Source organism: Arachis hypogaea, chromosome 1 (assembly GCF_003086295.3).
Source record: "Arachis hypogaea cultivar Tifrunner chromosome 1, arahy.Tifrunner.gnm2.J5K5, whole genome shotgun sequence".
NCBI lineage: Eukaryota > Viridiplantae > Streptophyta > Magnoliopsida > Fabales > Fabaceae > Arachis > Arachis hypogaea.
Genome location: NC_092036.1, coordinates 14103446 through 14175534, shown reverse-complemented (window position 1 = coordinate 14175534; position 72089 = coordinate 14103446). Strand labels below are relative to the sequence as shown.

General features: G+C 36.7%; 1 protein-coding gene across 10 annotated transcripts; it reads left to right on the top strand.

Moving 5' to 3' along the window:
• The first annotated feature begins 62009 nt into the window (after nucleotides 1-62009).
• On the top strand, nucleotides 62010-67800 carry LOC112798466 (common plant regulatory factor 1). 10 transcript variants are annotated; one of them, XM_072238047.1, is made up of 13 exons: nucleotides 62010-62563; nucleotides 63987-64116; nucleotides 64213-64257; nucleotides 64435-64530; nucleotides 64636-64704; nucleotides 65040-65081; nucleotides 65172-65317; nucleotides 65532-65580; nucleotides 65673-65721; nucleotides 66121-66326; nucleotides 66500-66577; nucleotides 66771-66896; nucleotides 67235-67800. In XM_072238047.1, exons 2-13 carry the CDS (start codon nucleotides 64063-64065, stop codon nucleotides 67475-67477), a joined length of 1203 nt encoding a protein of 400 aa, XP_072094148.1. In that variant the 5' UTR covers nucleotides 62010-62563; nucleotides 63987-64062; the 3' UTR covers nucleotides 67478-67800. The 10 variants fall into 10 exon arrangements, with proteins under 10 accessions (XP_072094148.1, XP_072094153.1, XP_025697404.1 ...); XM_072238052.1 differs by having other exon boundaries at nucleotides 62070-62371; nucleotides 64213-64253; XM_025841619.3 differs by having other exon boundaries at nucleotides 62070-62371.
• The last annotated feature ends 4289 nt before the right edge of the window (nucleotides 67801-72089 follow it).

Here is a 72089-nt window from a genome sequence, read left to right as displayed (position 1 = left end):
CTGCTACACACCTGCCAGACACGTCGGCTCCGACCAGCACAGAAGATCTCGTCCGAGATCGACCTACAGTTTCAGGTAAACCCACGGAACACTGACGCCGTTGCCGGGGAAATTGGAAGTCATCCCACCATCATGGCAGACAACCATGACAACGACCTCGATTCAGATCTAGAGGATAGAACGCCACACAAAAATGCAGACACTACACCAAAGAATACTCCTCAACTTAACAACGAAAAGGATTCTCCAAATGCGAGAGCCATGGAGGCGCTTCAAGACCGTTTAAAACAACTGGAAGAAGAAGCCCTACATTAACAAGAGGCTGAGAAAGACCTACAAAGGGAGATAAAGCGACGCCGGGAATTGGAGGACAAACTCCTAAAACTCGAAGCCGATCTCAAGGCCAAAGCTAATCGACCCTCTCATGAAGATAGCTCCTGCAAGGACCAAGATCCATTCACCAAAGAGATCATGAAAGCTAAAGGTCTCAAAGGACTTCAAAGCTCCAGACATGACCCCGTACGACGGCACATCAGATCCAAGCCATCATCTTAGCAATTTCAGAAGCATGATGTATTTCACGGAGGCCTCAGATGCAATCCGTTATTCTCCATCCAGAAGGACAAAGCCAATCACGCACCGAGCCTATTAGGGATCAAGCAAGGAGATCGAGAGAGCCTTCGCAACAACATGGAAAGATTCAACAAAACATGTATGGGCATTCAAAGTCTGCCAACAGAAGCAGCTATCAGGGGCCTCATCAATGGTCTACGAGAAGGACCTTTTAGCCACTCAATATCTAGGAAGCACCCAAACATCTCTAAACAAGGTACAAGAACGAGCAGAGAAGTACATCAACATGGAGAAAAACTCTCGACTAGGAGAGATCTCAAAAATCGAACATTCCTACTCCTCTCGGGATAAGGATAAAGAGTCCAAGAAAAAAGAAGATCAACATGGAGAGAAGCCTAGAAAATACCACAATTACACCCCCTTCGGGTGTCTGTTGTGGATGTCTACCGAGAAATATGCAACACTGAGAAGATCCCATCAACTCGCCCAATCAAAAACAAAAGAGGTCGGACGCGTTGAAGGTCCACCTCACACCAAAGAGGTCGGACGCGTTGAAAGTCCACCTCACACCAAAGAGGTCGGACGCGTTGAAGGTCCGCCTCACACCAAAGAGGTCGGACAAGTTGAAGGTCCACCTCACACCAAAGAGGTCGGACGAGTCGAACGTCTCACACCAAAGAGGTTGAACAAGTTGAATGTCCACCTCACACCCCTGAGAGACATGTTCATGGAGGATTCGCAGGAGGAAGGATCTCTAAATCATCTCGCAAAGGATACCTCAAAGAGGTATATTAAGGAAGGGAGAGAGGTTTGAATAGGACTACGGGGTGCAAACAAGCCTTCCAATATTTTGAAAATTCTTGGAGCAACCACCCATTCTTACCCAACCAAGGGAAAGTGAAAAGCTCATATTATACCTCGTAGTGGGAAGTCTGGCAATAGCCTCATCACTAGTTAAAGAAGACAAAAGTGGGCAATAACCCGTCTACTTCATCATCAAGGCTCTACAAGGGGCCGAACTAAACTATTAAGAAATAGAGCAGTTCGCCTACGCCCTCATACTCACCTCTCGATGACTCCACTCATACTTTCAAGCTCACACTATCAAAGTTCGGACCAACCAGCCCATAGAAGGCATCCTACAGTAGGGGTGCACATGGGGCCGGGTGAAGCCGGGTTCGCCGTGACCCGAACCCGACCCTAAATAATGATCCGGTCTGTTTATGAGACCCATACCCGACCCTAGACCCGATGAAATCGTGTTACTTTCGGGCCACACTTAAGCCGGGTCTAGACCGGGTGAAGCCCGGGTCTTTATCAACTTTATCACGACATCACCAAAAATTAGATTCTACATCTTTTGAACCTCTAAATTTTGGAAAATAATTATTCCATAACATTGTAACATTCACATAATAATAATTTAAAATTTAATAAAAATAATTTAAAGTTTTATAATAATAATTATTTCAATTACACACTAAACATTTAAAGTTCAAAAGACAATTAAAATAAAGTTAGCAACCAACACAAGATTAACATAATAATAATAATTTATAGTGTCATACCAACCAATAACAACAAACTATTAAGTAGCAAACAACTACAGAATAAAATTCATTTGATTCGTAGCTTGCTCTCAAGGTTGTGAACTTGATTCTTGTTGTGTGAATGTGTTAGTAACATCTGCAAAACATAAAAATTAGTCTCTCAAGATTATCATATGAATTAAGTTAAATAATAAAAGAAGTAAAGACATCATATAGTAAATATACCATTAACAATCTTGTCATTACTGTCAAATTAATCAAACTCAAGTTCTTCAAATATCTGCTTAGAAGGATACAACCAACTTTGAGTGCAGATTAAAGCTTCTGCCATTTTTGGTGACAAAGAGCTATGATAAAGATCAACCACATGCCCACCGGTACTAAAGCATGATTCAGATGCAACAGTTGAAACTGGAATACCAAAAACATCACGGGCTATGGGAGAAAGAATTCTATATTTTGATCCATTTAATTTTCACCAAGCCAATATATCAAAATTCTCATCTTCGACGTCCACAGGATCTTCGGCCAAATATTTCTCAACATCAGATTTGCTATCTGGATTAGCTTTTTTCTTCTTTTGTTTTTTTCACAAATTCACTCTATTTGCAGCAACAGACCTAGCACTAGACTGACTACTGTCTTTATCATCCAAAACAGCTCTAGAGGAACTGACACCATCATAAAAAACTTTATCATCTATAATTTCTTTTGAATAAAATTTGTATAATGTCTCCAATATAAATTTCACAAAACTAGTCATACTAGTAGCCACTTCCTTATCATATACATCCTCCAAACACCAAAAAAGATAATCAAGTTTGTATCGAGGATCTAAAACAATGGCAACAAGTATCAAAGGATTAAACTTGTCAACTGGTCCCCAATATTTATCGTATTTAGCCTTCATAGAGCATGCCATAGTTCCCAATAATTTAGAATTGTTGTGGCTCCAAGATGTTAGTTGAGAATTTATAGATACAATTTCATGAAAGTATTTGTTTGAAGTAACATGTAAAGAAGATGAGAAACACAAAGTAATCTCATAGAAGTTTCTCAAAAAATCAATGAATAGCCTAGTATATTGCCAATCAAGTGCTGTGGGTGGACCAACTTTCTTTTTACCCCCACTATCCTCTCCAAACCATCTAAAAAAATCAGTTTCTTGATCATAAAGTCTATCAATTTTTTTTTCAAATTTTTCAGCATGTTCCAACATTAGATAGGTGGAATTCCATCTAGTTGAAACATCTAAACAAACAAGACTTTTAGACTCTATCAACTCAGCCTCAATGTATTCTTTAAATTTTTTAATTATTTGGGGAGAAGATCTAACATACCTAACAGCATTCTGAATGCTTTCAATGGAGGCATGTTGCTCTTTAATTCCTTCATTCACTATCAAGTTGAGAATATGAGCACAACACCTCATTTGCAAATATTTTCCTCCGCACACCAATCCACCCCTTGCAGCTAATTTTCTTTGAAGGTAAGTGATAGCCCCATCATTTGAAGATGCATTGTCTAATGTGATTGTGAAGACCTTTTCAATTTCCCACTCTCTCAAACATGTCTCAATTTCTCTCCCTATTATTTTTCCCTTGTGGTTCTCAATCAAGCAAAAGTTGAGAATTCTCTTTTGTAGCTTCCATTCGTCATCAACAAAATGTGTAGTTAGGCTCATGTAGCTAAAATTTTGATTTGATGTCCAACAATCTGATGTCAAACAAACTCGAGCACATGACTTTGCCAACCAAGCTTTAAGTTTTTTCTTCTCATCTAAATAAAGTTGAAAGCAATCTCTTGACATTGTCATCCTGGATGGTACAGTGAATCTTGACTCAAATCGATTAATCATTTTGCGAAAATCAATTCCTTCGACCACTTTAAAAGGGTGTTCATCAAGGATAATAAACTCAGGTATTGCCTTCCTACAATCTTCCAAGCTATAGCCATTGATTTTGAAAGTTTTGCCGACTTCACCTTCTTCACCATCCGTAGGCATATAACCATGTAGTGTCCCATTTTTTGCCTGCTTTTGTAAATATCCACTTGTGAAAAATTTTCAAGTGTTTATTCAAAGAATTTGTGCCATGTCTAGTTGGATGACATAGATATACTTTTCGACAGTGATTACATTTGGCCTTGTGCTCTCCATTAGTCTCGCTAAATGAAAGCTGTTTAAAATGCGTCCAAACATAAGACTTTTTTTCCTTGCGAGTAGCCTGCTGTCCCTCGACAGCAGCAACCTCATGCTCTATGTTCATAGCTTTGTTGTCCTCATTACTTTGGACTACAATAAAACTAGGATCTCCTCTTCCCATTTGTGTTTATCTAAACATAAAAAAGATTCATATAACAATATATCTAAAAAAAACTAAACATACTTAAACAACTTATCATAAATTCAATATATCTAAATAAAACTGAGCATACTTAAACAAGTGTTCACTGTTCAGTCTCATCATTTAACAATAACAAATGCAAAAAGAATTAAATGTTTAATTTACTAATCCACAAAAGAAAAAAAACAAATAAGAAAGATTCATAAGTATGTCGGTCTCATTCTTATTATTGTAAAACTTAAGTGAAATAAGGCATAGAGCCATAGATAATCATTGTAGGTAGGTTGAAATGCACGTAAGGATAGAGGCAGAACAACTAGCATTACTCAAAACTCACCAAAGCATTATTAGCGGGAGATCAAACCAAAGCATTACTCAATACTCACCAAAGCATTATTACACAATAACATAAAGTGTAGTAGTGCACAAACCAGGAAATTCAATTTTTAAATAACAATCAAATTTTAAGTGGAAGAGATCAATTACAATTATTAGCAGTGCAAATTATAAAACTAAAATTATTGTTCCTACTTCCTACTTCCAAAAATTTGCTAAGGCAGCCAATAGTTATAATTGCAAATTATTGTTCCTGCTCCCAATTCCTCTCAATTGTTAATTCCTATCTCTAATTAATAACTTCTTCCTACTTTCATCTAACTCGTAACTCTCATCATTGAAGTATTCAAAATACAAACCAGAAAATTAAATACAAAAAAATTAATTTTGTTAGTTTTTCTCAAAATTAAACCAATCATAGCAAGAAAAATATAATGATTTCATTAGTTCTTTCCAAAAATTAACAAAACAAACAAAATAGGTGAAATAATTAGTACTTAATAGGCCAGTAGTTGCAAGAAAAAATGAAAATCAATGGTTTTTAGCAAAAACAAATTACATGCTCTGCGTCTTGCGATGAACACTGCGTTGGTGAGAACACTAAGTCTCTGAGAGATGATTAAAAGTGAGTTACTGGTGCGCGCAGTGTTTGACGGTCAGCAGTTGTGGTGGTTGATCAAACTTGGTGGAGAAAGAGGAAGCTCTCCGTTGGCCGTTGGGGGATTGGGGCTATGGCGCTGCGCCTCAGGGGAAGTGGGAAACGAGTTTGAGTGAGAGAGACTGAGAGAGTGTGGTGTATGCTGTGCAGTGTGTCCTAACCCCTGAATATTGTGGGCTATTGGGCTGTGAAATGTGAAGCCTGAGTCCTGAAGAATGAAATTGTGGACATTAAACACAAAGCCAAGAAACAATAAAACATAGTGCATATTTTTTTATTTTTTCTTACTGCACACACGGGTCCAACGGGCCGGGGCCAGGTGACCCGAAGCTTGGCCCGAACCCGATTTAATAAATAACCGGGGCCATCTATTGAAACCTCGGGTCTGACCGGGCCATAACAAAGCCGGGCCAAATTAGCCTCGAAGTCACTGGGCCCGGTCCGGGTCTTCGGGCCGGACCGGGTCTTGTGCACCCCTATCCTACAGAAAACAGACTTAGCAGGAAGAATTCTACAGTGGGCAGTCAAGTTATCCGAATTCGATCTTCGACATAAAGCTTAGACAGCCATCAAATCACAGTATCTGGCCGACTTTATTACAGAGTACACTGACACCCCGGGAAATCCTACAAAATGGAAACTCTACATGGACGTCTCTTCAAACAAAACCGGGAATGGTGCAGGCGTAATTATATAAAGCGATCAGGGAAGCCAAATCAAGCTAAATGACAAAGCTGAATACGAGGCACTACTCGCTGGTTTAAGGCTAGCTAAGAAGGTAGGAGCTTACCATGTCTAGTGATTCATAAGTAGTCACCTCACAAATAGAAGGAAGCAACCAAGCTGAGGATCCCACCATGAAAAAATACCTCGGGTAATTCGGGGGACCCTGGACAATACTAGAGAACAGCTCGGACAATTCGGGGGACCCTGGACAAAAACAGAAAACAGCTCGGACATTTCGGGGAATATGAAGTCCGACACATACCTCGGGAGCAGAATGCCCGAGCTGATGTACTTTCAAAATTAGCCAGTACCAACAGCTCGGACAATTCGGGGAATATGAAGTCCGACACATACCTCAGGAGCAGAATGCCCGAGCTGATGTACTTTCAAAATCAGCCAACACCAAACCAGGGGGCAATAATAGAAGCCTCATCCAGGGTACATTACAAGACCACAACAAGGAAGGAAAACAAACCCTCTCCTCAGAGTCTGGTGACACCAGCTCATAATTCTTCTCCTCATCCCTATTCCTACAAATTCTACGGAACCTCCTAAGTCGCACACAGTACTCAGGGTCAGCCACAGTAACACGCATTAAAACTATGGAATCCAGTCAATCAGACATGCCGTCCGGGATCTTAGTAGACATCTCAGCAATATTTTTTCAAGAAGACATAGGTCAACCATGGGGTTATTACCAAACAACTCAGACAAATAAGAAAACAACTCGGACAATAACAGCAAAACATCAGATGTCAGATACAACAGTAAAAGAGAAACTCCAGGACTCACACGAAAGTCCAGGGGCACCCTTTGGAGGCAACAACAGGGCAAGAACACAGAGAAGAGAAGCCGACAATCTATACCCAAATAGTCCAAACACCTCTCAGACAAAAGGTCAAAACAAAAGCTAGAAATTTTATACAAAAGGAGTCAAGCAACGATGAAAAGAAACAGGAACAGCAACAAAACCCTAAAAGCCCACATTCTTCTCAAAGGCGAATGACAAAAGAAAAGTCATAACAAACGATCAAAGACGCAAGCTTTTTGCAGAATGAACCAAAGTTCTTTAGAGCAAAAACTCAACTACAAAGTCAAAGCTTTACATAAAAAACATAGCCCCACCAGAAGAGCTCCAACAAGTCCTATGGGCATATCGGACAACTCCACACTCCACCACAAAGGAATCACCTTTCCGATTAGCTTACAGAATGGAGGCAATGATCCCAGTGGAGGTCAAAGAAGGATCGCCCAGATTGATCCACAACAGTGAAGAGGCCAACTCCCAACTTCAAAAGGAAGAACTCGACCTACTTCCAGAAATCTGAGAAAGAGCTCGGACCAAGGAAGAGGTGTTAAAACGTCAAATGGCCTCAAGATACAATCGGAAGGTAACCTAGCAACGACGATCTCATCCTAATCTGAAATGACATCAGAATAGGTTGGTCAGGAGAAGAGAAGCTAGCAGCCAACTGGAAAGGATCATACCAAGTTGTTCAGAAGAACTGGGGAAAGGTTACTACAAAGTGTCCAACCTCAAAGGGCAAGAGCTACCAAGGTCATGGCATGCCTGCAAAGGGCGCCAGGCCGAGATCCAAAAAGATTGCCCGACCTAGAAAGGTAAGTACTAACATGTACACACTCTTATCTTCATTTTATTAAAAAATTGCAGATTCCCTAAAAATTTTCCTACCAAGACGCCCGACTACGGCAGGTTGGCAAGGTGAACACCAGATTCACCGTCCGATCACGACAAAGTCGGCAAGATGAAAACCAAATTCATCATCCGATTACAAAGTGACAAGTCGGCAAGGTGAAAACCAACTTCACCGCCCGACCACGATGAAAACCAAATTCATCGTTTGATTTTGACAAAGGTCGACAAAGTGAAAACCAAAATTCACTGCTCTACAAACTCCCAATACACATTAATCTGAAGCATTTATCGTCCGATTATAAAGCAACAGATTGACAGAAAGTGAAGAATAGATTCACTGTACGATCTCGATAGGAATGATCGTTCGACAAAGGTGAAAACGCGATTCACCTAAAGGACGATCAAACCAGGACAGAAACCACCATCTACGAATCGGCAAAGATGAACACAGAATAATGCAAGAAGTTATCGAAAGTGATCCCAAAAAGAACTTGACGAGGTCTTATGGATTGCTATATAATAACTTAAAAAGACTGGCCGACACTAAAAAGTCGGACCAAGTCAACCCACGTTATCAGCAAATCCCTGGAAAGAGGTCTGGCCAACCCTATTAAAGAGAAATTGCTATAACTTAGAAGAGATCGACCTAACAAAGTCGGTCTCCTACAAGACAAGTTATAAAAGTAATCCTTGAAAGAGACCTAACAAAGGTCCAAGAAAGAGGATTACAAAAATAACTTAGAAGAAATCGACCTAACGAAGTCGGTCTCCTACAAAACAAGTTATAAAAGTAATTCCTGAAAGAGACCTGAATAAGGTCCAAGAAAGAGGATTACAGATATAACTTAGAAGAGCCCGACATGACAAAGTCGGCCCAAATGACAAAAGTTATAAAAGTAATCCCTGAAAGAGACTTGAGCAAGGTCCAAGAAAGAGGATTACAGAAATAACTTAGGAGGACCCGACATGACAAAGTCGGCCCAAGCGCCAAAAGTTATAAAAGTAATCCCTGAAAGAGACTTGAACAAGGTCCAAAAAAAGAGGATTACAGACATAACTCAGAAGAGACCGAGAAGAAGAAGTTGGACCAAACGAAAGCTACAGCTGGACCGACAAGAAGAAGTCGGACCAACGAAAGCAACAGCTTGTTCAGAATGACTAAAAAGTGTTCTACGAAAACACTAAAAGGTCGTCGGACAAATTAGCCCCAAGGACCACCTCGACCAAGTAGAAAGTGGACAAAATCAGAAGTGATCAAAAGAGGTCGGACAACAAAGTACCGACACTCTACAAAGATCCACAAAAATGGACAAAGACATCTCGCAAGCGGCCAGAGGAAGGCCAGGAATGTTTTGCTAAAAGGTACGAAGTCTTGAAAAAAGACACTACTTAAAAAGCGAAAAGCACAGCCTCAAAGACAGAGCTAAAAAGTCATCCAAACAAACTATAAAAAGGTTCCCCATCGGAACACTACCTAAAAAGTTGTTGGATTATGACTAAAAAGCCCGAACAGCGAAGACAAACAAGTCGGAAGAAGGCTGAAAAGTCCTCTCAACAAAGTAAAAGGGGCAATACCAGACTCGTACAAGGAGAAACTACTCAAAGATCGACCAAAGTCAGGATGCTTGAGCACGACTTCTGATGAGCGGATAATTTATACATTTTTTGGCATTGTTTTTAGTATGTTTTTGGTATGATCTAGTTAGTTTTTAGTATATTTTTATTATTTTTTAGTTAAAATTCACTTTTCTGGACTTTACTATGAGTTTGTGTGTTTTTCTGTGATTTCAGGTATTTTCTGGCTGAAATTGAGGGTCCTGAGCAAAAATCTGATTCAGAGACTGAAAAGGACTGCAGATGCTGTTGGATTCTGACCTCCCTGCACTCGAAGTAGATTTTCTAGAGCTACAGAAGCCCAATTGGCGCGCTCTCAACGGCGTTGGAAAGTAGACATCCTGGGCTTTCCAGCAATGTATAATAGTTCATACTTTGCCCAAGATTTGATGGCTCAAACCGGCGTGGCAAATCAGCCTCAGAATTTCCAGCGTTTAACGCTGGAACTGGCATAAAACTTGGAGTTAAACGCCCAAACTGGCATAAAAGCTGGCGTTTAACTCCAGAAAAGGTCTCTACACGAAATTGCTTTATTGCTCAGCCCAAGCACACACTAAGTGGACCCAGAAGTGGATTTTTACGTCATTTACTCATTTCTGTATACCCTAGGCTACTAGTTCACTATTAATAGGATCTTTTGACATTGTATCTGTACCTCATGACACTTTACACGTTTCTTTGTGTACTTTCCATGGCATGAGTCTCTAAACCCCATGGTTGGGGGTGAGGAGCTCTGCTGTGTCTTGATGGATTAATGCAATTACTACTGTTTCTTATTCAATCATGCTTGCTTCCATTCTAAGATATTACTTGTTCTTAAACCGGATGAATGTGATGATCCATGACAATCATCATCATTCTCAACTATGAACGTGTGCCTGACAACCACCTCCGTTCTACCTTAGATTAAGTAGATATCTCTTGGATTCTTTAATCAGAATCTTCGTGGTATAAGCTAGAACTGATGGCGGCATTCAAGAGAATCCGGAAGGTCTAAACCTTGTCTGTGGTATTCTGAGTAGGATTCAATGATTGAATGACTGTGACGAGCTTCAAACTCCTGAAGGCGGGGCGTTAGTGACAGACGCAAAAGAATCACTGGATTCTATTCCGGCCTGATCGAGAACCGACAGATGGATAGCCGTGCCGTGACAGGGTGCGTTGAACATTTCCACTGAGAGGATGGGAGGTAGCCACTGACAACGGTGAAACCCTTGCATACAGCTTGCCATGGAAGGAGCCTTGCGTGTTTGAAGAAGAAGACAGTAGGAAAGCAGAGGTTCAGAAGACAGAGCATCTCCAAAACCTCAACCTATTCTCCATCACTGCAATTCAAGTACCTGTTTTATGTTCTTTTGCTTTTTACAATCAATCCTGATAATCTTTGATATCCTGACTAAGAGTTACAAGATAACCATAGCTTGCTTCAAGCCGACAATCTCCGTGGGATCGACCCTTACTCACGTAAGGTATTACTTGGACGACCCAGTGCACTTGCTGGTTAGTTGTGCGGGATTGCAAAGTGTGATTGCAATTTCGTGCACCAAGTTTTTGGCGCCGTTGCCGGGGATTGTTCGAGTTTGGACAACTGACGGCTTATCTTGTTGTTTAGATTAGGACTGTTTATTTTTGTTGGTTTAGAGTCTTTTAGTTGAGTCTAGTTTCATATTTTAAGTTTGGTGTCAATTGCAAGCTTTTGTTTTTCTTTTAATTTTCAAATTTGCATGTCCTTAGTCTCTTTTTGATCTTTAAAAATTCTAAGTTTAGTGTCCTCTTTGTGTTTTTCCCTTAAAAATTTTCGAAAAATTAGTGTTTGATTTTCTAAAAATTTTAAGTTTGGTGTCATGTTGTTGTTTTTCTCTTTCCTCTTTTCAAAAATCAAATCTTTTTCATAAAAATTTTTCAATCATATCTTTCTAATTGCTAATCTCAAAATCTTTTTAATTAACTAATTGATTCAGTTCTCAATTTGCTTTGATCTTATTTTCTTTTTGATTTTCGAATTTTTTATTTTAAATTCCTTTTGTTTTATTTTATTTTTTCGGTTAATTCAAAAAAAAAAAACAAAATTTATCTATTTGCAATCCATATCATTTCCCTTTATCCATTATGGACTTAAGTGGGATTGATCAGTCCAAAAGGACTCTGGGGTCATATGCTAACCCCATTACAGCTGCATATGGGAGTAGCATCTGTACACCTCCCATCAAAGCAAGCAGCTTTGAGCTAAATCCTCAACTCATTATCATAGTGCAGCAAAATTGCCAGTATTTCGGTCTTCCACAAGAAGAGCCTACTGAGTTTCTGGCACAGTTCTTACAAATTGCTGACACAGTACATGATAAAGAGGTGGATCAGGATGTCTACAGACTATTACTGTTTCCATTTGCTGTAAAAGATCAAGCTAAAAGGTGGTTGAATAACCAACCTACAGCAAGCATAAAGACATGGAAACAGTTATCAGACAAATTCCTGAATCACTTTTACCCTCCAAAGAGGATGACACAGCTAAGGCTGGACATTCAAGGCTTTAAACAAGAGGGTAATGAATCCCTTTATAATGCCTGGGAGAGGTATAGAGGTATGCTAAGAAAATGCCCCTCTGAAATGTTTTCAGAGTGGGTACAGTTAGACATCTTCTACTATGGGCTTACAGAAAAAGTTCAGATGTCTTTAGACCACTCAGCTGGTGGATCTATACACATGAGGAAGACAATTGAAGAAGCTCAAGAGCTTATAGACACTATTGCTAGAAACCAATATTTGTACTCTAGCAATGAGTTCTCTCCAAAAGAGGAAGTCATGACAGTAGTCACTGATCCTAATCCTCAAGAACAGATGATTGAGCTTAATCAACAATTGCTCCTGATGACAGAACAGTTAGCAGAATTTAAAGAAATGCTCCATGAAACTAAAGTTGCTAACAAGAACATAGAACTGCAGTTGAATCAAGAAAAATAGCAAATATCTAAACAGATAACAGAGGAATGTCAAGCAGTTCAACTGAGGAGTGGGAAGACACTGAATAACACTGCTCAAAGTAGCAAAAAGCCAAACAAGGAACAATTGACAGGGGATAACCAAACTACTGTTCAAAATCCCTCTGAGGACAGTAAGAGCCCAGAGAGGAATGTTATTGGCGTTCAAACGCCAGAAAGGGAGGGAAAGCTGGCGGTTAACGCCCATTCCCTGCCCAGTTCTGGCGTTCAAACGCCAGAAAAGGGGAAAAAGTTGGCGTTAAACGCCCATTTTCCACCCAATCCTGGCGTTCAGATGCCAAGGGAGGATCAGACACCTGAGAGTGCTGACAGTAATCCCTCTAACAAGGCTTCTTCAACCACTTCTGTAAGGAATAAACCTGCAGCATCTAAGGTTGAAGAATATAAAGCCAAGATGCCTTATCCTCAAAAACTCCGCCAAGCGGAACAGGATAAGCAATTTGCCCGCTTTGCAGATTATCTAAGGACTCTTGAAATAAAGATTCCGTTTGTAGAGGCACTTGAGCAAATACCTTCTTATGCTAAATTCATGAAAGAAATCTTAAGTCATAAGAAGGATTGGAGAGAAACTGAAAAAGTGTTTCTCACTGAAGAATGCAGTGCATTCATTCTAAAAAACTTACCAGAAAAGCTTCAAGATCCAGGAAGCTTTATGATACCATGCACATTAGAAGGTGCTTGCACCAAGACAGCCCTATGTGATCTTGGAGCAAGCATCAATCTAATACCCGCATCCACTATCAGAAAGCTTGGGTTGACTGGAGAAGTTAAACCAACCCGGATATGCCTCCAACCTGCTGATGGCTCCATTAAATATCCATCAGGCATAATAGAGGACATGATTGTCAAGGTTGGGCCATTTGCCTTTCCAACTGACTTTGTGGTGCTGGAAATGGAGGAGCACAAGAGTGCAACTCTCATTCTAGGAAGACCTTTCCTAGCAACTGGACGAACTCTCATTGATGTACAAAAAGGGGAAGTAACCCTGAGAGTCAATGAGGATGAGTTCAAGTTGAATGCTGTAAAAGCTATGCAGCATCCAGACACACCAAATGACTGCATGGGCGCTAACATTATTGACTTTCTGGTAGAAGAGGTCAATATGACTGAAAGCCTAGAATCAGAGCTTGAGGACATCTTCAAGGATGCTCAACCTGATCAAGAAGAATCAGTGGAAACAAAAGAATTTTCGAAAATTCCTCAGGAGGAGGATAAGCCTCCCAAACCTGAACTCAAACCACTACCACCATCCCTGAAGTATGCATTTCTGGGAGAAAGTGACACTTTTCCAGTGATTATAAGCTCTGCTTTAAATCCACAGGAAGAGGAAGCACTGATTCAAGTGCTAAGGACACACAAGACAGCTCTTGGATGGTCCATAAGTGATCTTAAGGGCATTAGCCCAGCTAGATGCATGCACAAAATCCTGTTGGAGGATAATGCCAAACCAGTGGTCCAACCACAGAGGAGGCTAAATCCTACCATGAAGGAGGTGGTGCAGAAAGAGGTCACTAAATTACTAGAGGCTGGGATTATTTATCCTATTTCTGATAGCCCCTGGGTGAGCCCTGTCCAAGTTGTCCCCAAAAAGGGAGGCATGACAGTAGTTCATAATGAAAAAAATGAACTGGTTCCTACAAGAACAGTCACAGGGTGGCGTATGTGTATTGACTACAGAAGGCTCAATATAGCCACCAGAAAGGATCATTTTCCTTTACCATTCATAGACCAAATGCTAGAAAGACTAGCTGGTCATGATTATTACTGCTTTTTGGATGGCTATTCAGGTTACAACCAAATTGCAGTAGATCATCAGGACCAAGAAAAAACAACATTTACTTGCCCTTCTGGCGTGTTTGCCTATAGAAGGATGCCTTTTGGTCTGTGTAATGCTCCTGCAACCTTTCAGAGATGCATGCTATCCATCTTCTCTGATATGGTGGAGAAATTTCTTGAAGTCTTCATGGATGACTTCTCAGTATATGGAGACTCATTCAGCTCCTGTCTTAACCACCTATCACTTGTCCTGAAAAGGTGCCAAGAGACTAACCTGGTTTTAAACTGGGAAAAATGTCACTTTATGGTGACTGAAGGAATTGTCCTTGGGCACAAAATTTCAAGCAGGGGAATAGAGGTGGATAAGGCAAAGGTAGAGGTAATTGAAAAATTACCACCACCTGCCAATGTTAAGGCAATCAGAAGCTTTCTGGGGCATACAGGATTCTACAGAAGGTTTATAAAGGATTTTTTGAAAATTGCAAAACCTTTGAGTAACCTGCTAGCTGCTGACACACCATTTGTGTTTGACACACAGTGTCTGCAGGCATTTGAGACCCTGAAAGCTAAGCTGGTCACAGCACCAGTCATCTCTGCACCAGATTGGACATTACCATTTGAACTAATGTGTGATGCCAGTGACCATGCCATTGGTGCAGTGTTGGGACAGAGGCATAACAAGCTTCTGCACGTCATTTATTATGCCAGCCGTGTTCTAAATGACGCACAGAAGAATTACACAACCACAGAAAAAGAGTTACTTGCAGTGGTATATGCCATTGACAAAGTTTAGATCCTATCTAGTGGGGTCCAAAGTGGTTGTGTACACTGACCATGCTGCTCTTAAATACTTACTCACAAAGCAGGATTCAAAACCCAGGCTTATCAGATGGGTGTTGCTTCTGCAAGAGTTTGATATAGAAATAAGAGACAGAAAAGGGACAGAGAACTAAGTAGCTGATCATCTGTCCCGAATAGAACCAGTAGCTGGGGCGTCCCTCCCTTCTACTGAGATCTCTGAGACCTTCCCAGATGAGCAACTCTTTGCCATTCAGGAAGCTCCATGGTTTGCAGATATTGCAAATTATAAAGCTGTGAGGTTCATACCCCAGGAGTACAGCAGAATGCAAAGAAAGAAATTAATTTCAGATGCCAAGTACTACCTATGGGATGAACCATATCTCTTTAAGAGATGTGCAGACGGAATGATCCGCAGATGTGTACCCAGAGAAGAAGCACAAAGGATCCTATGGCATTGCCATGGATCACAGTATGGAGGACATTTTGGAAGTGAGCGAACAGCCACTAAAGTCCTCCAATGTGGCTTCTACTGGCCTACTCTCTATAAAGATTCCCGAGAGTTTGTGCGTAACTGTGACAGTTGCCAAAGAGCTGGTAACTTGCCTCACGGATATGCCATGCTTCAACAAGGGATATTAGAGATAGAATTGTTTGATGTATGGGGCATTGACTTCATGGGGCCATTCCCACCATCATACTCAAACACTTACATTCTGGTGGCAGTGGACTATGTATCTAAGTGGGTAGAAGCAATTGCTACACCCACTAATGATACCAAGACCGTGCTGAAATTCCTCCAGAAACACATCTTCAGCAGGTTTGGTGTTCCCAGAGTACTAATCAGTGACGGGGGCACTCATTTCTGCAATAGACAGCTATACTCTGCTATGGTTAGATATGGAATTAGCCACAAAGTGGCAACTCCATATCATCCACAGACAAATGGGCAAGCTGAAGTCTCTAACAGAGAGCTAAAAAGAATCCTGGAACGGACTGTGATAGCCCGAAGAAAGGATTGGGCAAAGAGCTTGGATGATGCTGTGTGGGCATACAGAACAGCATTCAAGACTCCTATAGGAACCTCTCCATACCAACTGGTGTATGGGAAGGCCTGTCATCTGCCCGTGGAACTGGAACATAAAGCCTACTGAGCAACCAGATTCCTAAACATGGATGCTCAGTTAGCCGGTGAAAAAAGATTGCTCCAGCTAAATGAACTAGAGGAGTTCAGACTCAATGCCTTTGAAAATGCAAAAATTTATAAGGAAAAGGCAAAGAAGTGGCATGACAAGAAGTTGTCAACCAGAGTCTTTGAGCCAGGACAAAAAGTTCTGCTCTTCAACTCTAGGCTCCGATTGTTTCCAGGAAAACTTAAATCCCGGTGGAGGGGTCCGTATGTGATTACAGGAGTGTCACCATATGGAAATGTTGAGCTTCAGGATACTGATTCTGACAAAAAGTTCGTTGTTAATGGACAGAGAATCAAGCATTATCTTGAAGGCAATTTTGAGCAGGAATGCTCAAAACTGAGACTTGAGTGATTCTCAGTAAAAGTCCAGCTAAAGACAGTAAAGAAGCGCTTGCTGGGAGGCAACCCAGTCATTAGCAGGTTATATGTTTTGTTTTTACAAAGGCAAGTATCAAAAATGAAGGAATTCACAGAGTTACAGAAGGATTCAGCTCAAAAAGCAGAGAAAAAGAGCTTACTGGCGAAAAAACGCCAGTAAGGGGCATTTTGGGTGTTAAACGCCAGAATGGGCACCATTCTGGGCGTTTACCGCCAGTAAAGGTGCCATTTTAGGCGTTAAACGCCAGAATGGGCACCATTCTGGGCGTTTAATGCCAGGTGTGCAGCATCCTGGGCGTTTTAGAAAAATACCCAGTGATAAAGGAATTCTGGCGTTTAACGCCAGCCAGGGCACCTGGCTGGGCGTTAAACGCCCACAAGGGGCAACAAATGGGCGTTAAACGCCAGAATGGGTGCCATTCTAGGCGTTTAACGCCAGAAAGGTGGGGGGACCAAGATTTTGTTTTCAAATCAAATTTTTTCAAACTTTCCTTTTCTTACCCATACTTTTCTACATAAATGCATCTCAACCTTTCATCATTCACTTTCAAATTTTCAAAAATCTAAAATCATTCTTCAAATCTCTCAAATCAATCCAAAATCTTGTTCAAAAACTCACCCTTCTCTCAAATGCTTTCCATATCTTCTCAAATCTTCTTTCAAATTTTTCTTTTTTTCGAAATCTCTCCTCCCCACTTTATAAATACATGTTTGGCCCCCTAATTCCCCCACACCATTCGAATTTGCTCTTCTCTTCTCTCTCTTCTTTCCTTTCTTTTGCTTGAGGACAAGCAAACCTCTAAGTTTGGTGTGCCTTTCCGTGATCACTAAGCCAAGATTCATCAAGATCATGGCTCCTAAGGGAAAACAAACCAATTTAAGAGGAAAGAAAGAGAATAATCCAAAGAATCTTTGGAATCAAGAGAAGTTCTTAACCAAAGAACATGAAGACCATTATCACAAAATAATGGGTCTTAGGTCAGTGATCCCGGAAGTTAAATTTGATCTGAAAGAAGATGAATATCCGGGGATCCAAGAGCAAATTCGAAACAGAGGATGGGAAGTTCTAACCAATCTTGAGATAAAGGTTGGAAGGAATATGGTTCAGGAATTCTACTCAAATCTGTGGCTAACAGATAAGCAGAGAATGACTGGAACTGCTTATCATACCTACAAAACCATGGTCAGAGGGAAAATTATGTACTTCCATCTGGACAAAATAAGAGAAATCTTCAAATTGCCTCAACTGCAAGATGATCCTGAATCCTTTAATAGGAGAATGGTGAGAGCAGATAAAGGGTTGGATCAAGTTCTAGAGGACATATGCCTCCCTGGAACTAAGTGGATAACCAATTCTAAGGGTGTCCCAAACCAACTCAAGAGGGGAGACCTCAAACCAATTGCAAGAGGTTGGCTAGACTTTATTGGGCGTTCGATATTGCCCACTAGCAACCGTTCTGAGGTCACTATCAAGAGAGCAGTGATGATTCATTGCATTATGCTTGGAAAAGAAGTGGAGGTTCATCATGTGATTGCTTGTGAGATCTACACAATTACAAATAAAAATTCCACTGAAGCCAAATTGGCTTACCCAAGCTTGATCTCCTTGCTCTGTAAAGAGGCTGGGGTAAAGATGGGAGTAGATGAATTCATACCCATTGAACATCCAATCACCAAGAAGTCAATGGAAGGACAAATGCAAGACAACTCTATCAAACGGAGGGCGCAGGAGTTCCTCCCTGAATTTCCTAAAATTGACTATTGGACCAGCCTAGAAGCATCTATCATCAAGTTACAAGAAACTATGGAGCAACTGAAGGAAGAACAGCAGAATCAGAACTGCATGCTCTGCAAATTGCTGAAGGAACAAGAGAAGCAGGGGCGTGAACTCCAAGAGTTGAAACGCCAAAAGCTCTCATCTCAAGTTGAGGGAGCATCCACTTCTCAAAATCAAGGTTGTTGAGTCCTAACTCTGTGAAAACCTCTATCATTAGGAGCCTATTTAAAAATTTTTGTTTTCTATTTTTATTTTCTAGTCTAATCTTATATCTATTTTTGAGTCTTGTTCTTATTTCATAATTAATAAAATTTAAAATTTATGTCCTAAAGCTATGAATGTCCTATGAATCCATCACCTCTCTTAAATGAAAAATGCTTTAATCACAAAAGAACAAGAAGTACAGGATTTCGAAATTTATCCTTGAAACTAGTTGAATTAGTTTGATGTGGTGACAATACTTTTTGTTTTCTGAATGAATGCCTGAACAGTGCATATGTCTCTTGAATTTGTTGTTTTGAGAATGTTAAAAATTGTTGGCTCTTGAAAGGATGAGGAAAAAGAAAACTGTTATTGAGGATCTAAAAAATCATTTAATTGATTCTTGAAGCAAGAAAAAGCAGTGGATACAAAAAAAAATTCGAAAAAAAAAGAGAGAAGAAAGAAAGAGAAAGAAAAAGAAAGAAATAAAGTTGTGATCCAAGGCAAAAAGAGTGTGCTTAAGAACCCTGGACACCTCTAATTGGGGACTCTAGCAAAGCTGGGTCACAATCTGAAAAGGTTCACCCAATTATGTGTCTGTGGCATGTATGTATCCGGTGGTAATACTGGAAAACAGAGTGCTTTAGGTCACAGCCAAGACTCATACACTAGCCATGTTCAAGAATCATTATACTTAACTAGGAGAATCAATAACACTATCTGAGTTCTGAGTTCCTATAGATGTTAATCATTCTGAACTTCAAAGGATAGAGTGAGATGCCAAAACTGTTCGGAGGCAAAAAGCTACTAGTCCCGCTCATCTAATTGGAGCTAAGTTTCCTTGATATTTTGGAGTCTATAGTATATTCTCTTCTTTTTATCCTATTTTGATTTTCAGTTGCTTGGGGACAAGCAACAATTTAAGTTTGGTGTTGTGATGAGCGGATAATTTATACGCTTTTTGGCATTGTTTTTAGTATGTTTTTGGTATGATCTAGTTAGTTTTTAGTATATTTTTATTAGTTTTTAGTTAAAATTAACTTTTCTGGACTTTACTATGAGTTTGTGTGTTTTTCTGTGATTTCAGGTATTTTCTGGCTGAAATTGAGGGTCCTGAGCAAAAATCTGATTCAGAGACTGAAAAGGACTGCGGATACTGTTGGATTATGACCTCCCTGCACTCGAAGTGGATTTTCTGGAGCTACAGAAGCCCAATTGGCGCGCTCTCAATGGCGTTGGAAAGTAGACATCCTGGGCTTTCCAGCAATGTATAATAGTTCATACTTTGCCCAAGATTTGATGGCCCAAACTGGCGTGGCAAATCAGCCTCAGAATTTCCAGCGTTTAACGCTGGAACTGGCATAAAACTTGGAGTTAAACGCCCAAACTGGCATAAAAGCTGGCGTTTAACTCCAGAAAAGGTCTCTACACGAAATTGCTTCATTGCTCAGCCCAAGCACACACTAAGTGGACCCAGAAGTGGATTTTTACGTCATTTACTCATTTCTGTATACCCTAGGCTACTAGTTCACTATTAATAGGATCTTTTGACATTGTATCTGTACCTCATGACACTTTACACGTTTCTTTGTGTACTTTCCACGGCATGAGTCTCTAAACCCCATGGTTGGGGGTGAGGAGCTCTGCTGTGTCTTGATGGATTAATGCAATTACTACTGTTTCTTATTCAATCATGCTTGCTTCCATTCTAAGATATTACTTGTTCTTAAACTGGATGAATGTGATGATCCGTGACAATCATCATCATTCTCAACTATGAGCGTGTGCCTGACAACCACCTCCGTTCTACCTTAGATTAAGTAGATATCTCTTGGATTCTTTAATCAGAATCTTCGTGGTATAAGCTAGAACTGATGGCGGCATTCAAGAGAATCCGGAAGGTCTAAACCTTGTCTGTGGTATTCTGAGTAGGATTCAATGATTGAATGACTGTGACGAGCTTCAAACTCCTGAAGGCGGGGCGTTAGTGACAGACGCAAAAGAATCACTGGATTCTATTCCAGCCTGATCGAGAATCGACAGATGGATAGCCGTGCCGTGACAGGGTGCGTTGAACATTTCCACTGAGAGGATGGGAGGTAGCCACTGACAACGGTGAAACCCTTGCATACAGCTTGCCATGGAAGGAGCCTTGCGTGTTTGAAGAAGAAGACAGTAGGAAAGCAGAGGTTCAAAAGACAGAGCATCTCCAAAACCTCAACCTATTCTCCATCACTGCAATTCAAGTACCTGTTTTATGTTCTTTTGCTTTTTACAATCAATCCTGATAATCTTTGATATCCTGACTAAGAGTTACAAGATAACCATAGCTTGCTTCAAGCCGACAATCTCCGTGGGATCGACCCTTACTCACGTAAGGTATTACTTGGACGACCCAGTGCACTTGCTGGTTAGTTGTGCGGGATTGCAAAGTGTGATTGCAATTTCGTGCACCAACTTCCCCGAAGAGATCGAAACTCTGAAAGCACGGTCTCACAGAAAAGTCCGAACTCAAGCAGGGGCAAAGTCATACAGGTTGACGTCAACTAAAGAAGAGGCGCAAGTGCGACTTCAAAAAAGAACAAGCCAAAAGGTTGGGAAACAACTTAAGGCTCAAATGCGCTTAGCCAAAAAGGATACAACTCCACTCAAAGAAGGCACAATCTCAAACAGGGCTACGAACATCTCCAAGACTAAAAAAAGGTTCTATATAAAGAACACTAAAAAGTCATTGGACAAATCACTAAAAGTCCGGATATCAAGCCGCAAGGACAACTTCGCTAAAGCAGAGGGTTGTCAACACAAACTTAAAGCAAGGCGTGATCCAGAAGGCAAGGGTAGAAAACCCACGCTACCACTCAAAAGAGGTTGGACTGTGAAGTACCAAACCTCTAGAAAATCTGCAAGATTGCAAAGCAATGAAGAAACAAGCAAGACAGATGCTTGAGCACTACTTCCAAAGAGATCGAAGCTCTGAAAAGCACGATCTCATGGAAAGATCGACCCTGGGTCAAGCTGTCTGACCCGGGATGTTTAGCGACAAGCCGACCGACCTCTTCAGGTCAGACTATCCGACCTCTTCTCAAAGAGCTCGGCCAAATCGCCAAAGGAGCCCAAAGCAGGCCCAAAATGAAGGAACACAGCCCAATCTAAAGGCAGCCAAAGCCCAGAAAGATAAAGGCGGTTCCCCTAAAGATAAGATGACTTCACTCAAAGATAAGATAAGATAAGATAAGATAACTATCTTATCTCCAGAGAGGTCACTCCTGACCATTATAAATACACTAGAGCACCCAGGTATAACTCATACTCTGATTCTACTGAATACCTGTTTAATACCCTTGCTAACTTAAGCATCGGAGTCCCTTGTAGGTACCTCCCACCCTTCGGTGACAAGGGATCAGCAGCATTCTCAGTTCCACAAGTCGGACACACCAGCTCCGGCTGCTACACACCTGCCGGACACGTCGGCTCCGACCAGCACAGAAGATCTCGTCCGAGATCGACCTACAGTTTCAGGTAAACCCACGGAACATCTTGTATGCGCACTTTCTGATAACCGTTTCCCTCTTTTGCTACTAAAACGTTATACATCAATTCCTCACGTGGTGAAAGTCTTCAATTTCTCCGCCTATGTAACCGTTCGATCCACTATCCGAACAATTATTCGATTCCTCATTCGAATACCTGTTCGACTAGACCCGCTCGATTTAATAAGTTGTCCAAAATCAAATCTGGGCCGAATAACCCTCAACTAATACTTACACGTGCACCTTTTTAACATATGCTTCCATTCTAATCATCTTTATCAACATTTTGAATTAGCTTGTTTTAGTTGAAAATACTTTTCGACTAACACTATCATAGATGTTAGACCAATTTTTCTAACCCTTAAAGAAGAAAGCTCAGTAAAAGACAAGATTTCTTGCAGTTGCCCTCATGTTGTCATAGGCAATAATTGTGTTATTGTTGTAAGTTTGCAACCTGATTTATTCAATCAAATAGTTCAACCTCTTCACGATTCTTTGTCATTATAAATAAGGTTCTTTATTACTATATGAGTAAATCTCTTTAATTGTAATTTATTATATGGTGATCACGAATTGAAAATACAAATAATATGACATATAAGAAGTGATCATTGTATAGCATTGGCTATTCGTTAGATTAAATTTTGTTGTTTGATTTTAGAAGAAAATTTTTGGTCTATTAATGTCAGATTTCCATTCTGCTTTATCTCATTATCTTTGCAAGGGAAAAAAAATTAAATTAAAAAAATCTCGATAAAATATGGAAATAGAATGTAAGTGGGTAAAAAATTAGGAGAATAAGAATATCTTTGCCAATGTGATTTATCTTTTAACAAGGTTAAACTGAAAAATATAGTACTAAAAAATTTATATACTAACAAAAATAACTCCTAAAAATATAAATATTAAATAAATTTTTAAATAATTTAAAAATAACCAATAAATATTATATTTATATAAGTGGCAAAAGACGATCTTGCCAAACTTGGACACTCCCAGAAAAAAATTTTAGTTATTTGAGTTCCTCTCTAGTGTTATTTTTGCTTAAATTTATGTCGATTTTAGTGGAATAATCTTTTCCATAACTATTTTTGTTTTTTTTTTCTTTGGACATAAGCCCAGTTGAGTATAAGAAAACAAGCGACAAAAGAATTTTGTATTTATCATTCATTTGATTCGAATTTTTATAGTAATATTTAAATAACTCTTTTGAATGTACGTAAAAAAATTGGAGCAACATTTGATATTTAAAGTTTTTTATTTTTTAGAAAAAAATTCACAATAATTTTTTTTAAAAAAAATTTATTTTACATAAAATTACTAAATTTTAAAGACTAAAAAATTTTATTTTTCTAATAATAATCATAAAAAATACATTATAATCTAATATCTAAATTTTTTTAATATATAATTATCTTTATCGTATTTTTAAATCTTTCAAAAATTTATTTGTTATTTGTATCTTTTATATTTATTTTTGTGAGTAGTACAAATTTTTGAATATCATTTTAATAATTTATTTTATTTTTTAATAGTTTACCCCTTAACAATGTGATTTGCTGTAGGAAATTCTAATATTTTAAAATGACATAATTAGCCCACAATAATAATATGTCCTTAACAGAACCATGATTATTTTGGGCTGAAGGGGGGAAAGGCACAATCTTGATCCATACTAGCATATCCTAACCGGTGGGTAATGGTTTTGGTCATAATCCAAATCGGTCGTTATTGTTGCATTGTTGCTATTTAATATTAGTGCACCCAACAAAATAAAAGAAGCTTTTACTCTGTTAATGGCAATCAGTACATGGCCCAAAAACCAAGTTGGGAACCTAAGAGAAAGTGGCTCTCTTGACCAAAAAAAAAAAAAAAATAGAAAGAAAGTTTCTCTTTGAGCAAAAACAAATGGCTGAGTTTGAACCCCAAAAGAAACCCCCCAAAAACAAATAGAGAAAACAGTTGAGGCTTGTGTAGGTATTTCCCTCTTAAAATAAATAAAATAAATTTTTTGTCCTTAAAATTTTAATACATTTCGATTTGTTTTTAACTGCTTAAACATATTTTAATTATACAATTGAGCATTAAGATTGTTAATAGAGATATTAATGTGATAATGTATATTAACGTGTCATATTGTACATTATCTAATTTAAAAATATAAGTAAAACATATTGAAGTGACAGAAATATAATTAGACTACACTTTAAAAATAAAATTGATATAAAGTATAAATATTAAGTACAAAAACATTATTTAATCAATAAATATTTTTATAAATAAAAATTATAATGATAATTCCTTTAAAAACTTTTATTATGTAATAACTTAGATGTCTTTTAAAATATTTTTATACAATTTACTAATAAGAATATATAATATTTAATTACTTATCATAATTACATATTTGTTATTAAATTATATAAAATAATTCTTAAAAATATTTAAGTTCTTTTTATATAATAAAAATAATATGCTTCAAAAGATATTTTTATATAATTTATTAACAAGTACATATAAATCTATATTCTAAATCTTAAACACTAAACTTTAAATTTTTTTGAATTTTAAATTTTAAATTCTAAAATTTAAATATTAAATTTTAAATTCTAAGCTATAAATATGAGTTATTGATATAAAATATAATAAATAAATAAATAAATAAAATTTGTTTAATTGGCAAGTAATTCAGAATTTTTTATTTAGTAAAAACGTTTATAGATGAATCATATATATAAAGAAATTGAAAATTTGGAAAATCATGACGTAAGTTGATTCTAATTTCGTCACTAATCACATGAAAATTGGAAGATTAATTTAATTTTTATTTCTAAAATAATATATAATATACATATATAAATATTTAATAATTGATTTAATAGTTAAGTATTTATATTTGTAGAGTATTTGTGCTTTAATTAAAACCAAGGTTTTTAAAATCGGTTTGAATCGATCGAACCGTAAATCGCTGCCAAATACGGTTTGAACAAAAGTCAAAATTAGATGATTGAAAAATCGGTATTGGACCATCGAACTAGTCAATTGAACCGAGCCATGATCCGGCCGGTTTTTGAATTTTTCCAAAAACGGCAACGTTTTCCAACCCTAAGTTCCCTAAGCATTACCCCTATACTCTTCACAACGGGCAAAATGCGAAGCACAGCACTCCCCTATACAGCTGGACCTCGAGCTTCTCCAGTTCTTCTTCGTCTCAACACCATCGAAGCCACTGGCGCAACTTCTTCGTCCCCTAAGTTCCCTAACCATTACCCCTATACTCTCCCCAACGGGCAAAATGCGAACCAGCACTCCCATAGACAGCTGGACCTTGAGCTTCTCCAGTTCTTCTTCGTCTCAACACCATCGAAGTCACCGGCGCAACTTCCATCCAGCCAACGTCCAACCCCCACAAGTTGAGTTTCGAAGATCGAAACCATCATCGCCGGTCTCGCCTCCTGCCTCTGTCATGCAAGCACTTCCCATCGGTGCCAGCTTTGTTCCATACTTTCACCACGTCAGCCACTGTCGCCATTGTCCCTTCCAGCTCTGCTCTGTTCTAGCTTCTAGTCCTAGGTATTAATTTTTTTTTGCAATAATAATTATTGAATAATTGATTAATTGTTGTTAGTTAACCTTGTTGTTGAAGCATTGAATAATAATTGAATAATTGTTGATAATTTTGAATAATTTTGACTGTTGAGATTACTGGGTTGGAGTGGATTGCTGATATTATTTTTTTGGACTTATGTTCTATGTGGTTTATGAATTTGTTGGCCTAAATCTTCAAAGTGGTCCCTGAGATTGACCCGTGCATCAAAATTGTCCCTGAGATTCCAATTGCACCAATTACGTCCATGAGATTGAAAAAATTGCACCATACTAGTTCTTGGCCCGTTTTCCGTTAATGACACGCTGACATGGACCTTTGGTGACACATGTCACCTCATGGTTTGGCCACATAAAACAGTATGATGACATATCAGTCAACGACACGGGATATGATGACGTAGATAGTTATGCCACATGTCATAATGCTATTTTAAAAAGATTTGGTCCTTGTTCTTATATATTATAAATACTGATGAAAAGATTTGGTCATTCTTAATAAATTTGGTATTAAATATTTTTGTTTAATAATGAAATTTTGCTAACGGTCCTTTAGAGTAATCTTTCATATTTTTGCGGTTCTAAGGTCTTATGAAAAAAAAATGAAAATCGTAATTGCATTGATCAAGTGAATAATAGATCCATTTAGTAACTATCACTAATTCAAAAATTACATGATTTTTTGATGTATTCTATTTTGCATGAATTGAGATTATAACAACGTCCTTCTTATTTGGATAGGTCTACTGTTAACTGAAAAAATTTGGGACAAGTAGATGAGAATTATATTTCAGAACATTTATACTATCTTCAGATTGAAAGAAATTACGTGGAGCGAAAAATGATAGAAAAAATGAACAGAAAAAATTATTTGATTTTGTTTGGATATAACAAAATTAAGAAGGAAGGAAATTTTTTTTGATCCCACCAAAATATTTTTCTCTATATCACAAACAAAAAACTAAAGAAAAAAATATTTTTTTAATATATTTTTAACATTATTCTTAATTATATTTTATTAATAATAATTGTTAATATAACTTAAGTTTTCATAGTTTTATTATAATATAATAAAAGAAAGCCCCATGTCAACATTACATATATAAGATGAATAACATAAATCAAATATTTAAGAGTATAATATTTGATAATATTTATGAAAGACACTAAAAAATAAATGATATTTATACTTCATTTTTTTTCATCCACTTTTTTAATTCGATTAAGACATAAAAAAATCAAATTTTTTTTCTATTTACTTTTTTTTCATTTTCTCCTCTCTTATTTTATTTTCTTCTATTTTTTCTTCATCTTTTATTTGAACGAAGTTTTCATTCAACATGTCAACATTTGTTATACTTAAAAATTATTTTGGTGTTCTTTAAATATTATAACTATTACACAAAAGATTATTAAAGTTGTTATTAATATTTTTGTTCATGATGGTTATTATTAGGACAATTATTTACTAGTAATGTTGTTGTTATTATTATTATTATTATTATTATTATTATTATTATTATTATTATTATTATTATCGTTGGAATGAGTTATAAAGTCGGTTATAAAATGCATTTGTTATGTGTTCTACGAGTTAGTGTTGCATGAGAGAGACGATTTTAGTGGTGTTAGTGTTGCTTCATGTCCCATTACTCTTCGAATACACATGTTCTCTTGAATGCGTTAGTGGTGATGAATACCGATGGTGATCGTTTTCTATTCTACGCTATGCGAAGGGGTCGTGTTCCCGGCGTTTATCAGTCATGGCAGGAGTGTGACCAACAGATGAATGGTTACCAAAACAGTAAACATCGTGGCTTCCGTGATTTGGCTGAGGCTTTGACTTGGCTGCATAGCGCCACAGCTCCTCCCACCCATCAGCCAACACCACCTGTTCAACCGGTGAGAAAAAGATCGTCAAGGTTGTTAGGAGGGGCCTTCTATTCAATCCTTTCATCCCAGCAAGTATCTTCAGGAGTAGTTCCATCCAACAACCAGCAATGTGGAGGTCGCAGCAACCCTGTTGTACAGGGAGGTGAGATATAAATTTTTTTCAAAGCTTTTATCAAATTTTTCATTTAGCAATCTTTTAATGTCGGAGGGAATGTTATGTTATTGATGTGCAGTGGTGAAGCCAGTAAGTGAGAGTGCGTTTATGCATGTGAAAAACATAAAGCTGATGTTGCTGAGAGCATGTTCATTCTTTTAGATTGGTCCCCCAATTTTTGTTCCTCAAGAAATTAACCCAAAGGATGATGATGGGCTTTTTGGGTTCATGGTGGTTCTTTCCCACAATGGCAGAGGACTAGATCTTATGGCTCATGGTCTGTTGTGCTAAGAAGAACGTTTTACTCGTCAAGAAGTTTCATTCACAATACTTGATAAGATTTTTTCTGCTACAGGTTATACTATTTGTGATTACAACCATCACATTCTTGTACGTGTCAAAGAGTAGTTGAATCATGGAAAGAAGGAGGAAGTTGACCAATTGAATGAGTAAATTTGTTTACTAGAGCTTGAAAACGAATAACTTAGGGGACAGGTTGAAATGTTTGGAGAAATGTTAGATAAATAGGGTGCTTGTAATAATGTTCGTGTATCTGGTTCTATTTTTAATATTTTCTTTTGTTTTGATCAGATGAAGGACTTGCAGGTATCGGATTGTAAGTGATGATGTTGTTGGTGTTTTGGTTGGGGTTTTAGTAAGAAAGAAAGTTAAAATGGATCCTACTAGAATACAGTTTTTCTTTGGATTTCCTCCAGGTTTAATCAAGTAATTGTTAACTTTTTCTTATCTGGGATCAAGTGGTTGACGTTGATATTTTGTGTTAGTTAGGAGTATGTTAGTGTGTTTTTCCTTTTGAGTGCATATCTGGCTTAAGTATTTCCAACTGAACTTTAATTCCATGAATGTTGATTAGTGTATTGAAGACCATTCTCAAATTGAAAGTTTTTGAAAATTTATATCTTTAAAAATTGGTATTTCATAATACAAAAGATACAAGAAATACAATTAATAAGCTAATATTGTGCAAATAAATTCATAGAATTTAAAATAGTACATTTTCATTTGTAATTAACACGATTAAAAATGGTCACAAATATTATTCATCTGAAAAATATATTATTACATGCATACATTTTTTATTTTTTTTTATTGTTTTAATTTTTAACCGGTTATGTTTGTAATGAGTACGCTGACATCTCTTTCTTCAAATTCTTTTTGCAAAAAATTTAGATAAACTACTATTTATATGATTAATAATTAAAATCAAGATTCAATTGCTTCAACAAGAATGATTTTGAGCAAATTTTTTAATTATCATTTGAACAAATAATTGTTATGAAAATAAGTTTTTTACATTGGCAATCAATTATGAAATTTTTTATAATGGAATTCAAAATGGAAAATATTGAGAAGAAAGTTGGTTGTTTGTTTGAAAATGTTTGAACATTTATTATTCATTTATTCATTAATTTATTAGAAAATTGTTTGTTAAAAAAATACCTCAAGCAATCAATTTTGATATTAACGACTTGATTCATTTGGTGTAAAAGTAATGTTAAATGTGATTTTTTCTTTCAATTAATTTTTTTCATTGCTATATAGTATATTTTAATAAATATTATATTAAAAATATTTTAGAAAACATATTATAAATAGATTTTGAATTTATTTATTTTTAAAAAAGACATAGGTTATTTATATTAGAGTTATACAAAACTACATTTTTTTTTCATTTTTCGGTTTGCATTAATGGCTATACTTTGTCTTTTCTTGCGGTTTTTTGTTTGTAATTAATGAAAAAAATAAATGAATGAGAATGAAAAACATATAAAAATGTTATATTAAATTTAAGAAATTTTTAACAATTAGTACAAGAGATTAAGAAATGAAGAGTAGTAAGAGTCTTAATATGTATAAGTTGTAGAATTTGAATATATGTAACTAAAATTTTTTATAATTATTATTATTATGACACTTTTAATGTATGTTTATTGTATTTAATTAATACTTGATGTTTGAATTGAATAATAATAGATAAGAGTTTTTTATTTTAATTTTTTAAAACATTTTACTAAATAGTGATTGATTGATTTTCATCTAGAAATTTTGGGTATTAACTCTTCCGGTCTCTCATTACCACTGCAAATCCTTCTACAACAAAAAGAATAAGACATGGTCAAAGAATGATAATCCATTCTAAGTAAATTGTGGAAGCAATACTGCACATGTGGAATAACAATTTGAAAAAGAGGAATACATAAATGTAAATTGTGGAAGAAGTACTCCACATGTAAAATAACAATTTATAATTTGATGATGACATATTGCAATCGATAGTATATAGGGAGTAATAATTCTAAATGCACATTAATTTTGGTTGTGAGTGTTGGACAGAACCGTTTACAAAAGAGGAATACATAAACTTGTACTACTTGCAATGAGTTCACAATTAAAATGTTATTATTTATAACAAATAAATAGGGCTATTGAAAATGATATTGAACAATGAGAAGAGTAAACGGCAAAGTTGAAAATCTTTAAGAAGATACCTGAGACAAATTTTCTACATTGGCGACGCCGAATGGTGACATTGGTCTGAGACCCAGAATCGAGCTCTGGAGAACCGTTTACAAAAGAGGAATACATAAACTTGTGCTACTTGCAATGAGTTCACAATGAAAATGTTATTATTTATAACAAATAAATAGGGCTATTGAAAATGATGTTGAACAATGAGAAGAGTAAACGGCAAATTTAAAAATCTTTAGGAAGATACGTGAGACAAATTTTCTATGTTGGCGGCACCGAATGGTGACGTTGGTCTGAGACCCAGAATCGAGCTCTGGCAGGAAACCGCAAGAGGAGGAATGAAGTTTGTCCTGGTTTCTGCAATTTGTGCAATGCGGCTCCGCCGGAGATGGACATCACGATGTACAATTTGTTTTGAGAAAAAATAATGGCTCATGGGATCGGAAGAAGATGGAAGAAATAGGATCTTGGTACGGAGAGGTGCTAAGAGGGTGAGGGTTTGAGAAAGGTAATAAGCTCTTTGATTTTGAGAGCTTTTTATTGGGGTAAATATTAATTTGTGCTTTTGTTGTTTTAGAAATAAGGATTGATTTGGAAAAAGTTAATTTGTTGGTTTTTATTGTGTTTTTAGTTATTTTTTGTGTTTTTTTTATGTGAAAATAAAAGTTGATTTGGCAAGATTTAAGTGGTGGATTCTAAAATTTTGCCAAGTAAGCGTTGGTGCTAACATGGCGTTAGTAGAAGAAGAGAAATAACTTAGAAGCAATGTGGGTAAACCTATGTACCTACTTTTATATATTAAGAATAGATATGACAATGGATTTTGTTTCAATTGATTTTTTTAATTGGCATAACATGGTATTACTTAATTTAAACTATACTAATATTTATACATATTTATTCATAAGAAAAAATGTCATATATTGTTACTCATTATTAGTTCATACAGTTCTCAGAAAAGGAAAGATTCTGAAATTAATTTTTTGTGAGGTTGGCTTGTATCATATTTCCCGCTCCTAAGTAAAGATGAATAATCATTCTAACTATCAGGTTGCTGGAGTCCTAAGGTCTATGATTGTGCACATAGGGAGAACGTATAGCAAGTGAATATCATTTCATTATGATTGCTTCTTCTAGAAGCCTCATTGGGGGTTTACTCAACATGTGGGCAACTACAAAGAATGTCTGGTTGACATGTGTATGAATCACTTTTATATATACCAATATCATATTTAATTGGGAGATATTGTCAATTCAATATACGTACCGTGAAAAGAATGGGTTCCATTAAAGATGTTACTTTTTGTTTCTTAACCGTTTTGTGAATAATTAAATATATTCCTTTTTTAGACATGTGAAACAAATATTTCTTTAACAAAATAAAATTGAGATTTATTTGTATAGCTCGGCCCAGCTCACTTAGGGGCCAAGGATTTGATAGAAGCATATGTCATGATTTCATATAATACATGTGATTCTATTGAGTTCCATAGTCTGTGCAAGTTTGAGCTATGGAGACATGTGCTACTGTGGAAGCGATACTTGGAAAAATGAAGGAGCAAGCTGATGCACAGAAAGAGAAAAATGACCATGCCTCTCTCGCGAGGTGAGTAAAGCTATACGGGTGACACCTTTGTGATTCTTGTTGTCTGTTGTGTGTTATCTGTTTTGTGTGAAGTCCAACAATGGTTGTCTTTGGAGCAGTAAGGTCGCTAAAGGGACGGATGGTGGTGACAGTACCATCGACAACGACAATGCCATCAGGTTCATCTGGATGTTCCAGGAGGTTGGTTTTCTGCACATCTTTTGGCCATAATGTTTGTTTGAATTGTATAGTCGTTAGTTAGTTTTGCTTACATGGATGTATGGGGTTGTATGCATATTGTAGATAATAAAATAAAACGAAATGACCAGGGCGGTCATAAAGACTCTGAATGACCACATTAGGACTATCTCCGGGATGCTCATGGATCATGGGAAGATTCTCCAAGCTCTAGTTCATGCTGTTGGTCCACTTGTCGACCTGAAGAAGGAAGCCGTGGAAGGCAACTCACCGATGGTCCCATGTAGGAAAACACTTTCTACAGTGACAGATCCACAACAGCCACATGTGGTTAGCAAGAAAGCTGTGGGAGCAAAGCGTGGTGCCAAAAAGATCTCACCACCAACGAAGCCAACAATTAGAGGGGACACAGCTCGCTAGAGAAAGATGCAAAAGAACAGAAATGATGATGGTACTATGTCCGCTAACTTGAATGTAAGTGAAATTTTTTTTTCTTTTGACTATTTACTTCCAAAATTATCAACTTATTGAATGTTTACTATTGGTGTAGTGCAAGTTAACATTCGAGGATCAGGATTCTATGTCTTCACAAGGTAGTGACATCAAAAAAACTGAGCATGGCTTGCTGTTCACATATCACACACACCCTGTCTTCCATGTTGCATCTGAGATGCCGCAGGTAATAACTTTACTGTTTGGGTGTGATAATATTTCTTTCCTTTGTGAAGTTCACTTGTGTTAGCCCTGATGGGTGTAATTTGCTTGGACTTTGTGTTGCTTTGCTTGTTTAGTGTCTTGACTTGGCTTTTTGACCATAAGAGGTAATGAATTTTCAGGGGTCGGAGTTTGCTGTGGCCACTTACATTTTCTCACAGAATCTTGATGAAAGGTACATATTTGGCTTGATCCCATCAACGTGAGTTGTCCAAACAATATACCTGAGCTGTCTTTATATCTTTGAGTGTGACCATGCTTGTTTACCCTTTCTTTTTCTAGAGAGATTCTAGTTGCTGATGAGAATGCACAGGGTGATCGGCATGTATTATGGAGCCTGCAACCGGGACAGCAAATTGTTGATGACGTAAGTTGTGGTTTACATATATTTGGTTATATATTGTTGTCTACGAAGTTTTTCTATCACTGTTGGTCAACCCTCTTTCCTTCAACAGGTTATCAACATGGTGGCCTCCATGCTCAGCTTCGACAACATGTCCCCTAATTAGTTTTTGCTAACCACCTTTGCGGTAAGCTAGCAAGCTCACTTTTCTAAACACTTGAAGCGGTTGATTGGTATTCGTATCTTATGACAATATATGTTTCCATGTCCAGCAAATTACTCTTAGTCCTGTTAACCATAGCATTGGCACTTTTGAATTCATTCACACTAATTTCATGGGGTATGCAGATAACTTGCATCGGGTAATAATCTGTTTCTAAATTTTAATCTCCAAGTGTTCCCCCGTCTTTGGTTTTGAGTTGTGTTAGACAAGTGGATACACTCAAGTTTTCATGTATTTAAACAATGATCGTATATGCTAACTTCTTTCCTTGATTTATACAGATATATGTTTCGATGTACAGGGAGCAACACTGGTACCTGATGATTGTGGATCTGGTGTTCCACAGGCTCATTTACTTAGATTCTGTAAAAAAATTCATAAGAGCATGATGCCAGGATTGCTTAGATGAAATATGTGGTTAGTACACACCGCATGCACTTACCAACTCCTCATGCATATCATGCATTAATACACTATACCACTTGAACAACTACGAGTGCAACTAATTTCATGAAACCTTTGCAGGCTTTCTTCATAGAAAACATGTTGCAAGATACCAGGTTTTAGAGTGACAAGGGACATTATAAACCATATCCATTTACCTTTGATATCGAGGCGCCTGAAGTCAGACAACAAATTGAGTACTCGTAAGCCGCATCCTAATTCATGTTGTCATTGTTGTACTGTCAAATAATTATAAAATAACGATATCGTAACTATAATCTCTCGTGTAGAAACGACTACGAAGTGTGGGTTGTTCAGTGGATGATGTAATCTTGGCTCTTCAGAGATTTCATGCTAGAGGTAACTTACACTGTTTGTTCCAACTCCCACTTGTAGTTTAATTATCATTGCTTTAAATCATTGGTGCATGTTTAACAAACTAGCTTACCTAATTCTATGATGGTTGTTCTAGGATGTCACCAACCATACTAGGATAAGGCTTGCTCTTGATTTGGTCAAGGGTAGACATAACCCTATTGCTCGCGAGGTAGCTCACAAGGCCATGGCTAATTAGGGCCGAAACATGTCCCGTTCCAAGCATCGTTGCAACAGCAACAATGCACCGGCTCCATCAGGTCCATCTTCAGGTTGCAGCTTGACCTTTTAGGTCTTGTAGTTGATATTTTGTTATCATGCATTCTGTAGCAAATTTACGCGAACCTAATGGATCTCATTTGTTGAAAAATTGGGTCTCACTTTTGTTAATATGAGGCCGTGGCCACTAGATCATGGTCGCCTACATATCTTCTGTATGCTAAGTATTTCTCTTTACACAAGGAGTTGATGTATTAAACTGACTAAGACTTTCTTTTGTGTGTATGAAATTGGTAAAACTTGCAACTATTTTCCTTTTGTTTCTTACTTTGTAAGTGTAAGTATTGAGAAGTGACAATAAGACCCACATTGTAGGAGACATGAATTATCAAAATCCCGATAACTAACTCTTTAGACCTAGGTATTGTTATTAATTTTGGCATTTATTTAATCACTGGTGCACGAAATTGCAATCACACTTTTGCAACTCCGCACAACTAACCAGCAAGTGTACTGGGTCGTCCAAGTAATACCTTGCGTGAGCAAGGGTCGATCCCACAGAGATTGTCGGCTTGAAGCAAGCTATGGTTATCTTGTAAATCTTAGTCAGGATATCAGAAATTATCAGGATTGATTGTGAAAAGCAAAAGAACATGAAATGGTTACTTGTTTTGCAGTAATAGAGAATAGGTTGAGGTTTTGGAGATGCTCCATCTTCTGAATCTCTGCTTTCCTACTGTCTTCTTCTTCAGACACGCAAGGCTCCTTCCATGGCAAGCTGTATGTAGGGTTTCACCGTTGTCAATGGCTACCTCCCATCCTCTCAGTGAAAACGATTGCATATGCTCTGTCACAGCATGCGGAATTCAGCTGTCGGTTCTCGGTCAGGCCGGAATAGAATCCAGTGATTCTTTTGTGTCTGTCACTAACGCCCCGCCTGCTAGGAGTTTGAAGCACGTCACAGTCATTCAATCATTGAATCCTACTCAGAATACCACAGACAAGGTTTAGACCTTCCGGATTCTCTTGAATGCCGCCATCAGTTCTAGCTTATACCACGAAGATTCCGATTAAAGAATCCAAGAGATAACTACTTAATCTAAGGTAGAACGGAGGTGGTTGTCAGGAACACGTTCATAGTTGAGAATGATGATGATTGTCACGGATCATCACATTCATCCGGATTAAGAACAAGTATTATCTTAGAATGGAAGCAAGCATGATTGAATGAGAAACAGTAGTAATTGCATTAATCCATCAAGACACAGCAGAGCTCCTCACCCCCAACCATGGGGTTTAGAGGCTCATGCTGTGGAAAGTACACAAAGAAAACGTGTAAAGTGTCATGAGGTACTGATACAATGTCAAAAGATCCTATTAATAGTAAACTAGTAACCTAGGGTGTACAGAAATGAGTAAATGACGTAAAAATCCACTTCTGGGTCCACTTGGTGTGTGCTTGGGCTGAGCAATGAAGCATTTTCGTGTAGAGACCTTTCCTGGAGTTAAACGCCAGCTTTCATGCCAGTTTGGGCGTTTAACTCCAAGTTTTATGCCAGTTCCGGCGTTTAACGCTGGAATTTCTGAGGGTGACTTTGAGCGCCGGTTTGGACCATCAAATCTTGGGCAAAGTATGGACTATCATATATTGCTGGAAAGCCCAGGAAGTCTACTTTCCAATTCCGTTGAGAGCGCGCCAATTGGGCTTCTGTAGCTCCAGAAAATCCACTTCGAGTGCAGGGAGGTCAGAATCCAACAGCATCTGCAGTCCTTTTTGGTCTCGGAATCAGATTTTTGCTCAGGACCCTCAATTTCAGCCAGAAAATACCTGAAATCACAGAAAAACACACAAACTCATAGTAAAGTCCAGAAAAGTGAATTTTAGCTAAAAACTAATAAAAATATACTAAAAACTAACTAGATTATACTAAAAACATACTAAAAACAATGCCAAAAAGTATACAAATTATCCGCTCATCACAACACCAAACTTAAATTGTTGCTTGTCCCCAAGCAACTGAAAATCAAAATAGGATAAAAAGAAGAGAATATACTATAGACTCCAAATTATCAAGGAAACATAGCTCCAATTAGATGAGCGGGACTAGTAGCTTTTTGCCTCCGAACAGTTTTGGCATCTCACTCTATCCCTTGAAGTTCAGAATGATTGGCATCTATAAGAACTCAGAACTCAGATAGTGTTATTGATTCTCTTAGTTGAGCATAATGATTCTTGAACATAGCTAGTGTATGAGTCTTGGCTGTGGCCCAAAGCACTCTGTCTTCCAGTATTACCACCGGATACATACATGCCACAGACACATAATTGGGTGAACCTTTTCAGATTGTGACTCAGCTTTGCTAAAGTCCCCAATTAGGGGTGTCCAGGGTTCTTAACCACACTCTTGTTGCCTTGGATCACAACTTTATTTCTTTCTATTTCTTTTTCTTTTCTCCTTCTCTTTTTTTTCGAAATTTTTTTTTTGTATCCACTGCTTTTTCTTGCTTCAAGAATCACTCTAATGATTTTTAGATCCTCAATAACAGTTCTCTTTTTCCTCATTCTTTCAAGAGCCAACAATTTTTAACATTCTTAAAACAACAAATTCAAGAGACATATGCACTGTTCAAGCATTCATTCAGAAAGCAAAAAGTATTGTCACCACATCAAACTAATTCAACTAGTTTCAATGATAAATTTCGAAATCCTGTACTTCTTGTTCTTTTGTGATTAAAGCATTTTTCATTTAAGAGAGGTGATGGATTCATAGGACATTCATATCTTTAAGGCATAAAATTTCAATTTTATTAATTATGAATTAAGAACAAGACTCAAAGATAAATATAAGATGAGACTAAAAATTAAAAATAGAAAACAAAATAAAAGAAAAAAAAATGCAAAAACATAGGCTCCTAATGATAGAGGTTTTCACAGAGTTAGGACTCAACAACCTTGATTTTGAGAAGTGGATGCTCCCTCAACTTGAGAGGAGAGCTTTTGGCGTTTCAACTCTTGGAGATCACGCCCCTGCTTCTCTTGTTCCTTCAGCAATTTGCAGAGCATGCAGTTCTGATTCTGCTGTTCTTCCTTCAGTTGCTCCATAGTCTCTTGCAACTTGGTGATAAATGCTTCTAGGCTGGCCCAGTAGTCAATTCTTGGGAATTCAGGGAGGAATTCCTATGCCCTCCTCTTGATAGAGTTGTCTTGCATTTGTCCTTCCATTGACTTCTTGGTGATTGGGTGTTCAATGGGTATGAACTCATCTACTCCCATCTTCACCCCAGCCTCTTTACAGAGCAAGGAGATCAAGCTTGGGTAAGCCAGTTTGGCTTCAGTGGAATTCTTATTTGCAATTGTGTAGATCTCACAAGCGATCACATGATGGACCTCCACTTCTTTTCCAAGCATAATGCAATGAATCATCACTGCTCTCTTGATGGTGACCTCAGAACGGTTGCTAGTGGGCAATATGGAACGCCCTATAAAGTCTAGCCAACCTCTTGCAATTGGCTTGAGGTCTCCCCTCTTGAGTTGGTTTGGGACACCCTTTGAATTGGTTATCCACTTAGTCCCAGGGAGGCATATGTCCTCTAGAACTTGATCCAACCCTTTATCTGCTCTCACCATCCTCCTATTAAAGGATTCAGGATCATCTTGCAGTTGAGGTAGTTTGAAAATTTCTCTTATTTTGTCCAGATGGAAGTACATAACTTTCCCTCTGACCATGGTTCTGTAGGTATGGTAAGCAGTTCCAGTCATTCTCTGCTTATCTGTTAGCCATAGATTAGAGTAGAATTCCTGAACCATGTTCCTTCCAACCTTTATTTCAGGATTGGTCAGAACTTCCCATCCTCTGTTTCGAATTTGCTCTTGGATCCCCGGATATTCATCTTCTTTCAGATCAAATTTAACTTCCGGGATCACTGACCTCAGACCCATTATTTTGTGATAATGTTCTTCATGTTCTTTGGTTAAGAACTTCTCTTGATTCCAAAGATTCTTTGGATTAGTCTCTTTCTTTCCTCTTAAATTGGTTTGTTTTCCCTTAGGAGCCATGATTTTGATGAATCTTGGCTTAGTGATCACGGAAAAGCACACCAAACTTAGAGGTTTGCTTGTCCTCAAGCAAAAGAAAAGAAAGAAGAGAGAGAGAGGAAGAGGAAATTCGAATGGTGTGGGGAATGAGGGGTGGCAAACGTTTATTTATAGAGTGGGGGGAGAGATTTTCGAAAAAAAGAAAAATTTGAAAGGAGATTTGAGGAGATATGGAAAGAAATTGAAAGAAGGGTGAATTTTTGAACAAAATTTGGGAATGATTTGGAAGATTTGAAGAATGATTTTAAATTTTTGAAAATTTGAAAGTGAATGATGAGAGATTGAAATGTGTTTTTGTAGAAAAATATGGGAAAGAGAAGGAAAGTTTGAAAAAATCTGAGTTGAAAACAAAATTGTGGTCCCCCCCACCTTTCTGGCGTTAAACGCCCAGAATGGCACCCATTCTGGCGTTTAACGCCCATTTGGTGCCCCTTTTGGGCGTTTAACGCCCAGCCAGGTGCCCTGGCTGGCGTTAAACGCCAGAAATCCTTTATCACTGGGCGTTTTTCTGAACGCCCAGGATGCTGCACACCTGGCGTTAAACGCCCAGAATGGTGCCCATTCTGGCGTTTAACGCCCAAAATGGCACCATTCCTGGCGTTAAACGCCCAGAATGGCACCCATTCTGGCGTTTAACGCCCAAAATGCCCCTTACTGGCGTTTTTTCGCCAGTAAGCTCTTTTTCTCTGCTTTTTGAGCTGAATCCTTCTGTAACTCTGTGAATTCCTTCATTTTTGATACTTGCCTCTGTAAGAACAATTCATACAACTTCCTAATGACTGGGTTGCCTCCCAGCAAGCGCTTCTTTACTGTCTTTAGCTGGACTTTCACTGAGAATCAATCAAGTCTCAGTTTTGAGCATTCTTGCTCAAAATTGCCTTCAAGATAATGTTTGATTCTCTGTCCATTAACAATGAACTTTTTGTCAGAATCAATATCCTGAAGCTCAACATATCCATATGGTGACACTCCTGTAATCACATACGGACCCCTCCACCGGGATTTGAGTTTTCTTGGAAACAGTCTGAGCCTAGAGTTGAAGAGCAAGACTTTTTGTCCTGGCTCAAAGACTCTGGTTGACAACTTCTTGTCATGCCATTTCTTTGCCTTTTCCTTATAAATTTTTGCATTTTCAAAGGCATTGAGTCTGAACTCCTCTAGCTCATTTAGCTGGAGTAACCTTTTTTCACCAGCCAACTGTGCATCCATGTTTAGGAATCTGGTTGCCCAGTAGGCTTTAAGTTCCAGTTCCACGGGCAAATGACAGGCCTTCCCATATACCAGTTGGTATGGAGAGGTCCCTATAGGAGTCTTGAATGCTGTTCTGTATGCCCACAGAGCATCATCCAAGCTCTTTGCCCAATCCTTTCTTCGGGCCATCACAGTCCGTTCCAGGATTCTTTTTAGTTCTCTGTTAGAGACCTCAGCTTGCCCATTTGTCTGTGGATGATACGGAGTTGCCACTTTGTGGCTAATTCCATATCTAACCATAGCAGAGTATAGCTGTCTATTGCAGAAATGAGTGCCTCCGTCACTGATTAATACTCTGGGAACACCAAATCTGCTGAAGATGTTTTTCTGGAGGAATTTCAGCACGGTCTTGGTATCATTAGTGGGTGTAGCAATTGCTTCTACCCACTTAGATACATAGTCCACTGCCACCAGAATGTAAGTGTTTGAGTATGATGGTGGGAATGGCCCCATGAAGTCAATTCCCCATACATCGAACAATTCTATCTCTAATATCCCTTGTTGAGGCATGGCATATCCATGAGGCAAGTTACCAGCTCTTTGGCAACTGTCACAGTTACGCACAAACTCTCGGGAATCTTTATAGAGAGTAGGCCAGTAGAAGCCACATTGGAGGACTTTAGTGGCTGTTCGCTCACTTCCAAAATGTCTTCCATACTGTGATCCATGGCAATGCCATAGGATCCTTTGTGCTTCTTCTCTGGGTACACATCTGCGGATCACTCCGTCAGCACATCTCTTAAAGAGATATGGTTCATCCCAAAGGTAGTACTTGGCATCTGAAATTAATTTCTTTCTTTGCACGTAGCTGTACTCTTTGGGTATGAACCTCACAGCTTTAAAATTTGCAATATCTGCAAACCATGGAGCTTCCTGAATGGAAAAGAGTTGCTCATCTGGGAAAGTCTCAGAGATCTCAGTAGAGGAGAGGGACGCCCCGGCTACTGGTTCTATTCGGGACAGATGATCAACTACTTGGTTCTCTGTCCCTTTTCTGTCTCTTATTTCTATATCAAACTCTTGCAGAAGCAACACCCATCTGATAAGCCTGGGTTTTGAATCCTGCTTTGTGAGTAAGTATTTAAGAGCAGCATGGTCAGTGTACACAACCACTTTGGATCCCACTAGATAGGATCTAAACTTGTCAATGGCATAGACCACTGCAAGTAACTCTTTTTCTGTGGTTGTGTAGTTCTTCTGTGCGTCATTTAGAACACGGCTAGCATAGTAAATGACGTGCAGAAGCTTGTTATGCCTCTGTCCCAACACTGCACCAATGGCATGGTCACTGGCATCACACATTAGTTCAAATGGCAGTGTCCAATCTGGTGCAGAGATGACTGGTGCTGTGACCAGCTTAGCTTTCAGGGTCTCAAATGCCTGCAGACACTATGTGTCAAACACAAATGGAGTGTCAGCAGCTAGCAGGTTACTCAAAGGTTTTGCAATTTTCGAAAAATCCTTTATAAACCTTCTGTAGAATCCTGCATGCCCCAGAAAGCTTCTGATTGCTTTAACATTGGCAGGTGGTGGTAATTTTTCAATTACCTCTACCTTTGCCTTATCCACCTCTATTCCCTTGCTTGAAATTTTGTGCCCAAGGACAATTCCCTCAGTCACCATAAAGTGACACTTCTCCCAATTTAAAACCAGGTTAGTCTCTTGGCACCTTTTCAGGACAAGTGCTAGGTGATTAAGACAGGAGCTGAATGAGTCTCCATATACTGAGAAGTCATCCATGAAGACTTCCAAAAATTTCTCTACCATATCTGAGAAGATAGAGAGCATGCACCTTTGAAAGGTTGCAGGTGCATTACACAGACCAAAAGGCATCCTTCTGTAGGCAAACACGCCAGCAGGGCAAGTAAATGCTGTTTTCTCTTGGTCCTGAGGATCTACTGCAATTTGGTTGTAACCTGAATAGCCATCCAAAAAGCAGTAGTAGTCATGACCAGCTAGTCTTTCTAGCATTTGGTCTATGAATGGTAAAGGAAAATGATCCTTTCTGGTGGCTGTATTGAGCCTTCTGTAGTCAATACACATGCGCCACCCTGTGACTGTCCTTGTAGGAACCAGTTCATTTTTTTCATTATGAACCACTGTCATGCCTCCCTTTTTGGGAACAACTTGGACAGGGCTCACCCAGGGGCTATCAGAAATAGGATAAATAATCCCAGCCTCTAGTAATTTAGTGACCTCTTTCTGCACCACCTCCTTCATGGCAGGATTTAGCCTCCTCTGTGGTTGGACCACTGGTTTGGCATTATTCTCCAATAGGATCTTGTGCATGCATCTAGCTGGGCTAATGCCCTTAAGATCACTTATGGACCACCCAAGAGCTGTCTTGTGTGTCCTTAGCACTTGAATCAGTGCTTCCTCTTCCTGTGGATTTAAAGCAGAGCTTATAATCACTGGAAAAGTTTCACCCCCTCCCAGAAATGCATACTTTAGGGATGGTGGTAGTGGTTTGAGTTCAGGTTTGGGAGGCTTATCCTCCTCCTGAGGAATTTTCGAAAATTCCTTTGCTTCCCCTGGTTCTTCTTGATCAGTTTGAGCATCTTTGAAGATGTCCTCAAGCTCTGATTCTAGGCTTTCGGCCATATTGATCTCTTCTACCAGAGAGTCAATAATGTCAGCGCCCATGCAGTCATTTGGTGTGTCTGGTGCTGCATAGCTTTTACAGCATTCAACTTGAACTCATCCTCATTGACTCTCAAGGTTACTTCCCCTTTTTGTACATCAATGAGAGTTCGTCCAGTTGCTAGGAAAGGTTTTCCTAGGATGAGAGTTGCACTCTTGTGCTCCTCCATTTCCAGAACCACAAAGTCAGTTGGAAAGGCAAATGGCCCAACCTTGACAATCATGTCCTCAATTATGCCTGATGGGTGTTTAATGGAGCCATCAGCAAGTTGGAGGCATATCCGGGTTGGTTTGACTTCTCCAGTCAACCCAAGCTTTCTGATAGTGGATGCAGGTATTAGATTGATGCTTGCTCCAAGATCACATAGGGCTGTCTTGGTGCAAGCACCTTCTAATGAGCATGGTATCATAAAGCTTCCAGGATCTTGAAGCTTTTCTGGTAAGCTCTTTAATATGACTGCACTGCATTCTTCAGTGAGAAACACTTTTTCAGTTTCTCTCCAATCCTTCTTATGACTTAAGATTTCTTTCATGAACTTAGCATAAGAAGGTATTTGCTCAAGTGCCTCTGCAAACGGAATCTTTATTTCAAGAGTCCTTAGATAGTCTGCAAAGCGGGCAAATTGCTTATCCTGCTCCGCTTGGTGGAGTTTCTGAGGATAAGGCATCTTGGCTTTATATTCTTCAACCTTAGATGCTGCAGGTTTATTCCTTACAGAAGTGGTTGAAGTAGCCTTGTTAGAGGGATTACTGTCAGCACTCTCAGGTGTCTGATTCTCCCTAGGCGTCTGAACGCCAGGATTGGGTGGAAATTGGGCGTTTAACGCCAACTTTTCCCCCTTTTCTGGCGTTTGAACGCCAGAACTGGGCAAGGAATGGGCGTTTAACGCCAGCTTTCCTTCCCTTTCTGGCGTTTGAACGCCAATGACATTCCTCTCTGGGCTCTTACTGTCCTCAGAGGGATTTTGAATAGTAGTTTGGTTGTCCTCTGTCAATTGTTCCTTGTTTGGCTTTTTACTCTTTTGAGCAGTGTTATTCAGGGTCTTTCCACTCCTCAATTGAACTGCTTGACATTCCTCTGTTATCTGTTTAGATATTTGCTGTTTTGCTTGATTCAACTGCAGTTCTATGCTCTTGTTAGCAACTTTAGTTTCATAGAGCATCTCTTTAAAGTCTGCTAACTGTTCTGTCATCAGGAGCAATTGTTGATTAAGCTCAATTATCTGTTCTTGAGGACTAGGGTCAGTGACTACTGTCATGACTTCCTCTTTTGGAGAGAACTCATTGCTTGAATACAAATATTGGTTTCTAGCAACAGTGTCTATAAGCTCTTGAGCTTCTTCAATTGTCTTCCTCATGTGTATAGATCCACCAGCTGAGTGGTCTAAAGACATCTGAGCTTTTTCTGTAAGCCCATAGTAGAAGATGTCTAACTGTACCCACTCTGAAAACATTTCAGAGGGACATTTCCTTAGCATACCTCTATACCTCTCCCAGGCATTATAAAGGGATTCATTATCCTCTTGTTTAAAGCCTTGGATGTCCAGCCTTAGCTGTGTCATCCTCTTTGGAGGGTAAAAATGACTCAGGAATTTGTCTGACAACTGTTTCCATGTCTTTATGCTTGCTGTAGGTTGGTTATTCAACCACCTTTTAGCTTGATCTTTTACAGCAAATGGGAACAGTAATAGTCTGTAGACATCCTGATCTACCTCTTTATCATGTATTGTGTCAGCAATTTGTAAAAACTGTGCCAGAAACTCAGTAGGTTCTTCCTGTGGAAGACCGAAATACTGGCAATTTTGCTGCACTATGATAATGAGTTGAGGGTTTAGCTCAAAGCTGCTTGCTTTGATGGGAGGTGTACATATGCTACTCCCATATGCAGCTGTAATGGGGTTAGCATATGACCCCAGAGTCCTTTTGGACTGATTAATCCCACTTAAGTCCATAATGGACAAAAGGGAAATGATAATGATTGCAAGGAGATAAATTTTGTGTTTTTTTTTGAATTAACAAAAAAAATAAAATAAAATAAAAGTAAAATAAAAATTCGAAAATAAAAAAGAAAATAAGATCAAAGCAAATTGAAAACTGAATCAATTAGTTAATTAAAAAGATTTTGAAAATAGCAATTAGAAAGATATGATTGAAAGATTTTTATGAAAAAAGATTTGATTTTTGAAAAGAGGAAAAAGAAAAACACGAAAAGACACCAAACTTAAAATTTTTGAAAATCAAACACAAATTTTTCGAAAATTTTTTTAAGGGAAAAACACAAAGAGGACACCAAACTTAGAATTTTTATGAATCAAAAAGGGACTAAGAACATGCAAAATCGAAAATTAAAAGAAAAACAAAAGCATGCAACTGACACCAAACTTAAAATATGAAACTAGACTCAACTAAAAGACTCTAAACCAACAAAAATAAAACAGTCCTAATCTAAGCAACAAGATAAGCCGTCAGTTGTCCAAACTCAACAATCCCCGACAACGGCGCCAAAAATTTGGTGCACGAAATTGCAATCACACTTTTGCAACTCCGCACAACTAACCAGCAAGTGTACTGGGTCGTCCAAGTAATACCTTGCGTGAGCAAGGGTCGATTCCACAGAGATTGTCGGCTTGAAGCAAGCTATGGTTATCTTGTAAATCTTAGTCAGGATATCAGAAATTATCAGGATTGATTGTGAAAAGCAAAAGAACATGAAATGGTTACTTGTTTTGCAGTAATAGAGAATAGGTTGAGGTTTTGGAGATGCTCCATCTTCTGAATCTCTGCTTTCCTACTGTCTTCTTCTTCAGACACGCAAGGCTCCTTCCATGGCAAGCTGTATGTAGGGTTTCACCGTTGTCAATGGCTACCTCCCATCCTCTCAGTGAAAACGATTGCATATGCTCTGTCACAGCATGCGGAATTCAGCTGTCGGTTCTCGGTCAGGCCGGAATAGAATCCAGTGATTCTTTTGCGTCTGTCACTAACGCCCCGCCTGCTAGGAGTTTGAAGCACGTCACAGTCATTCAATCATTGAATCCTACTCAGAATACCACAGACAAGGTTTAGACCTTCCGGATTCTCTTGAATGCCGCCATCAGTTCTAGCTTATACCACGAAGATTCCGATTAAAGAATCCAAGAGATAACTACTTAATCTAAGGTAGAACGGAGGTGGTTGTCAGGCACACGTTCATAGTTGAGAATGATGATGATTGTCACGGATCATCACATTCATCCGGATTAAGAACAAGTATTATCTTAGAATGGAAGCAAGCATGATTGAATGAGAAACAGTAGTAATTGCATTAATCCATCAAGACACAGCAGAGCTCCTCACCCCCAACCATGGGGTTTAGGGGCTCATGCTGTGGAAAGTACACAAAGAAAACGTGTAAAGTGTCATGAGGTACTGATACAATGTCAAAAGATCCTATTAATAGTAAACTAGTAACCTAGGGTGTACAGAAATGAGTAAATGACGTAAAAATCCACTTTTGGGTCCACTTGGTGTGTGCTTGGGCTGAGCAATGAAGCATTTTCGTGTAGAGACCTTTCCTGGAGTTAAACGCCAGCTTTCATGCCAGTTTGGGCGTTTAACTCCAAGTTTTATGCCAGTTCCGGCGTTTAACGCTGGAATTTCTGAGGGTGACTTTGAGCGCCGGTTTGGGCCATCAAATCTTGGGCAAAGTATGGACTATCATATATTGCTGGAAAGCCCAGGAAGTCTACTTTCCAATGCCCTTGAGAGCGCGCCAATTGAGCTTCTGTAGCTCCAGAAAATCCACTTCGAGTGCAGGGAGGTCAGAATCCAACAGCATCTGCAGTCCTTTTTGGTCTCGGAATCAGATTTTTGCTCAGGACCCTCAATTTCAGCCAGAAAATACCTGAAATCACAGAAAAACACACAAACTTATAGTAAAGTCCAGAAAAGTGAATTTTAGCTAAAAACTAATAAAAATATACTAAAAACTAACTAGATTATACTAAAAACATACTAAAAACAATGCCAAAAAGCATACAAATTATCCGCTCATCAATCACCTAAACCCAATCACTTACTCTTCAGGCCCAGGTGTAGTCATTAATTTTGGCATTTGCTAAATTTTCAAAAACTCAATCAGTTACTCTTTAAATCCAAAAGAAACAAATTTCATATCATGATACGGTCAAAAATTGTGTAGGGTAAGCAATTACCCCACTCTATATTATACCTCAAATTCCAAATACCAGTCGACGCACTTGTTCTGTTCCAAAACAAATCAGGTTAACAAAAATAACTATCCTCAACTTTTGGTATTGAGATCGAAGGTCGGGGAGAAAAACTAGATTCCTAATAATTTATTCTCATCCTAATTTTTTAAGTGCAAATATAATTTAGAATGTGGGGTGATGGAATCCAACACCGTGATGGTTGAACTTCGTCGTGATCACCAAGAAGCGTAAAAAAATTGTCCAATGGTCCAAACCTAGTTCACAAAGAAATAGAAATCAAAGTCTAACATGTGAAGCATAATAAACAAAGTACAATAGAATAATGTTATCCCTTTATCGATCTTCAATGTTAAACATTCACTCAATTTCGATTGTGAGTCCTTCCTCTTTCTTTGAATACATTTCTTTCTGTCTCAGGAAAAGTAACACAACAGTTTGCATTTTGTCCACATCCTGTTAGTCAGTAAATAGCATTATTTTCCTGATCAAAAGAAATTAAATTAAGACAACCAAATCCTCACGTACGTTATCCTAAATAAATTTCGTGTTTCAAATAACAAACATACATTAACCATACCGTTCGTAGAAGCAAATATATCAACTTTGGAAAGAACAATCAAGTGACATATTATGCTGATTTTTTAAGAATATTATAAATACGAGAAAAAAGTACATGTAACAACCACAACTACAGCATGCAGAAAATCCTACATAGAAAAACAATGACTAGGTTTCTCTAATAATGTCCAACCAGAAAGGATATACATGCTGCCAAACACCAAAGAAACACCAACAAGTAAGCATACTCAACTAATTCGTGATATAACAAGCTCATTATTGCCATGACAATGAGAAGGGAACCATACAGTATTACATGGGAGAGCATCTGCTAATCAGCGGTATCTCGTCAAGCTTTCCGTGATTCTTTGTGTAATCTTCCGAGGAAGATCATAACCTACATCATTACGTAAGCAACTTATCATACAAGAATTTTTAACAGTCAGAATAATTATACGCAAGTAGCATGACACTGAATACTTGTATCATCGCAAGCAGGCATCGAGAATACATAAGCACATTCATGTATGCTAACCTCGTTTGTCCACTCCTCATTGATTGTGCAACCTTCCTTTGCATCATTTTCTACATGATTGCCGTTGGTCGATTTGGCTAACTACTAGGTGGAAACTTCATCTTCCCTCCGTGATTTCCAGCGCTTGAATACCCAGCTCCATCTTAGAACACAAAAGTTAATTGAATAACATTAATAGCTCATAATGAATACGCAACAAGAACCTTCTGAACTAAAAAAGTTGAAACTCATCGGTGTCATCCTACATGAGTGATCATTTCTCTTTGTATGCCCAACACGCTTGCAGTTTGCACATCGCCTTCTCTTGTCTAATAGCCTTTGTTTGTGTCCACTTCTTTTGCTAACCCCCAACATTCAACTTCCAAATTATTGCACAAGTTAACTATATCATCCGTTGCTTTCCGAAACAATTTTCCCTCTTGTGAACCTAGGTAAAAAAGCCACAAAGACTTTGTGCGGAGTGCCACATGTCGAACCAAAAAGCCTTTTTGGGTTGAATCATTCCATTTCTCGACAAATTGGTCACCATATTTGGCATCCTTTCTCCATCATCGAAGGACCAATCTTTCAAGTATTTTCCCGCAAATGCTCTGCTTTCATGACAAAAAATATATGTTTGCACGAGTATCTGTTCTTTTCCCAAAAAAAGTATTGGCAATCGAATTTTTCTGTACTTCTGCCGAAGGCTGCCATTACCTGAACATTTGGTTTCTCATATTCCTCTAGATAATAAATGGTTGTGTTCAAGCACCACTTTTTCGTAACTAGATTAATTGCTCCAGCTCCTTCAATCTCTTTCCTAACATCTGAGAACAACTTTTGTGTATAAAAACCTAGCAGCAGTTGTCTCTATTGACCTCAAACATATCGTCATAACTAGATTCATGTAAATGGAGTTAAACTGGAGCAACATCTCCTTATTCTGATATTCACGAATGACTAGCTTTAAATTTTGCACTAACGCAAGAATGGTATGGCTCGACCTCGAAAACTTGTTAACCACAACATTTATTCCCTCACATCGCGATGTGGTTCATAATTCGGCGCAAAAATTTTCATGCAAGTACGCGTTTGCCCATAGCTTTTGCTTTTCATGCACATGCCTTGCCTATGTACTTTCATGCAGCCCATACTCCTCAATCGTTTGAGCCCAATCATCTTCAAATTCATGAACCTCCATGTTCATGTACAACCGACACTTGAATAAACTGCGGAGGTATTCGTCTTTTACATTTGATGTCATGTTCTTTTTCGCATACCACATACAATGACACAAACGATGCATTGCCTCTAGTAAAATCGACTTCACAGCTTTTATCATCGCTTTGTCTCCATCAGTAACAACTATACAAGGCTTCTTCTAGCACATAACCTTTAACAAATTTTGTAACATCCACCTATAAGATGCGATATTTTCATCTATCAATAACCCAAAACTAAAAACGGTAGTTTGTTTATGATTGTTTGAACCAGAAAAAATTACTATTGGACGTTTGTATCTATTTTTCCTGTAAGTGGAATCAAACACTAAAACATCTTAAAAACACTGAAAATCAGACTGGCTATGCCCATCAACCCAAACCATGTTACCAAGCCTTTCATCTTTTGCGAGGTTGTAGCGTGCAACATACATAGGTCAGCTGCAACCTTTCCCTCAAGGTAAACCAACGTTGCATTCGTATCATCGTCAGCTATTCTTGACCGCCTCATCATGTTAGCATAGTTATATGCCTCCTTTTTCAAAAATCCCAGAAAAGATTATCCCTTTGACATATCAGCCATGTAGCCCAAAAATTTTGATGTCCCAATTTCATACGCATGCATCCCGTCGTTGTGATCTTTGCCACATCCGTCATTTTCACTTTTGCTCACTCTTCTTCAAATATATTGATAGCATCGCTTTGCAACCAGTCTGTGTATTGGGTTTGTGACCCCACTTCCTGTCAATCCTATCATAGTGCCTAGTGTTCCTCAATCCTTCCTTATTACAAAAAATTGATATCTCATAACATTACCATCAAAATCTTGACATGAGTCCCGTTTTCGTACCCTAAACTCGTTCACTCTTCTATACCTTCGATAAAACTCATATGCATCTTCCACACTTTCCCAAACTTGGTTCAAAATATTATCCGCGCTCAAGTCAAAGCCTTGTCCTCCTTTGGGGAATTGTTCCTCCTGAACCTCATCACCACCTGCCTCTGCCCTATTCATCTCCTCATTCATATTATGTAGACCACCCCCACACTCTCCTATTGCCTCACCTTTATTCACATCCATCTGCATGTCCAAACAACACATAAACTGAATACTCATAAACAGCTCATTACTCTACAATTTCTTTCATACATGTCCTATCTAAAGTATGCATGCATAATCCAAACTCCAAATGTAAACAAACCAGCACAAACTATGTGTGTATTTTCAATGATACCTACAAACTCTAAAATTATTCATTGTCCCAAAATGATACCATAAACTAAGTACCCCCTTAGTTGTGTGCAAATTAAATATTGACTACCTGAGACGCAAATGGAAAGAAATTGTAAACATTTTCAGCTATTCTCTCATTATACCAAGGTTGTTAAAAAAATATAAACAGAAAGTCAAATCAATTTCACATATTAACAATTACAACATCAACAAAGAGCAACTTAGCAACATTAACTGGTTATATGAACACATTAACAACATGAAAACCGTAATGTCGGATCCAACTAATTATTCAAGTTAATAACTGGGGAAAAAACAGCAACCTAACAAACACAGGCCACAGAACAACACCTCACAAACAGTTGATCAAATTGCTGAATCACAAGACCAACAAACATGAACTAAGATCAAAATCAATATTTAGATTAAAATTTTCACAAAAATTCAGCAACCTAACACTCACATAGTTGAAGAACAGCGCCTCAACAAAAGTTCTATTGATTACCAAATTAACAATAAAAATATCATGAACTCCGAACAGCACCAAAACAACATTTAAAACAGCTGAGTCTAACGAACAACATCAATGAGAACCTGGCAAGAACTTAAATACCCGAAATACTCAACGGAAAGGGAGTTCTTATGACAGCTGAATGGCGGAGAAAGCACAGCAATACCTACACAGATGCTCGGCTAAAATAGAAGGAAACTCCTAGCGAAGCTACGACAATAGCCTCAGTCCTCAAGCTCCACCAAACCACCAAACCATGCGACCAAGACAGAGAATATCGCCGGAACCACGCCGAGATAGAGTCACCATTTTGCTCATAATAGAAGGCAATGTGACATTTCGACAGGGAGCACGACATTTATGCAGACTGTGATGATAGAGCGGCACAAGCGAACCCGCAAGCAACGGGACTTGGATTACCGTCGGTGTCATCATACAGGCAACGCAACTTCACGCGGCATTTACGCTCTGGCAGTGGAGGAAGACGGCTTGTTCAACTCCGGTGGCGGCAGTGACATGGACACGTTGTCACTGCCGAGGACGAACACCTCAATGGAGGCTAGGGTTTTCTTTGTGATAGAGGATATCCCCTTCTCGGCTCCCTTCTTTTCAGATTAGGATTTTTTCTCTTAGGTTTTTCTTTCCCTTTTTTTATTTTTGTTTTAAAAGAAATTTACTTCTAAAAAATTACAAAAATTGAATTAAAGATTATAATAACTCACTTTAATTATTGGAATGATTAAGCGATAATTATAAATTTAAACAACAGACAAATGCTATTTGGGGATCCATAACTTGATAGGCAGCAGAGATTCAGACACTCTATCAATCCCCTTGCTTGCTCACTCCATCGCATGTCATTCCTATAACATCGACATCTGTCTTCAACACCTAAAGAGAGTAGAATGCTTAAGCATGGTAGAATCTCCCTTATTATATTAGTTTTTTGTTGGTGTTTTGCATGTGAGTGAGAGAATAGTGAGATAAATGCGTGTATGGTGAGTTGTACTTGCCATCAATGTAAAACTAACATTGCAATCTCGTCCACTGCGAGATGCTCTTGAACCGCCACGTATCCGTGATCAAGCACCCGTGCTTTGTGATGCTACTGTATTGCTTCTCGTGGATTGTGAAATGTTAGGGTTAGAATAATGTAAACATGCTGCGAGTTGCCTTATTATTTGTCTGCATGTGTATACAAAGACCAAAACTTCATCTTTTAAAAGAAAAGATTTTGAAAAGAAAAAAATCGACTCGTTAATTAAACGAAGCATGCCCTAAGTCAGTTGACTACTAGCTCTAAGTCCTTCAATTTTGATTTACATCCAACCAAAATCCACATTGCAAGACTTTCTTATAGACAAGATTAAATTATTTCAACACTGATTTGGATTTATTAGCAAACGTAAGGCAACTTTGTTGCACACAACTATTTAACTGATATAATTGTCATATACTTATACATATACATTAGCTTAAATAATATTACATCTTTATCATGAACTCATCAACAATTTTAAATCCCTGTATGTAGAATTAAATGAGAAGTTGAAGTCATAGAATATAACCATCACAATAATGCAAGAGAACAAAAAATAGCATTCGTGAAGATCATATTTACTAAATTTATGATAGTGAAGTTACAGGCAAGGAAAGACTTACACAACTGAAGAAAAAATGAAGAGCTCACATATAAGCCTATACTAAATAGGAGACCCCCTTCTCAACTTCAACAAAGAGGAACATCTACAACATTATGTACATCACAATTGGTTAGAGGTCAATAATAAAATGACTGTAAGTTACAATAAAAAATTATGGGAGTTGGTCTTTGTAAAAACTTTAATAAAGTAATTACGAATCTTTGGTATTATACATTGAATCAGAAAAGAGTGCTTGTAAAGCATAAACAATTGAAGAATATGAAAGTATAAGAGGCTCATAAATTAACAAAAATAATGTAATTAAGAAAAAAATTCTCGCTCAAGACGAGATAATTTTTAAAATTTTAAAAAATTAAAGGCTTCCTTCTCACTGTCAATGAGATAATATTTTTAAAAATTTAAAAAAAGGAAAAAAAACTTTCTCACTTTAAGCAAGATGCTTTTAGAGTAATTTTTCTAAAAAAAATAAAATAAAAATGGTATCTCACACATTATGAAAACAGTGAGTCCATCACTCCAAAGTTCAATACCACATATCTCCATTGTTACGGACACGAATCTCGACCTCAATGGCCCAACGATAACTCGGCCTTGAAACCTAAATCATCCTTTTCAGGCCCAAAATCTCAGCATCTACTAAATAAACACATGACTAACTGATATTTGAATTTGAATATGAGTAAACATTCAATCTGGTCTCTTTTCATTCCAAAATAGGACAAGGTGATCCATATTGAAATAACAGACCCGTCTTGGCCCCTGTCCCTGTTTGCCATGAGTCATGGCGGCCACTCAGTCATCTTCCCTCACCAAACTTAATAGAAGGGACCTATGTGACACTTAATGTTACTGAGGTGGACGCTGAGTCTTCGTTAAGTGCCGTTCTAGTGAATGGACAATGGTCAGGGGTCGATTTGTCTTTCTATGAGAAATGGTCAGAGTCAATTTGTCCCCTTATGGGCAATGGTCAGGGGTCAATTTGTTCTCTTTCATCCCCCAAAAATAATATCATTTCACCTGCTCCACTGAATCAAAAACTATGTTATTTGGGGATGATTCATCTCAATTGATACCTCTCACTCCTCTTCCAAATCAAATATTTTAGATCTCATGACTCACCAAACCCATCGAATTGGCCAACAACTGCTACAAGCCTACAAAAAATTCAACGACTAAAGATGGTGTAATATCAGCAGAGATAATAGTTGTTGCAAGCTCAAGGACTGTCATCAAATCTTCTCTAATTTGTATCTACTCCAGGTAGGGGTGGCAACGGGTAGGATAGGGTAGGGTTTGAACCCAACCCTAACCCTACCCGCGGGTTGAGTTTTTAACTAAAACTCAACCCTACCCTATCCGCGGGTTGAGAAATACTCAATCCGAACCCTACCCGCACTCAACCCGCGGGTATCCGATCCTACCCGCGGGTTGACAAAAAAAATATTATGACACAAGTATCTCATACAAAATATAACCATCAAATAACACAAGTTATCCCATGAACATTCAAATAACACAAGTATTCAAACAACACAAATTATCCTACAAATAACACAAGTATTTCATACACAACATAACCATCAAATATTAAAATTACACATAAAAGTCTTTGTCTAAGTAAATAACATAAGCATAAATAAAATTATTTAATTTCATGCCTCCATGAGCATTCTATTTGTTGCAACAACACCATCACTAGTCTATTACTTCAGATACAGCATCATCATTATCATTTGCAGTTTGATAATCAGGTTTTCCACCTAAAAATCAAAGATAATAAATTTATTTATTAATCGATCTATATATAAATTTAATATTACCATAAACAAATAGAAAAGTTAAATCATAAATAACCTCTTTGACGATATGCTGCCCACAACCAGTTTTGATTACACATAAGAGCTTCCACAGTATCTTCATGAAGACTACCACGATGAGGAGCAATTACTCGACCACTTGTGCTAAAAGAAGACTCAGAAGCAACTGTAGATACAGGGATAGCAAATATATCTCTCGCAATTCTTTGAAGTGTTGGAAATCTAGCTCCATTCACTTTCCACCAAGATAAAATATCAAAGTCGGCACTCAAAGGATGAACATCTTCCTCTATGTAATGATCAAATTCAGTCTTCACAAATAAACCATTTTCCCTCTTCTTTTGTCTAATATATAACTGGTAAGCAGCATCATCATCTTGCTCTGCAGTCATCTGTAGCTCTTGTGTAGAATCCTCAAATGCATTACTTGAATTAGACGGATTCTGTTGGTACTCATGAAGCAAGTCATAGCATATCTGTTTGATCCTCTCAATCTTACTTAAGCACTCATCTTGATTTTGACATAACATTGAGAATTTATACTCAAGCCTAGCAAGCTTATACCTAGGATCTAAAATGACAGCAACACCCATCATACCATGAATTTCTTCCCAATACTTATCAAATTTTACCCTCATACTACATGCCATATTACTAATCAGTGGATTTGGAGATGCAGACCATTTTTTCAAGGCAACATTTATATCACATACTTTGTTAAAATAAATGTTGGCTGTTGGAACTTGAGTACCAGAAAATAATTGTGTCACATCATAAAACAACTTTAATTTACCACAAATTTCTTTAGCAAGGTCCCACTCCTCATTGCTTGGCAAACTTTTGTAATTAGGATCCTTTTGTTTTAATCGAGGAAACACATTTCGATACAACCATGCAGTCTCTAACATCACATAAGTGGAGTTCCATCTAGTTGGACAATCAAGAGCTAATTTTTTGGTAAATTGAATATTTGACTTACTACACCAACTCACAAAGGTTTCATGTCTTTTAGGGGTTGAAGTCCAATACACCACACTGCCACGAATTTTTTCCACACTCTCCTTAACCAAAGTTAGACCATCTTTAACAATTAGGTTCAAGATATGAGCACAACAACGCATATGCAACATGGAACCCCCCAACAACAAATATTTTGAATCTAAGCGCCCCAACAACTCATCAACCATAGCATCATTAGTAGAGCAATTATCCAATGTAATAGTTGACAATTTTCTATCTATGTTCCACTCTAACAAAACTTTCATTAATGCATTCGAGAGCACTTCACTCGTATGAGGAGCGGGAACATAAGTAAAACTGAAAATCGTTCAAAAATATATTTCAATTATTATGTAAAAGATAAATTTATTTCAAGTAAAAAAATATTAAAAAACATATCAATTACTAGAAGTATAATTTAGAAGATTACCTTAATACGCGCATTTGCAAAATCCATGAACTATCAATGTAGTGTGCCGTGACAACCATGTATCCTTTTTCTTGGTTGGAAGTCCACATGTCGGTTGTAACTGCTACTCGACTATCATTTCCATCCATTAGCTTAGTCATGTTAAGCTTCTCCAACTCATACATTTCAAAAATGTCCTTCTTGATTGTGTTTCGACTAGGCACCTTAAAAGTTGGTTGCATTGATGCATATACTTCCTTCATTCCAACATGTTCCACAAAAGATAAAGGGTACTCATGCATACATATGGCCTTGGCAATACACCTTCTTGTATAAGATGGATCAAATACAAAAGCATCCGCAGCACTTCTTACATGTTTAGACAATGAATCAGCAATTGTTGATTGCCTAGAGTTTGCTAATTTGATCCTTTTACAATAGTGGAGCACATGATTCTTCAAATTTGTAGTTCCATTTCTTGGATTGGCTCCAAGAACAGATTTGCAATGGTTACATTTTGCCTTCCAATCTTTTCCCTCTTGAAATCGAGTAAAGTATTGCCAATAAACACTCTTTACACTCGATTTGTTGCTATTTTCAATTGAAGCAGACTCATCTGGAATAAAATTAGCAGTTGCTTCCACCGGAGGTTCTTGTTGTTGTTCTTCTGCAGCCACATCTTGTGCCACTACATCCATATTGGTACTTGACATTTCGAAGTAAATTCCCTACGAATATATATATATGTGACATGTTTAAATACACTTTGTACAGATAGTCAGATATACAATTTACACACACATACATATAAAATAAATAAATAAAAAGTTCCTTTCTATATCAATTTAATTTTCATTAAAAAAATAGCTTATATTTTGAAAATAGACCGACCAAACATATTTTTATTATTTTCAATGTTTGGAAATGAATTCTCTTTTCACAAATCAATTGCATTTTCTAAAATGTAAAAAATTAAAAATAAAAATTATTTTCAAAAAATAAAAACAAAAACAAAAATAAAAAATATTTTTTCAAACCAATAAACCCCTAATTGTTTTCTGAACTTGGAAAAGAAACAATATATTAAAGAATATAACGTGAGAAGCTAAATTGAATAAACAAGACTGCCTTAAAAGCAGTGTATTTACCATAAAAGCAACATAACACATCTTAAAAAAAAATACAAATTCATTAACCATACACACATTTTAACTCTAACTTTAAATGAGAATGCTTAACAAGCCAAACCATTTGAAAAATCAAAAGCCTCCTCTCTTATCTGGAAAAATACATTGCAAAGCTACCAAATATGATAAAAAGCATAAAATTTGCCTCAATCTTTGATATGTACCTTTGAAACAATTATCTAAATATTGTAAAAGAATTCGAAGAAGATTCAATAACCACTGATCACTAATAAAACATTATGTATTCTAGTTCCCTTCATAAAAATCACTAATAACCACTGATCACTAAGTTTACAACATAAACGGCGATAATATAGGAAAAAACAAGCACGATGCAGTTTAAGCATCTTTCACTAATTCAACCACTCAATTATGAATTTATGATACAAGTCCATGTGCCTTGATTTTGAATTGTGAAAGGTCAAATTCAATTGGTAAATGGTAGTAAATTTGAAAAATTAAGTGGCAGTTAAATTCAACATTTCTTTAGTATCCATATTTAACATATATAATATATTTGAAAAACTAAAAAACTTAAAAGAAGGAAACTGGAAACGTGCATTTAGGTCATATCGTTATCAAAGTTTGTTAATTATTTCTTAATGGAATAATCTCTTTAATTTTCAGATCTCTGTTGCCATTTTCAAACTAATAAACCTACAAAAGTGTTTATTCAAGATCATTCTATTTTTTAATGCCACATTTAAATATATGACAGTATAAATTAAAGCTGGACCATCATTCATGTTGCAAAGTTTATATGAATCTCAGTAAAACTTTCGATCTGAATGAAGAACCCAAAATAATCACAACCCACCCACAAAACAGCAGCACAACAGAATACTAAGCAAAGCATTAACAAAATTAAAAAAATGAAGAACAAGTGAGCAAGCACTGACCTTCGATCTGAGGCGGCGAGTAGAATCACCAGATGAATCTGCAAACACACAAAAAAGAGAGAACAGAGCAGTTGAGCAGAAACCCAAAAAGAGAGCGCATGAAAAAAATAAAAAAAACGAAGAACAGAGAGCAGTGAGCAGCTGCTGACCTTTGGCAACCAAACTAAGATGACGACGCGAGCAGAGCCGCAGAGGGTAGACGAAGACGACGGCGAGCAGAAGACAGGTTTAGGGCTTAGTGTGTGAAGGCTTCCATGGTTTGAAGAGGAGAAAGTGAAGGACTGAGCTGCTTTTTTCTTTATTTCAACCCTAAGCATACACGACACCGTTTATTTGTTTGACTGAAGGTTGCCCTTTCTTTTGAATTGATTGTTCTTTTTTTTGTGAATTTTTGATAAATTTAATAAGTAAAATTTACAAATTTGTAAAGTTGGTTCAGTGGCCAAGGGCTTTTTGCACAAACTTAAGGTCCTTGGTTCAACTCCCATATATAACATTTTTAAACATATATATAATACATATTATGAAGGGTGCGGGTAGGGCGGGTAGGGTTGAGGCTCAACCCGCACCCTACCCACTCCGCAAGTCAACCCGCTCCACGCTCAACCCTACCCGCAGCGGATCGGGTTGGCAACCCTACCCGACCGGGTTGGGTCGGGTTGGGTACCCGCGGATAGGGTCCATGCTGCCAGGCCTAACTCCAGGTTTAAAGCCTCAAAGACTTAGGCCACCTAAGAAGAATTGATATTGGATAACTTGGACTTTGTTAGTGTGGATATTAGCTATAGGACTTAAGGACATATGTTTTGTTATTTGGCTATTTATTTTTCTTGTTTAAAACCTCTCAATGACGATACAATGCTTTTAGTTTAAGGACAAATGTTCTTATTCTTTCTTGTCTTAGGATCACGTTGCTGACCATATTATGCTATCATTAGGTGTTAACTTGTTAAAGATGGATTGCTTATTTATTATTCTTATCAATATAATATATGAACATATATACTTTCTTTAAAGTTGGAAAAATGCATGTTATAGATATATTAATTTGTTACTTTGTTGTTTTGCACAAATGGCTATTTTATTTCATGAAAAAAATTTTAAATATTGATCATAATAATCTATTTTTATTTATCTTTAAAAGTGTTCAAATATTCAATATCATCCCATAACATAAACAACTCCTAAATAGCGCAAATCAGTCATAAGTTTCCTACATAATTATTGTGAACAAGGTTACAATTACAACCCTACAAAAAAAAAGCAAAAACACTACATCCAAAACTAATGCATCTGCTTTCACGGATTTTGAATCTACACGTCAACTTATTTTCTAATCCAATTAACCTATCCTCTAACTTTTTTACTTTATTATCCACCACATGACCATGACATTCAAGTTTTACCGTTGGTTGAATTTATCAATATTAATTAATTTAATTATTAATAAATAATATATTACCTTCAAATTTATCGGAGGATAAATTCGATGGTAAAAAATGCACGAAAAACAAATTCATAGGGCCATAGTTACAGTCGAAAAGACAGTAACGACCTCTAGAAATTCGTTAATTAGAAGTTTAAATTCGCTGCTAAATCTGCCGATAATTATTAGCAGACTAAAAAATTCATCGGTGAGGATTTTACCATTTAAATTTTTTCACCACAAAATCCGACGATAATAAATTTATTTATGAATTTTTTTGGTAATTCCGCTGCTAAATTTGACGATTTTCGGCCACTTCTTCTAGTGTCATACAGTTCGTATCTGATTTGGAAGAGAAGTGAGAGGTTTCAACTGAGATGAACAATCACCTCAAAATAATATAGGTTCTGGTTCAATGTAGTACATAAAACGATGTCATTTTTTGTGGATAAAGAGGGACAAATCAACCTTTGACCATTTTTCATTCGGCAACATGTCACTTAACGGTGACTTAGCATCCACATCAGCAACCTTAAGTGCCACGCAGGGGTCTTTCGTTAAGTTTAGTGAGGGAAGATGATAGAGGGGTTACCATGATTCATGGAAGACACAGACAGGGACCAGGATGAGTTTATTTTTTCAACATGGATCGCCTTCTCCTATTTTAGAATGGACAGGGACTGAATTGGATGTTTACTCTTCAAATATCAGTCATCTCCTAACCAACTGGATGATAAGATAAAGAACCAAACATGTACAAAGGGGAGCCGCAGGCTCTCCCAAGTACGATACACACACTTACTTCCATAAACTCTACCCCTAAGATCCATTCTGACTTGAGTATCGAAGTGTCTTTGCAGGTCACCCCTACTATTCACTCAATTGGATGAAAATCACAAAGATCGCCAGCTAGAAGAATAGCGGATCTCACTATTTTAGGTTACTCATGAACATCCATCTTCGAGAATAACAAAAAAATTCATATCCAAATTTTTTGGCCAACTAAAGCACTAATAAAGCATGGCAATTTTTCTCGGCGGGCGGGTATCCACAGGGAATTACTCGAAAGGGGACGAATTTGTAGGCCTTTTGCTACTTGCGGGGATAGAGACCCGTATAATAAATGGAGAGGGGGCGAGGATAGAGGTCTCCGTCCCATAGAGACTCATATAATACCCGTATTTAGAAAATAACTAAAATACCTTATATATTTATTAGTTTCAATGAAACCCTAAATCCTCAAACTGCTGTTACTCTCACTCACTCCCTCTCATTCAAACCATATCACAATTTAGATTCTCTCCACCTCTTCTCTTACTACTGTCCGCCACCCTCCTCTCCCCTTGTCGCCACCCTCCCCCTTCTCACTGCTTCCCCTTTCACTCTGAAGGCCACCACAATATTGTTGTTGCACGCTTAAGAAACATGCCAGAGGAGAACGTCTTGTCACACGCTTGATCCAGTCGAGGAGAACGTTGTTATCATGTGTTTGACTTAGTCGAGGAGGACGTTGTTGTCGCGTGCTTGAGACCGCCGAAGAAAATCGTCATGTCAAAGGCAGAACCGTTGTTGTCTTCGTCGCGTTAGAGGAGAATCATCTTCGTCACCGTTGTCAGCCTCTTCACCTCCATTCTTTCCTCTTTGTTTCTCTGCCGGTAGGTAATTCTCCTTTGCTACTTCATTTTCATTTATTTTTTCATGAATAAACTTTATGATTATGAGTTTCTTACTTCTGATGTTTCTAAGTTTTTAGGTAATTTTTTAATTAATTTTTATGATTTAATTTTATTAATTATTGACTGTACCATATTAATTTTGTTGATGTAAATGTAATTCTATGGAATATAAATTCTGAATTTTATTGTTGATTGTTGTTGTAAATGTGATTATGTAGTACCTTGTTAATTTTATTGTTATTTATGTAAATTTGTGTTTAATTATTGCTGATAGGTGATTAGAAATTATTAACTATTGTGGATCATCTTTATTTGTTTTTTAATTTTTATTTTATTTTTATTTTTTTAAATTTACAGAGACGCATAGAGAAGAGACGGTAACAAATTATAGAGACAGGGGCGGACAGCCGTCCCTATAAGACCGTTGCAATCCCTAGATACTAAAGCAAAAAAATAAAAAATATCGGGCATTTCTTTCTTAGAATCTTACTTTATAAGACCCCATTGAGTAATAGGGCTGGTAATATATACTTTACCTACGAGTATCTACTATCTAATTCAGACCAGCCTGTTTGGATAGGATTGCCTACCTGACTCACTGCAGGTAGAATAGAGTGCGGTGCGAGTTTGTCTGTGGGTAGTATAGAGTACAAATTCAGGGTATATCATATTCTATCCTACCTGCACTCCTAATATATATATAATGAAGAAAGTAAGTGTTAAATTCACAATTTCTTTTTTATAAAAACTTGAAATAATCACATTATTTATAATTTTATGTTGAATTTTTTTAAGATTTATTATTTTTAATTTTAAATTAAATTTAAATTTTTATTTTTTATTTTATTAATATGTATGAAATTTAAAATAATAAAATTTTATATTTACTTAATTTTTTTATTATTTCTACGAGTAAGGCCAAATTTAAAATTTTAGGATACAAGTAAAATTAGAGTTAAAAAATTATCAACCCAAAAATAAAATTAAAAAAAAAATTTCTGCTGAACTCTATCCTAATTCCTAACTCTCTCGGTTGCCAATCCTATTGAGTAGCTACTCGTGGATCCCAAAAGACCTATTCAATCTAGTTTTGTTTAAGTTTTAAAATTTTGATAAAAATTTAACCAATCCTGTTTAGGGTCAATTAATTAATCAATTAAAGCTGAATACGAAAGACCACGTAAGCCACAGCACATGAGATATGGGGCTGTGTGTCTATGGTGGACCCCTCAAGCGGAAGACGCGTAGATTATTGTGATTTGAACACGTGTACGGATGTGATGACGTTGGAATAAACAAATGGCAGCGTGATTAGCGAGTAGCGACGGGCCAGCTCAACAACCAGTCAACCACCACACCCGCAGCCAACCGTATATACGCCGTACGTATACGCTACCTTATACATACGACACGTGTATGGTGACGTGGACATTGCCCTGAGGCTCTCTCTTCCCTCTCCTCCTTCACCACCATCCTCCGCTCCGTTTCTTCCTTCTCAAACCAAAACAAGCCTCTTTCCCTCGCTTTTTTTAGAGTTAAAACAAAAAAATTCAGCGCTCAAGTTTCAAACTTTAAGCTTTTCTTTTTTTCCAATTGTTTTTGGTCTGTAATTTGAGAATACTTGAAGCTACCTGCACTGTTCTTGCTTTGTGTTTAGACTTTAGACCCTCTTTTGTTTTAATTTTGGGTTTTAGGTATCTTTCAGGTACGTGGAATTCTGCCATTTTTGCTTCTTCGAATTTCGCGAATTTTTTAGTGGATTTAGTTTGTACTTTGCATGGAAAGAGTAAATTGTGTGTTTCAGTTCAAATTTTCGTTCTGAAGGACCATCAATTTTCTGTGTTTTAGTTTCAGCTCTGGATTTCTAATTAGCCAAACAAAACGTCTTGAATTCTGAGTAATTTCCTCTGAATCTCCGTAGAATTGTGAATTTCTGTGCATTGATTTGCTTTAGTAAGAGTCTTTGATTTCCCCCTCGTGCTAATTTTTTGAAATTTAGTTTTTTTTTTTTTTTAGTGCAAGTTGCTTAAGAGGTAAGAACTAGAATTGGATCTTCGCTAAGAGCCTAAGACCTATAACTGTAAATCGTAATCTAATTAAGGTTCAGGTAGCAAAATTGAGGAGTTTCAAATTCAATACTCTTTCTCATCTCTAATTCATCATCTTTGACCCGTGTGAAAGTGGAAAAGAAAAAGATTGGGTTGGAAGGGCATTTTTGTCATCTACCTCCCGGGACGTGTTGTTGGCTTGGATTGTGTTTTTCTGTGTCTGTCTCTTTCTATCTGGCTTGTGGGGTAGTAAAAGGACAAGATTGACCCTTTATCATTCTCTCTTAGTCTCTTTTATACTCCTGTGTCTATAATTTCACTCTTTGTATTGTATGTCCTTTGGGATTGGATTATCTTATACCAGTGTAGCTTACCATTAGTGCTTCAGTCTTGAAACCTTTCCCTGAAAGCTATTTGTGAAATTCTGCTCTCTCTTAGGTACCAGAAAAGGTGAAATTCTGTCAGTGTTTTTCACTTTTTAGATCCCACTTTGCTTCTGAAGCATTTAACCTTAATTTAATAATGAAACCATTTAAGACCATGAGCTATTACACTTGTAGTTACTATAAATCAGACGGTTATTCTCATATGTAAATCTGAAATTTGGTTAACTTTGATAACTCCATTTTGAATTATTCAGTTTTGTTATCTTATGTGGGTTTCCTAGAGTATCCACTTTTGTTGCGACTTTCTTATATGTGTTTTTAGAGTTTGGCAAATGTCTCTTGCAATCATTACTATTACAATATTTGTAGGAAGCTATATCTTCAGCTTAGAAGTGTGTGTGTGTGTGTGTGTTTTTTTTTTTTTTTTTTTTTGGTGTCTAGCTTACAAGGTTAATCATCATAAGTCATTTTTGAAATCTTTGTTGTTTTCTTTGACAAGTCTTTCTTTTAGTTATTTGGGGCCTTTTTTCTCCTTTTCTGTTGGCATGATCGTTTGAATTTCTTTCATGTAATGATGTATGTCATTTCCGCACCTATATTTAACATATTTTTAGTTGTCATTCTTAAAATTATTTATGAAGTAGTAGGTTAAAAAGGTTTGAATTGCCTTTTGTCTGGATGACCTTTCTATAACATGGAGAACTCTATGATTTTTACATGAACGATTATGCTGTAGTAGTTATATATATATATATATATATATATAGGATCACTTGAAGAGTTTGAATGGAAAATAGACTGATTTTGTTAAATAAATTTTGCTTCTCAATCTGTAATATTTTCTATGGACAATAGCTGACAATTGACATAGCTCCTTTTAGTGCAGTTGAATAACTTTTTGGGGGAAGTAACACCGTCGCTTCACAGTTATTTGAGCCATAGTTATTCATTTGGAACCTACAATGGGAAACAGTGAGGAAGAGAAATCTAGTCAGACTGAAAAGACTTCTCCACCTGTAACTACTTTGATAAGCTCAGTAAAGATTCTATAGATGAGAATACATTTGGGAAAAACTTGCACCTTAATACTGTTGTACTTCCCTTTGAAACAGGAGCAGGCCAATATTCATGTCTATCCTGACTGGGCAGCCATGCAAGTTACCTACCCTTTCGCCTTTAATTCGTACACTGAAATTACAAATTGCTTTGCTGTTGGTTTTGATAATTGGTTATTAGTACAAGAATATTGATGATTTAATTTGCGTTGGCCGTAACTATTTTGCCCTTGGAAATTGCTTATGATGATTAAGAGCTTGTTATATTATTATCTTCAGATGTATTATGGGCCGAGAGTCGCCATACCACCATACTACAACCCTGCTGTGGCTTCTGGTCACACTCCTCACCCATACATGTGGGGGCCTCCTCAGGTATCAGCCGGAGGCAACTATTAATTCTACTATGTTTATCATTTTATCTTTGCTGGATATGATGGCAAGGATGATTAACTTGCCAACTTCTTCTATTTCTTTCAGCCTATGATGCCACCTTATGCAGCACTTTATTCACCTGGAGGGATTTATACTCATCCTGCCATTCCTATTGTAAGTCTAGCTACTTTCATGCAATTTATTTTATGGTTTTTGAAAAATTGGAGCTTGTCTTGTTCATTGCCCATGAATGTTTGGCTTCTATTGTAATGATATCAATCAATAGTTCAAATAGGATAAGAGAAACTAATATACTGAAATGTCAATTGTGTTTCCTTTGATCCTGTTTGTGTACCTAGATAATTGGAATATTTAGATTATTTTATTATCATAAAAGCTTTTCAGTCCTTAATTATATATGCTTTTTTTTTTGGTGTTGTAATTATTTAGGCTTTATTGGTTGGAATTATGTCTTATGTTCTTGTGAATTATATATTTCTAAAACATAGGGGTCACATCCACACGGACAAGGAGTTCCATCTTCACCTGCTGTAAGCTATGATGTTTTCTGAGATCAGTTCCTACTTTAGGCATAGAATGCTATTAATTTTTGTTTCATTTCTATTGGTGTGATGCTGAAGACTGGGACACCTCTAAGTATGGAGACGCCAGCAAAATCTGCGGGTTTGATGAAGAAACTGAAAGGGTTTGACGGGCTTGCAATGTCAATTGGGAATGGCCATACTGATAGTACAGAGCTTAGAACTGAAAACAAGCTGTCACACAGGTTTGTTAGTCTGTTTTCTTTCTTATATAAATTTCTGCAGATTCTTTTTTAATTTTTTTTTTAAATTCTTACATTGTGGGGTCATGGAGGGGAAATCAGATACTCTTTAGTGGGATTAAACTCAAATTTTTTCCCACTATTTAGAAGACTAGTCCATGAGTTAGTTATTCTATTAGGTGCTTGTGGATAACTAAGTTTTTGATGATATGAACAGTGTGGATACTGGGGGTTCTAGTGATGGAAGTGATGGCAACACTGTGGGGGTGAGAACTTGCTTGCAATTAGCAATTTTTTTTCATGCATTTGGTTGACCAAATTAAAGATTAAATTATGATATTTTCCGTCTTATGTTCAGGCTAATCAAACACCAAGGAAAAGAAGCTGTGAGAGAACACCAGCCACTAGTATGACTCTGTTCTTCACCAAGTGTCATATATTGATGAACAATAGAGTTGTCCTGGGATCACAATTATCCTTCTGATACCATCACTGCACTAATTTTCTCGACCAGTTAATTGAGTAGAGTCTTTATTAGTCTAATGTCAGATTATTTTAAACTTTGAGTTAAGATGAAAATTTACCCAAAAGTTTGTGATTAGTTCAATAAATGCAGTTCACTTTAACATGGGATTTTGCCTTTTATAGTATAGGTGCCGTGTCCTATGGTTGCAACTTTTTACCGAAATATCTTGCATCCGAAACTCATTTGTTATCTACAATCATCTGAAGCTACTCAATTTAGTCGGCAAGGTATTGACATAATATGTGCTGACGATCATGCTTTTTCCACATTGTACAATCAGATGAAGAAGGAAAACCTGAGATGCAAGCTAATCCAGTAACTCCAGCTTCTAACTCCAGCAATACTGTTTCAGGAAAGTTAGTTGGATCTGTAGTTTCTTCAGACACCACTACGGCGCTAGAGCTGAGGAACCCTACCAGTGTACATTCTAAAACAAATGCTGCAACTGCCCTGCAACCAGTATTGCCTGCTGAAGCTTGGATGCAGGTTTGCTCTGCATATAACTAATCATCCTAGTGGCTCAGATCAACAAAGATACTTGATCATATATAGTACAATACATATGATTGCGAAACACTTAATGATTAACTATTAGTAATGAAGTATCCTATTCTTTTACTGATGATAAAATATTTGTTGTCCTTGTTTGGATTCTTTAGAATGAACGTGAGCTGAAACGTGAGAGGAGAAAACAATCAAATCGAGATTCTGCTAGAAGGTCCAGACTGAGGAAGCAGGTATAGATGTTGGAAGTTCCTTTATGACATTTTTCAGTCTGTTTTCTCCTTGAGATTTCTGTATTGTCCAGTTTCTTTCTTCTCTCACATTTGGATGTACTCCACAAGCTGCATGTGCAGCAGTCCATGAAAAACAAATCATTGCACTGATATTGACCAACAAGCAATGACTAATGGATATTCCTCTGTTCAGGCAGAGACTGAAGAACTGGCACGAAAAGTTGAATCCTTGAGTGCCGAAAATGTGTTGCTGAAATCAGAAATAAATCGACTCGCTGAAAGTTCTGGAAAGATGAGGGTGGAAAATGCTACATTAGGGGTACTTTAACTGTTCTCAATATATATTTGTTTGTAGTACCTATGTCATTTCATAGGGGTGGTGCATTCTAGAGGTGGAAATGAGCTGAGCTGAGATATTCAGCTCACGAAAATTGGGCTCGGGTCACAATTTGATTTATTAATTTTATAAGTTAAAATGATCAAGTATATATATATAATCGAGCGAACTCAAAGCCAATGAACCAAGTCCGGCCCACAAGCTCATAAGCTCTAGCTATTAATGAGTCGAGTTCGAGTTGATTCATCAGTTGGTTTGACTTGGTTTTAGCCCTAATGCAATCCATGCATGATGTTGAGTAGTTTTACTTTTTGGATCAGGAAAAACTCAAAATCGTTCAGATGGTACAAACAGAAGGGATAATATTGAAGGGAATTGAAAGCAAGAGTGCAACACCTAAGAGTACAGAGAACTTATTATCAAGAGTCAACAATAATTCGAGTTCTAACGATACAAGCGGTGAGGACGAGAATGGTTTTTGTGACAAAAAATCAAACATTGGTCCAAAGTTGTATCAGCTACTGGATACAAGTCCTAGAGCTGATGCTGTAGCAGCCGGTTGAAAACTTTCCTTGTTGCAAGCACAAAATTACTGCTAACACACTGAGGGATGGATCAGCTGAATTTTAGTATTTACATCCATCGAAAACCAGAACTAATTATCCCTTCCTTATAATAAGCTATTTAGGCATAAGAGAAACTGTACTTTATTAGATTGACAAAGAATGTGTGATTTAAAGTTTGTAACTGTAAGGTGAGGAGAGTTAGAATTCTAGTTTAGAGAGGCTTGCTGAGCTGTCATATGATTGGGTGTTATTTAACGAGTGGTATGGAACTTCTCATGGTATTTCTCACTTTGTTTTAGTTCGGTTTCATTTTCTTGCAACCAATCTCTTCAAGTAACTATGTTTCTCATCGTTTTTATCTGTTATATATTTGCATAAACATTTTAAACCTAAAATTTCAAAGGATCGTTTCTTAGTAAAAGAATTAGAACCTAAAATGAGCTGATTGGTATTTATTGTGTATGCATAAAAATGTTGAATTATATGAAGAAGTGCATAAAATTGCCCTTTATATAAAGCTCCTTGACATTACTCTGACTCCTCTAAAATTATTTAGTTGCTTTAGAAAAAAAAAAGTAAGTTAATTTATACCATTAATCATCTTTGAATTAAGAGTATATGATTTACAAATAATAAATGTTATAAATTTAAAGGTGATCAAAGTATCATTTTATTACTTTACTAATATTGTCACTTTAAAAGATTTTTGTCTGTATAAAAAATACTTTCAATGCACTACATTACTAATTTCTAATGATGGTAAAAATTTGGAATATCTTTCAAAAACAAATGTGTTAGGTGTATATTAAAATTAATTATCAAAATCAATCATTAGTATAAAATATATGTTGAAATACGAAATATATATTAAAAATAAATTAAACAATAAATATATTTATACATAAATATATAACGAATCGATCCTGTAAATCTATGAAATTTTCAATAGAATCATTTATTTTATTATTAAGAATTTTGAATATAGCTAAAATGACTTTCACAAATTGTAAATACTAATTTATTAAGAATTAATCGAATTACTAATTTTAATAGTTGATCTTAGTATATAAATAACAATTTTACTTTCCAAATCCAACTTTTGAATATATTTTAAAATCCAACTTTTTATTTGTGAAAAATAAACATTTTACCACATTAATTTTCGTAATTCAATCAAATAATTTTCTCAAAAAATATTTTTTCATCACAAAATTCTAGATAAACCTATTTATCCTATTACTCTAACCTTTTTCTGTTTCTTTTTTCAATTCATTCATGTATGCTTCCACTTGTCTTATGCAAACGCTTTTTTCCACCTTTGAGATGAACTTATCCAAACGTTTTCTCATTTCTTTTGTAGTTTCTCCCCATAAATATGGCTTATTGTACGTTACCTTTTTTTAATGGAAAAGTGGTCCATTTGTGCTTTAGTTATGCACTTTTGAACGTGGATATGAACAATGAATTTGTTATTTGCTTGCCTAAAAATAATTTGCATAAATACGTGCACGTTTACAAATTTTTTAGAACTTTAAAAGATAGATTTATATACATCAATTAACAAGAAAAAATTAATTTAAACTAATTTTAAATTTACTTTTTCAAACAAAGAAAAAAAAAACTAAATTTCGAGAAACTTCAGATATTTAAATTAATCTTTAATTTTAAACATGTTCAACTATATGAAAAATCAAACTGTAAAAGTATTTTGCAAATGAGAAAAGCTTATAAAACCAATTTTTTTTCAGCTAATTCATTATTGGTTAAATAAAATATGTTCCTAACAATATTGCTTTTAAAAAGTCACCAAAAAATATTGCTTTTAAATAATCAGAAGTAGATAGACATTTAATTAATAGTGCCTTTAGTAAATGATTAACCACGCAGATGTTGTTATTTTCTTAGCAAAACACTTCTGCTTTAAGCCTTTAATTATTCAGATATATACTATATGCAATAAAAATAAATGATCTCGTTAATAATAACATCTTAAATACATTAACAGAAGTGCTCAATAAAAAGAATTTATAAAAAAAAATTCAAATTGTTCGAGTTTAACAATATTTAAGGGCTATTGTAAAAAACCTAAAAAAGAAAAAAAAAAGTTTATAAATGATTCATTCCTGGCTTGCAAAGTGTTGAATGAATTGAATGACACTTTAATGTTAGATCTAAACCATGTGCGAAACCTTATAGTACCTATACTAGTATAATAAACAATCATTAGGTTTCCGTATCTTACAATTGACCGTTAGATTCATCTAATTAACATTTATGGAGGTATATATGCATGCATTTAGATCCAATTCCAAATGTGTACACTTGATTGAAGTAACATATCAGTCACAAAGTCCAAATACAAGGGAAAAAATCTCTCAAGTCCTAATAAGAGATTTGCACTTTTAAATTAATTATTATTTTGCTTTCTTTATAATTTCCAAATAGGACAATAAACAGATAGAAAAATATTAAGTGATTAATATTTTTCTTTTATATTTTTTCTACATTTAAGTTAATACTAATTAACTTCTTAATTTATCTTATTAAAAATATTAACTCTCTAATATTCCTCGTATAAATATACTAACTTCATGAAATGTTTGTTATAAATTACTGTAAAAAAGAAAAAAAGATAAAAATTTTAAATCTTTATTTATAATAGAATTAGAGAAGTAATAGAAAAATAGTTAGTTTGATTTTATTTAGTAGTATATTTTATTTTAAGTGTTTTGATGTAGGACAGTTATATATCTTGTGTATATATAAGTTACTGCTGTAATTTTAGAAGTGTGTGAGTGTATTCGTTCTCTCTATTGTTTTTTAATTTTAACTTCTGCTTTCTATTTTTCTTTTCTGTTTTTTCTTTTTTTCTTTGGTGTTGTGCTCTCTCGTTCAAAATTGATAGTTCTAAAACTCCTTTATGGTATCAAAGTCTAGTCTTTCTTTCTTTTTGAAGATCCATGACCTCACCTTATGATAACTCTACTATTTCTAGTAACAAAGATCCAAATGCTGTCAATACAACTTTTAATCAGATTTCATTTCAAATTTTCAATCAAAAGTCCTTTTATCCGATTCAAGATAAGTTGGAAGAAAATAACCACAAGACATGAGAGTAACAAGCCTTAGCAGTTATTAGAGGACAAGTATTGAAAGATCATCTACATCAAAAAAAGATTCCTGCACATTTTGATAACTCACAAAATTAACTTGCTGGGAATGAATATTTTCAATTCACACAATGGATCCAAGATGACTGAAACCTAATTTTCTGGTTATTGGCTTCTATGGACTCAGTTTTCAAGCCAAAAATAGTTGGATGTGTTTATACCTATCAAATTTGGCATAAGATTGAGGCTTATTAACTCTCTAATTCTATTAAAAATATTAACTCTCTAATATTTCTCATAAAAATATACTAGCTCTATGAAATGTTTGTTGTAAATTACTGTAAAGGAGAGAAAAGAAAAAGATTCTAAATCTTTATTCATAACAGAATTAGAGAAGTAATAGAGAAAGAGTTAGTTTGATTTTATTTAGTAGTATATTCTTTTTTAAGTGAGTTTTGGTGTAGGGCAGTTATATATATCTTTATCTTGTGTATATATAAGCTACTGCTATAACTTTAGAAGTGTGTGAGTGTATTCGTTCTCTTTCTATTGTTTTTTAATTTTAGCTTTTGCTATCTATTTTTCTTCTCTGTTTTTCTTTCTTTTTTTGGTTTTATGCTCTCTTTCTTTCAAAATTCACAGCTTTAAAACTCTTTTATGGTATCAGAGCCTAGTCTTTTTTTTTTTGAAGATCCATGGAATCACCTTCCGATAATTTTACTATCTCTAGCAACAAAGATCCAAATGCTGTCAATACAACTTTTAATCAGATTCCATTTCAAATTTTCAATCAAAGACCCTTCCATCCGATTCAAGATAAATTGGGAGAAAATAACAACAAGAGATAGGAGCAACAAGCCTTAGCAGCTATTAGAGGACAAGCATTGAAAGATTATCTGCATCAAGAAAAGATTCTTGTACGTTTTGATAACTCACAAAATCAACTTGCTGTGATTGAATCTTTTCAATACACACAATGGATCCAAGATGATCGAAACTTATTTTCCTAGTTACTGACTTTTATGGACTTAGTTTTCAAGTCAGAAATAGTTGGATGTCTCTATTGTTATCAAATTTGGCAGAAGATTGAGGTTTATTAACTCTCTAATTCTATTAAAAATATTAACACTCTGATATTCCTCATACAAATATACTAACTCCTGAAATGTTTGTTGTAAATTATTGTAAAGTAAAAAAAAGATAAAGATTTTAAATTTTTATTCATAACAAAATTAGAGAAGTAATAGAGAAATAGTTAGTTTGATTTTATTTAGTGGTATATTCAATTTTAAGTGAGTTTTGATGTAGGACAGTTATATATATCTTTATCTTGTGTATATATAAGCTAATGCTATAACTTTAGAAGTGTGTGAGTGTATTCGATCTCTCTTTATTATTTTTTAATTTTAGCTTCTACCTTCTTTTTTTTTTTCTCTAGCTTTTCTTTCTTTCTTTGGTGTTATGCTCTCTCTTATTCAAAATTCACAGTTCTAAAACTC

What these genes read in the sequence shown, in the direction of transcription:
- LOC112798466 (XM_072238047.1), top strand. Translation starts at nt 64,063, where the DNA reads ATGGGAAACAGTGAGGAAGAGAAATCTAGTCAGACTGAAAAGACTTCT. An exon ending in CTCATCCTGCCATTCCTATT is followed by an intron (nt 64,705 to 65,039) that starts GTAAGTCTAGCT and finishes TCTAAAACATAG; the next exon opens with GGGTCACATCCACACGGACA. An exon ending in CTGCTGAAGCTTGGATGCAG is followed by an intron (nt 66,327 to 66,499) that starts GTTTGCTCTGCA and finishes TGGATTCTTTAG; the next exon opens with AATGAACGTGAGCTGAAACG.